The 60,948-nt window shown below is 46.4% G+C and overlaps 3 protein-coding genes and 1 long non-coding RNA gene across 45 annotated transcripts; 3 read left to right on the top strand and 1 right to left on the bottom strand.

Moving 5' to 3' along the window:
- The first annotated feature begins 26,262 nt into the window (after positions 1–26,262).
- LOC109779387 (uncharacterized) lies at positions 26,263–29,090 on the top strand. The gene is made up of 2 exons (XM_020338000.2): positions 26,263–27,240; positions 27,355–29,090. The coding sequence occupies exons 1-2, from the start codon at positions 26,276–26,278 to the stop codon at positions 28,976–28,978; spliced, it is 2,589 nt and encodes an 862-aa protein (XP_020193589.1). The 5' UTR covers positions 26,263–26,275; the 3' UTR covers positions 28,979–29,090.
- Positions 29,091–40,751: 11,661 nt separating this feature from the next.
- On the bottom strand, positions 40,752–54,348 carry LOC109779404 (uncharacterized). 42 transcript variants are annotated; one of them, XR_012182699.1, is made up of 9 exons: positions 53,945–54,348; positions 53,312–53,374; positions 52,627–52,711; positions 50,661–50,897; positions 50,469–50,543; positions 50,262–50,358; positions 49,409–49,597; positions 42,920–42,958; positions 40,752–42,817 (listed from the first exon to the last, which is right to left on the bottom strand). XR_012182699.1 is itself a non-coding variant. In XM_045228062.2 (9 exons), the coding sequence occupies exons 4-8, from the start codon at positions 50,683–50,685 to the stop codon at positions 42,938–42,940; spliced, it is 696 nt and encodes a 231-aa protein (XP_045083997.1). In that variant the 5' UTR covers positions 50,686–50,897; positions 52,627–52,711; positions 53,312–53,374; positions 53,945–54,348; the 3' UTR covers positions 40,752–42,817; positions 42,920–42,937. The 42 variants fall into 42 exon arrangements, 8 of the variants coding, with proteins under 8 accessions (XP_045083997.1, XP_045083994.1, XP_045083993.1 ...); XR_012182694.1 differs by having other exon boundaries at positions 49,419–49,597; positions 49,963–50,358; XR_012182703.1 differs by having other exon boundaries at positions 50,661–50,910; positions 53,945–54,232.
- LOC109779403 (uncharacterized) lies at positions 42,281–48,898 on the top strand. The gene is made up of 12 exons (XM_020338020.4): positions 42,281–42,853; positions 43,199–43,408; positions 43,509–43,781; positions 43,878–44,087; positions 44,694–44,951; positions 45,574–45,620; positions 46,163–46,319; positions 46,415–46,685; positions 46,776–46,998; positions 47,115–47,238; positions 48,183–48,395; positions 48,491–48,898. The coding sequence occupies exons 1-12, from the start codon at positions 42,281–42,283 to the stop codon at positions 48,896–48,898; spliced, it is 2,967 nt and encodes a 988-aa protein (XP_020193609.1).
- Positions 50,152–54,161, top strand: LOC123493812 (uncharacterized). Its single transcript, XR_006663172.2, has 3 exons — positions 50,152–50,371; positions 51,865–52,016; positions 53,875–54,161. It is a non-coding gene; the product is annotated as an uncharacterized lncRNA (long non-coding RNA).
- Positions 54,349–60,948: the final 6,600 nt, after the last annotated feature.

The raw sequence follows: 60,948 nt of genomic DNA on the forward strand, positions 1-60,948 counted from the left end.
TTTTATTACCTTGCCAATTATTCATAGTTTTATTCTTGCAAAGTACTCATAGTTTTACTCTTGCAAAATAAAACGTCAAGTGTGCGTAGAGTTGTATCGGTGGTAGATAGAACTTGAGGGAATATTTGTTCTACCTTTAGCTCCTCGTTGAGTTCGACACTCTTATTTATCGAAGAAGGCTACAAACGATCCCCTATACTTGTGGGTTATCAAGAATCTTGCAAGAAAAGTGACTAAGGAGTTAGATACGAGATGATGTATTATGGAACGAGTAAAGAGACTTGCCAGTAACGAGATTGAACTAGGTATAAAGATACCGACGATCGAATCTCAGGCAAGTAACATACCGACAGACAGAGGGAATTACTTATGTTGTCATAAAGGTTCAACCGATGAAAGATCTTCGTGGAATATGTAGGAATTAATATGGGCATCCAGATCCTCCCGAACTCGCAGGGTCGCACGCTTAACATTCGTTGACGCTAGAGTAGTATTGGGATATTTGATGAGTGGTAACCAAATGTTGTTCAGAGTCCCGGATGAGATCTCGGATGTCACGAGGAGTTTCGGAATGGTCGAGAGGTAAAGATTTATATATCGGAAGTCATATTTTGGGTTCCGGAAAAAGGTGCAGTTTTTTCGGTATTGTACTAGAAAACTTCCAGAAGGTTCCAGAGGGGTCCGGAAGTCCACAAGTGGGTCCACCATGACCCAAGGTCCAGCATGGGCTGCGGGGAGGCGCCGTGGCCTTATTGGGCTAGGCGCACCAAGTCCTCAAAAGCCCATGTGGCTAGGAAAGGCAAAAAAGGAAGGAGTCCTAGTAGGAATAGGATTGGACTTGGAGTCAAAGTCCTCTCCCCCTTAGTTGCACCCTAGGGCTTGGAGGGGCTGTTTCCCATGCCCCTCCACCTATATATAGAGGGGAGAGGCGCCCCAAGAGACACAACAAGCCCTTTGCACCCCCCTCTCTCTCTCTGTCTCCTGTCACTCCGTAGTTCCACCGCCTTGTCCCGGCAACGCTTAGCAAAGCACTGTCGGTGCTCCACCACCACCATCACCATCACCACCACACCATCATGTTGGTTGTGATCCCATCTACTTCTCCTCTCCCGCTTGTTGGATCAAGAAGGAGGAGACGTCATCGATCCGCACGTGTGCTAAACTCGGAGGTGCCGTCCGTTCGGCACTAGATTGGTTGGATCTTGATTGGATCGCGAAGAGTACGACTACATCAACCGCGTGATAAACGCTTCCGCTTAGTGATCTACAAGGGTATGTAGATGATCTCCCCGTCTCGTAGCTATGCATCTCCATGGATAGATCTTGCGTGTGCGTAGAATTTTTTTTGTTTTTTCATGCAACGTTCCCCAACATACAATGCACTGAACCACTCCCATTTTGGTTGCTCAAATTGGAGAGCAATATGCAAGGCATATGGATTTCAGGAGGATATGCATGTCACCTTCGATATTCATCGTGAAGATGACATTGAATATAATATCGACATTTGGGTCTATGTGGATACGCTTCCAGTTCTACCTCTATGTGAGTTTGTCAAATATATTTATGAAGTTATTTATATTGTTTACTTAAAAATAGTTGACAGCTTATTTCCAGTCTTCAAGAAATGTACGGAAGGTAGTAGACAAAACCAACTACATTTATGGCTCTGAATTAACTCGCGAGGAGAAAAATCATCTTGTCTCATTTATTAATGATGTTGAGACGTTCAAGACAAATTATGCTATTCCTCCAAATTATGGTCAATACGTGCCACTAGTCCATGTGTTGAACTATGGTAACATCCATGGAGATAGCATGGTAAGATTTTTTCTATTATGTCACCAGTGCATCTTTTTATTACATTCTTCTTAAGCTAAACTACATTGTTAAGTATGTTATTATGATTTTCTTCAACAGAAACTCCCGAAGGATTGTGTGCTTCATATGATGCATATGAAAGGTGACATGAAAATTATTCTCTTACGGCCAAGTTGGCCTACAGTTCACTGCTGTGCATACATGATTTCTCGAAGAGATGAAGACCTCACAATCAAAGGATGGAGAAAAGCTATGAATGATTGCAGGGAACTACTTGGGGGCGACATGGTGCGCAACCCAAAATTGGAGACAGGTGGATGTCTATTCTCCATAATGGAGAGTCAGGGGTTTACCTTTTTTATGCTATTTTACCGTAGAGAGAGTAGCAGGTCCTAGGTAGTACTCATCGTGTGCTAAGAACAGTTAGCTAGTGTTGGTAATGACTGTTGGGAAACGTTGCATGGAAAACAAAAACATTCTACGCACACGCAATGATCTATCCATGGAGATGCATAGCAACGAGGGGGAGAGTGTGTATACATACCCTCGTACACCGTAAGTGGAAGCATTTCACAATGCGGTTGATGTAGTCGAACTTCTTCACGCTGCAACCGATCAAGTACTGAATGCACGACACCTCCGCGTTCGGCACACGTTCAGCTCCGTGACGTCCCTCGCCTTCTTGATCCAGCAAGACATGGAGGTAGTAGATGAGTGTTGGGATCTACGGTAGGGTGCGTCGGCTGCAAATTAAAATTTTCCTACACGCAGAACAACCAGGAACATGCTAGGGGAGATGGATCATAGTTCGATACCACTAGACGCACAGTGCCGTGCAGCAGAAGAAGAGTTGGGGTAGCGCGTCTGCGTGGATCATCTCCTCCTCGTCCGATCTCCCTCGAACAGCCGGTCGTCGGTTTCCACGTACAGGTTCGCCGGAGCGGTGCAAGTGCACCGCCTCTAACAGTATCCACGCGTGCGGGAGGAACGTCGTGCGATGGACTGCTAGGTCAGATCACACAACCGGCGGCGAGTGGAGGTGTCTATTTGCAACACATGCAAACCCTAGTGAAAGCGCCGAAGCCCTCTACCGCATGAGTGTGCTGCACCTCCACTTTATATAGGCGTCCGTCACGGGCTCAACACTTGGGCCTCGCACAGACCCTAAAGCCCATAAGTCTACTCGGCCACAATCCGAATACAGCTCGGATCACATCCGACCAGTGTCCTCGGATCCGACCTCGCAGGTTCCTTCCCTTAAGTGCGCGACCCCTTAGGTTCAAGTCGGCTTGGTCGCAGTTCGGATCACCTTCGAACTGCACGGTTGGTAGCGGCCTCTAGCAAGGCATGCCGAACACCAAGCAGACTATGAAGCTGGTTAGCGAACCTGTACATCACACTTCCATTCCTTTTGCCACACGATATACGTTGTCAAGCTCAAGGCGAGTCTGTCATCCTTGTGCTAGACCGACCTCTTTCTCGTTCCAGTGATGCCGACCACTATCCGGATTATCTCATAATCCTTGTCGCATGGCCATGCTTATCCTGGTCGGATCACACGAGGGGCCCAGAGTATATCTCTCCTGGTTGGAGGGGCAAATCCCATCTTGCTCGACCATATCTCGCAGCATGGGTCTGGACAAGCCCGAAACCTACCTTTGTAACTACCCAGTCACGGAGTAGCGTTTGGTCGGCCCAAAGCAGGTCTGTCACCATCCCGAGTACATGTGTCAGCTCAGGTCTTAGGACATGGAACATATGTTGTACTAGAGACTCACAGATGACATATCGCTGGGTCTCATAGTTGGGTCTGTTCGACTCGGACCTTATCTCGACTCGGATCCGACTAAGTCGAATCCGACCAGACCTTTCCAAGTCCATATTATCTGGTTAGCATCCAATGCTCCATGGCTAGTGAGACCAAGCCATCGACCGTGTCATATGCTAGTCTAGTCAGCTACGCGTCCACACAGCCCTTTCGACTAGGGACCTTTTAGGACAGTCATCATACAATGCATAGTCCCACAAACAAGTCACGTACTTGCTGATACACATCATTGATAATGTCCAAGGACTATCTTTATTCATAAACACATAGGAAATATCATCATACATGATTGCCTCTAGGGCATATCTCCAACAGTCTCCCACTTGCACTAGAGTCAATCAAATAGACATCGAATGCCCATAGCTCTAACGTGCCCCTCATGCTTGGGTTGTGGAAGCGGCTTAGTCAACGGATCTGCAACATTTGCATCCGTGTGAATTTTGCATAACTCTACATCACCATTCTTTACGATCTTTCATATCAGGTGATATTTTCGATCTATGTGTCTGACCTTGTGGTGATTCCTCGGCTCCTTGGCTTGTGCGATGGCACAAGAATTATCACAATAAAGGTCCAACGGTTTTACCGAGGCTTGGAAAATACCAAGATCATCCAAAAAGTTCCGGATCCAAACACCTTCTTTTGCAGCTTCACAAGCCGCAATGTATTCGGCTTCTGTGGTAGAATCGGCCACCGTATCTTGCTTGGAACTCATCTAGCTCACTGCTCCTCCGTTCATGGCATACACGAATCCGGACTGTGATCGACAATCATCTCTGTCGGTTTGGAAACTAGCGTCGGCGTAACCCCTTACGACGAGCTCTTCCTCACCTCCATAAACTAGGAACATCTCTTTAGTCCTTTTCAGGTACTTCAAAATAGTCTTTACCGCTGCCCAGTGACTCTCACCTGGGTTGGCTTGGTATCTGCTTGTTAGGCTTATTGCAAAAGCAACATCTAGCCTTGTACATATCATGGCATACATGATGGATCCGATTGCCGAGGCATACGGAATCCTACTCATCCTGGTTCGCTCATCAGATGTCGAAGGACTCTGAGTCTCGCTTAGCCTTATACCATGTGAGAGTGGCAAGAACCATTTCTTCGCCTCACTCATGTTGAACTGCTTCAACACTTTATCTATGTACGTGCTCTGGCTTAAGCCGAGCAGCCTCCTCGATCTATCTCTATAGATCTTAATGCCTAAAATGTACATTGCCTCACCAAGGTACTTCATCGAAAACTTGCCATTCAATGACTCCTTGACCGAGTTCAGCATCGAAACATCATTTTCGATCAGTAGTATGACATCCACATACAAGATCAAAAACACTATCGAGCTCCCACTTAACTTCTTGTATAAACAAGAGTCCTCTTCGCTTTTTATGAAACCGAGACCAGTGATGACCTCATCAACACGAATATTCCAGCTCCGAGATGCTTGCCTCAACCCATAAATGGATCTCTTGAGCTTGCATACCTTACTAGTGCTAGTCGGATCGACAAAACCCTCGGGTTGTATCATATACACGTCCTCGGTTAAATTTCCGTGAAGGAAAGTTGTCTTGACATCCATCTGCCATATCTAGTGATCGAAATATGCAGCTATAGCTAGTACGATCCTCACCGATTTCAGCATCGCTACCGGCAAGTAAGTCTCGTCGTAGTCAATTCCTTGAACTTGTCCATAACCCTTAGCGACAAGCCGAGCTTTATGGATCTGAACATTTCCATCCACATCGGTTTTCTTCTTAAAGACCCATTTGCAACCAACGGCCGTTACGCCAGGAGGCGGATCAACCAAGTCCCAGACTTGATTCTCATCCATGGACTTTAACTCGGATCTCATGGCCTCCAGCCATGCCTCAGAATCTGGGCTCACCATCGCTTCCGCATACGTGGTTGGCTCGTCGCTTTCTAGCAACAATACATCACGCACTCTGCGCAATCTTTCCGACCTCCGTGGTTCCGGTGCCGCTTCCACTACGGGTTCCCTGACTGACTCCTGTATGATCTCATCATCAGCCGAGCCATCCCCGAGTGGTCCTCGAATTTCTTCGAGTTGGACCGTCCTCCCACTGGCCTCTCGACTGAGAAACTCTTTCTCAAGGAAAACCCCGTTCCGAGCAACAAACACTTTGTTCTCTTCGCAGTTGTAGAAGTTGTATCCCAAGGTTTCCCACGGATATCCCACGAATATGCATTTATCTGACTTGGGTGTAAGCTTGTCTGACATGAGTCGCTTGACAAATGCTTCACAGCCCCAAATCTTTAGAAAAGACAAACTGGGACTCTTCCCGGTCCACATCTCATGTGGTGTCTTGTCTACGGATTTTGATGGTACCCTGTTAAGTGTGAAAGCTGCAATTTCTAGAGCGTATCCCCAAAATGACAAGGGTAAATCCGATTTTGCTCATCATTGACCGGACCATGTCCAACAAGGTACGATTCCTCCGTTCTGACACGTCGTTTCTCTGTGGCGTACACGGAGGTGTGAACAGATGATCATCAAACTCCTGGCTCATGTACTCACCTCCACGATCTGATCATAGAAGCTTTATAGTCTTGCCGAGCTGATTCTCAACTTCGTTCTGAAACTCTTTGAACTTTTCAAAAGTTTCCGACTTGTGCCTCATCAAATAGATATATCCATATCTACTCAAGTCGTCGGTAAAAGTCACGAAGTACTGATAGCAACCTCTGGCAGTTGTGCTCATTGGACCACACACATCACTATGTATAAGTTCCAATAGCTCGGACGCCCTCTCGCAACTCTTTGCGAAAGGAGACTTATCATCTTGCCTAGCAAGCATGATTCACATGTCTCGAACGACCCGAAGTCGGACGAAGTTAGGAGCCCATCATCATGGAGCTTCTTCATGCGTTTCAGACTAATGTGTCCAAGCCGGCAATGCCAGAAGTATGTCGGATTTATCTCATTAGGCTTATGCCTCTTGACATTCACGTTATAGACCGGTTCCTGTTCTAGATTCAATATAAATAGCCCATCAACAATGGGTGCATAGCCATGGAACATACCATTCAAATAAAACAAACAACCATTGTCATTTAAATTGAATTCATAACCCTGACTCATCAAACATGAGGCAGAAATAATGTTCCGACTAAGTGCAGGAATGTAATAACAATTATTCAATTCCAAAATAAATCTAGAAGGAAGCTGGAGCTGCATCGTGCTAACCTCCAACGCAGCAACTCTTGCTTTGTTGCCGACCCTGATGTCAATCTCCCCTTGTGCCACACGCCTAGTTCTTACCAGCCCCTGCATCGAGTTGCAAATATGAACAACCGATCCGGTATCAAATACCCAAGAGCTACTAGGTATGTCAGCAAGGTAAATGTCTATAACATATGCAACAAGTGTACCTTTTCCTGAAGAAGCATTTCCGGCCTTCTTGCCATGCTCTGCAAGCCACTTGCTACAGTTCCTCTTCCAGTGACCAGTCTCCTTGCAATGATAGCAAATGGTCTTCGAGTCTGGTCCAGACTTTGGCGCAGCGGCGGAGGTTACCGTCTCCGTGCCCTTTGCCTTAGCCTTCTTCTTAGACCAACCCTTCTTGAACTTAGCCGATTTCTGCACCATCAACACTTGATGTGTGCCTTTCTTAATATCCTGCTCTGCCACTTTGAGCATCCCATGCAATTCAGTGAGCTTCTTATCCATGCCATGCATATGATAGTTCGAGATGAACGTCCCATAGCTGGGCAGAAGAGTACCCAGAACTGCATCAGTAGCCAGCTCATCCAAGAGCAGGAAGCCCAACCTATCCAAAGCTTGCACATATCCTATCATCTTGATCACATGTGGGCTCAGTGGATCACCTTCCTTCAGCTTGCAATCCATCAAGGATCGCCAGACGTTGAACCTTTCGGTCCTAGCCTGTGTCTGAAACATGCTCTTGAGACTCTCGATCATATCGTAAGCCTCAACATTTTCGAAATGCTATTGAAAATCGGGCTCCATACAAGCCAGCATCAGATAGCTGATCTCCGTTGATTCATCAACGAGTTTCTGGTAGGCATTCTTAGCAGTGGCACTAGCATTATCGGCAGGTTCCTCTGGAAGTGGATCCTCTAGAACATGTTCCTTTTTATCATGCTTGAGAACAATTCTCAGATTTCTATACCAGGTGGTAAAGTTTGTTCCATTCCGTTTATCCTTTTCCAGAATTGATTTCAATGCAAAAATGGGTTGAGCAGGTGGTGCCATTGATCTACAACAGAAAATATGCAATCACTAAGCAATGTGTTTATGTAGAGTAATTCTAGCCTTAAACGAAAATACTCCCACTGAAGTTGGCATCCCTCCGCAAACTCTCCGTGATTCAGGATCCGACTAGCACATGCGACTAGTGAGCTTTAGCATCACTGCTAGACAACATGCCATGCCCATCCGGTAAGCAACTCCTTGCTAATCATATCTCTATATGACTCATGTCGGTCGGGAAGGCATCTCATACCCCGACCCCAACCTTCTTTGCCACAGGGCCCAAAACCATTTTGATAGCCTTGTCAAGTTAACCTCATGCAGTGCATGTCCGTGTCCGACACAAATCCTTCAGTTCAAGGACACCCAGCAGCACCTCAATTTTATGAGCGCACTACTATACGTACTTGACGTGCGAAGGTGCAACATCGGGGATGGCAATTCGCTTGATATTCATGAGGGATCTTTCTACCATTCTAACATGCATAGAAAACAAGAAGCATAACAATCACAAATAAACATATATTGTGAAATAGTATGGCTCCTTCATGGATGTTCTTCTAGGTCGGCTCCGACTCCGATGACCATCTAGGAACTCCATCTTGTTTGTCACGTCGGGACGCCAAGCCACCAACCTGACCTCTATTATCCAACTACTACAACTAGTAATGAATTTTACATAGAGTCAAAAGTCGACACACAGGTCATTATACAATATAATGACAGCACTTTGGCTCCTGCCGGCTGACAAACATGACACGCAGGCCATGTATAATTTACACACATGCATCACATACATATGAGCCATACTATTCACATCAAACCCTGCAAAATAAAGTTATGCATAGAATCGCATTCTACCGGTTTGTGTGTCGGGTACGAAATACAAGGCGCTACGCATACGGCGGTCCCGATTCGGATTTACGTTTCACTATTAACCCCGATGGCGGATAACCGACCGGTAGGGTTAGGTTGTGTCACGACCTCATCGATCCCGATTGACAGAAAACATAGCCTCAACGATCCCCATGTGCAGTTGATCACATCAACCGTGCACATAGCCGATCTCTTCAACGACAACAGATCTCATCTGCCGCCTCCACATATCTAATATGCATACGATATGAAACCAAATCCTATAGCAAAGGCTCTGATACCACTGTTGGGATCTACGGTAGGGTGCGTCAGCTGCAATTTAAAATTTTCCTACACGCAGAACAACCAGGAACATGCTACGGGAGATGTATCACAGTTCGTTACCACTAGACGCGCAGTGCCGTGCAGCGGAAGAAGAGTTGGGGTGGCGCGTCTGCGTGGATCGTCTCCTCCTCGTCCGATCCCCCTCGAATAGCCGGTCGTCGGTTCCCACGTACAGGTTCGCCGGAGCGGCGCAAGTGCACCGCCTCTAACAGTATCCGCGCGTGCGGGAGGAACGTCGTGCGGTGGACTGCTAGGTCCGATCACACAACCGGTGGCGAGTGGAGGTGTCTACTCGCAACACATGCAAACCCTAGTGAAAGCGCCGAAGCCCTCTACCGCATGAGTGTGATGCACCTCCACTTTATATAGGCATCTGTCGCGGGCTCAACACTTGGGCCTCGCACGGACCCTAAAGCCCATAAGTCTACTCGGCCACAATCCGAATACAGCTCGGATCACATCCGACCAGTGTCCTCGGATCTGACCTCGCAGGTTCCTCTCCTTAAGCGCGCGACCCCTTAGGTTCAAGTCGGCTTGGTCGCAGTTCGGATCACCTCCGAACTGCACGGTTGGTAGCGGCCTCTAGCAAGGCATGCCGAACACCAAGCAGACTATGAAGCTGGTTAGCGAACCTGTACATCACACTTCCATTCCTTTTGCCACACGATATACGTTGTCGAGCTCAAGGCGAGTCTGTCATCCTTGTGCTAGCCCGACCTCTTTCTCGTTCCAGTGATGCCGACCACTATCCGGATTATCTCATAATCCTTGTCGCATGGCCATGCTTATCCTGGTCGGATCACACGAGGGGCCCAGAGTATATCTCTCCTGGTCGGAGGGGCAAATCCCATCTTGCTCGACCATGTCTCGCAGCATGGGTCTGGACAAGCCCGAAACCTACCTTTGTAACTACCCAGTCACGGAGTAGCGTTTGGTCGGCCCAAAGAAGGTCTGTCACCATCCTGAGTACATGTGTCAGCTCAGGTCTTAGGACATAGAACGTATGTTGTACTCGAGACTCACAGATGACATATCGCTGCGTCTCATAGTTGGGTCTGTTCAACTCGGACCTTATCTCGACTCGGATCCGACTACGTCGAATCCGACCAGACCTTTCCAAGTCCATATTATCCGGTTAGCATCCAATGCTCCATGGCTAGTGAGACCAAGCCATGGACCGTGTCATATGCTAGTCTAGTCAGCTGCGCGTCCACACAGCCCTTTCGACTAGGGACCTTTTAGGACAGTCATCATACAATGCATAGTCCCACAAACAAGTCATGTACTTGCTGATACACGTCATTGATAATGTCCAAGGACTATCTTTATTCATAAACACATAGGAAATATCATCATACATGATTGCCTCTAGGGCATATCTCCAACAATGAGTTCCGTCAGCACGACGGCATGGTGACGGTGATGGTGAAGTGATCCTCGCAGGGCTTCGCCTAAGCACTACGAAAATATGAGCGAGGGTGTAAATGGTGGAGGGGGCGCCGCACACGGCTAGGCAATTGTCTGGGGTGTGCTAGGGCGCCCCCCACATATATATAGGTGGGAGGGAGAGGTGAGGCAGCCAGGGTGCGTCCCAAGTAGGATCGGAATCCTACTTGGGGTTTCCCCAAGTGGTGCCCCCCCTTCCATAATAACTGGAGAGAAAAGGAAGGGGGAAGAGAGAAGGAAGGGGGGTCGAACCCCCTCTTTTCCTTCTCCCAATCGGTCTCCTGCCATAGGAGGGTGCGCCACCCCTTGTGGGATGGTGTGCTCCCCACTCATGGCCCATATATTCCTTCAGGGATGTCCGGTAACCCCTCCGGTACTCCGATAAATACCCGATACCTTCCGGAACGTTTCCTGTGTCCGAATACCATCGTCTTATATATCAATCTTTACCTCTCGACCATTTAGAGACTCCTCGTCATTTCTATGATCTCATCTGGGACTCCAAACAACATTCAGTCACCAAATCACGTAACTCATATAATACTATATCGTCAACGAACGTTAAGCGTGCGGACCCTACGGGTTCCAGAACTATGTAGACATGACCGAGACACCTCTCCGGTCAATAACCAATAGCGGAACCTAGATGCCCATATTGGCTCCTACATATTCTACGAAGATCTTTATTGGTCGAACCGTTATGACAACATACGTTATTCCCTTTGTCTGTCGGTATGTTACTTGCCCGAGATTTGATCATCGGTATCTTCATACCTAGTTCAATCTCGTTATCGGCAAGTCTCTTTACTCATTTTGTAATACATCACCCTGCAACTAACTCATTAGTCACTTTGCTTGCAAGGCTTCTTATGATGTGTATTACCGAGAGGGCCCATAGATACCTCTCCGATACTCGGAGTGACAAATCCTAATCTCGATCTATGCCAACTCAACAAACACCTTCGGAGATACCTGTAGAGCATCTTTATAATCACCCAGTTACGTTGTGACGTTTGATAGCACACAAGGCATTCCTCCGGTATCCGGGAGTTGCATAATCTCATAGTCGAAGGAATATGTATTTGACATGAAGAAAGCAATAGCAATAAAACTGAACGATCATTATGCTAAGCTAACGAATGGGTCTTGTCCATCACATCATTCTCCTAATGATGTGATCCCGTTATCAAATGACAACTCATGTCCATGGTTAGGAAACCTTAACCGTCTTTGATCAACAAGCTAGTCAAGTAGAGGCTCACTAGGGACACAGTGTTTGTTTATGAACTCACACATGTATTAAGGTTTCCGGTCAATACAATTCTAGCATGAATAATAAACATTTATCATGAATAAGGAAATATAAAATAACAACTTTATTATTGCCTCTAGGTCATATTTCCTTCAATGACTATGATGATGATGAGGAGTTTTTATTATGATGATGATGAGTTATGTGCTATATTGTGCTAGAATGATGAGCTAGTTCTTATATGACTATGATGATGAGTTGTTATTATTATGATGATGATGCATTGAGTTCTTATATGAATATGATGATGAGTTGTACTATGATGATGATAAGTTATTATATCATTGGGTGGAAGATACGTGGATTAGATTCATGTGGATGGATCCAAAGTGACCAAAGGTTGGATTAGTAGGAGGATCCAAAGTGACCAAAGGTTGGATAAGTAGGATCCTACAAATCCAACCTTTGGTCACTTTGGATCCATCCACGTGAATCTAATCCGCGTTTCTTCCACCCAATGATCCTACTAATCCAACCTTTGGTCACTTTGGATCCATCCACATGAATCTAATCCGCGTTTCTTCCACCCAATGATATAATAACTCATCATGATCATAATGATATAACAATCTCTTAATTGCTATTGTATCAAAGTTTATATAATGATGTATAAATACAGTATAAAAGAAAAGAAATGAAATAAAGATGAATAGTAATAACGCAGGGTGAAGCCCATGCTGCTACTACCTATCAGTAGCGTTGGTCCGGCCCACGCTACTGCTAACTCAATTATATGTAGCGCGGGGCCGACCAGCGCTACTGCTACAAGTTTGTTGTAGCGCCGTAGCAGTAGCGCAGGCACCCGCGCTAATGCTACCAAGGAAAAAAACCGCGCTACTACTATATTTTTTCCTAGTAGTGCTTGCGAGGACCTCCGTCGATCCCATATGGGCTCCTCGGAAGTGGAGGCGCTTCCTTCCCCTTCTGCTGAAGCATCAGCCGGGGGTTCCACTCTGATGAGCGGTGGGGAAGCAAGCCGTCCTTTGCGCTGAAGCAAAAACCTGATATATCTCCAAGGTATCTATAATTTATGAAGTATTCATGTCATGTTTACAACAATTCTATATGGTTTTGGTATGATTTAAATGGAATAAATCCAGACTGACACTGTTTGTAGCACAACTACTGTGGTGTTGTTTTTTGTGCAGAAATAAAAGTTCTCAGAATGGGCTGAAACTTTTTGACGATTTTTGTTTGTAACAAAAGAGACCACCGAAGCTTCATGGGAGGACCAGAAGAGCCATGAGGTGCCCACGAGGTACTTGGGCGCGCCCTGGGGGTGATGGTGCCCAAGTGCCTCATGGGCCCATCGTAACTCCTTTTCGCGTGATTCCAACTCTGAAAATTCTTATAAATAGGGAAACCCCCGAAAGTTAACCTCGAACTTCGAAATCGCTGCCACAAGCCTTTGTACCAAAGAGATCCCATCTGAAGTCCATTTTCGGCACCCTGCCGGAGCGGGAAATTATCACCTGAGGCCATCTTCATCATCCCGACGTTCTCCATGATGAGGAGGGAGTAGTTCACCATCGGGCTGAGGGTATGTACCAGTAGCTATGTGTTTGATCTCTCTCTCTCCCATGTGTTCTTGATTTGGCTTTGTTAATATAGTTGGATCATATGGCATTTCTCCCTCGCTATCTTGTTGTTATGAATTGAGTTTTTACCTTTGAGGTTTCACTATTATCGGATTGAATACCTTTTGGATTTGAGAACACTTGATGTATGTCTTGCATATGGATACACGTGGTGACAATGGGGTGTTCTATTGATTCACTTGATACATGTTTTGGTAATCAACTCGCAGATTCTCGAGGTGACAATGGGGTAATCTATGCATAGGGGTTGATACACGTTTTCATCCTACTTTCTCCAACAGAAACCTTGGGGCACTCTTTGAAGTTCTTTGTGTTGGATTGAATACTATGAATCTGAAGTTGTTTGATGCATATCGTATAATTGGCTCACAGATAATTATGGTGAGACTGGAGTATCTAGGTGACATTAGGGTTGATTGATGCGTATCATATGGCGTTATTTTTAGTACGAACTCTAGGGCTGTTTGTGAAACTTATAGGGATGGCTTAATAGATTGATCGGAAAGGCTAACTTTGAGGTCGTTTGTTACCTACAATAATTTCTTCTTATGTTCTTCGCTATTTATAAGAACTTTGGAGTGATTCTTTATCGCACGTTGAGGGATTGTTATATGATTCAATTATGCTAGCACTGTTGAGGGATTGCACTAGTGAAAGTATGAACCCTATGCCTTGTTTTCAAGCATTACAATACCATTTGTGCTCCATTTTATTACTTGCTACCTTGCTGTTTTTATATTTTCAGACTGCAAAAACCTATATCTACTATCCATACTACACTTGTATCACCATCTCTTCGCCGAGCTAGTGCACCTATACAATTTACCATTGCATTGGGTGTGTTGGGGACACAAGAGATTTCTTGTGTTTGGTTGCAGTGTTGTTTGAGAGAGACCATCTTGATCCTACGCCTCCCACGGATTGATAAACCTTAGGTCATCTACTTGAGGGAAAATTGCTATTGTCCTACAAAACTCTGCCCTTGGAAGCCCAACACAAGTCTATAAGAATAAGTTGTGTAGTAGACATCAATACCTCCGCGGCTCCCGGCAATCTGGTGATCGGGATGCCGGACATGAGGAAGACAAATGGATCTGCGGGCAGCGATTTAGATTAGGTATTATTATACCTCCAGAGATGGACTAGCACCGCTTAGTTGATGTAAATGTACCAAAATCCATCATGTTTATATGAAAATCCGGCATTTTTATACGAAACCCGTCATGCTTATATGAAATCCGGCCGTGCTTGCACTAATTTCGTCCGGTTGGTTCGATTTGTTGTGAAAACGTATGCGGTGAGCGTTGGATGGCGTCCTCCCGCATCCGTGTCCGCGGACTGCGGATGCGAGAGGATTTTTGCGGGTTGCCGTTGGAGATGCCCTAAGGGAGTAACAATTATATTTTTTTGAGAAAGGGAATATATTAATATCATGGAGATACTAATTATACCCGGCCTCTGTACCAACAAGATGTCCAAAAACATCAAGGATACGCACAACCAAAACAGAAAAAATAAGAAAAAAGAAAGAAAAAAAAGGCCCCGCCATGGTGATCAATCACTAGCAACAGTAGCACTCTATCCACCACCGATGATAACACCCGGATTACAAAACAGGTTCTCCAAATGCAACGACTCCAAGAAGGAAACAATGCACAAGCGTTATCGTTGCCCGATCGAAGATCTTGGGTTTTCACCCTGGAGAAAGTCCGAGTTCACCCAAAACAATGCCTTAAATAAGGCCATTGCCAGGTACAACCAATAAAGGCCAGACCTTGGTGAGGGAGTCCTGGATTAGGGGGTCCTCGGACAGCCGGACTATATACTTTGGCCGGACTGTTGGACTGTGAAGATACAAGATTGAAGGCTTCGTCTCGTGTCCGGGTGGGACTCTCCTTTGCGTGGAAGGCAAGCTTGGCGATTCGGATATGTAGATCTCCTCCCTTGTAACCGACTCTGTGTAACCCTAGCCCCCTCCGGTGTCTATATAAACTGGAGGGTTTAGTCCGTAGGATGAGAACAACAATCATAATCATAGGCTAGCTTCTAGGGTTTAGCCTCTACGATCTCGTGGTAGATCAACTCTTGTAATACTCATATCATCAAGATCAATCAAGCAGGAAGTAGGGTATTACCTCCATCGAGAGGACCCGAACCTGGGTAAACATTTTGTCCCCCGCCTCCTGTTACCATTAGCCTTAGACGCACAGTTCGGGACCCCCTACCCGAGATCCGCCGGTTTTGACACCGACATTGGTGCTTTCATTGAGAGTTACACTATGCCATCACGATAAAGGCTTGATGGCTCCTTCGATCATCGGCAATGATGCGATCCAGGGTGAGGTTTTTATCCCCGGACAGATCTTCGTATTCGGCGGCTTCGTACTGCGGGCCAACTCGCTTGGCCATCTGGAGCAGATCGATAGCTACGCCCCTGGCCATCAGGTCAGATTTGGAAGCTTGAACTATACTACCGACATCCCTGGAGACTTGATCTTCGACGGATTCGAGCTCATGTCAGGTGCGCCGCACAGTCACGACGAGCATGACTTAGCTCTGCCATCGGACGGTGTTCGGGAGATCACACCTGTGGCTACTCCGGCCCTCAATCCGGAGCAGATCGTGCCATCCGAGGACGGGTGGATGGACCGCGCCACGGAGGATGCACACTCAGCGGCGATAGAGCCAAATACTGACTTCACCTCCTATGAGACCTGTGTTATCGGACCCTTGGATTCGTCCCCGGCCACATGCTTCAAACCGCTTGTGTCTGTGCCTATCCAATCTAATTGGGCACCGATCATGGAGTTTACCTCCGCGGATATTTTTCAGCACTCGCCCTTGGGCGACGTGCTAGATTCATTGAGGTCTCTCTCCTAGTCAGGAGACCCTCAGCCGAACTATGTCCGGCTCGAGTGGGAAGCGGACGACGAAGAAATTCGTTCCCCACCCACCACCCACTTAATAGCCACTGTCGACGACTTAACCGACATGCTTGATTTCGACTCCGAAGACATCGACGGTATGGACGACGATGCAGGAGAGGAACAGGAACCACCGCCCACAGGGCGCTGGATAGCCACTTCATCATACGATATATACATGGTGGATACACCCAAAGAAAACAACGACGAGGAACGGAAAGATGCAGCGAAGGATAATCCCCTCGAGAAGCAACCAAAGCGATGACGTAGGCGCCGCTCCAAATCCCGCCTCAGCAAAAACAGCGATAACAGCGCAAGAAAGAATAATACCCCGGTCGACTCCAAAGGAAACGACGACCACATGGGCCCAGCGATGGAGCAGGATGAGCCAGCGGACGGCGAACATAGTACAGAGCCGCTGTCCGATCACGGCGACGCCGAGGGTAAAACTCATCAACCTGTCTCCGAAGAGGAGAACAGTCCAGACGACGATGCACACATCATCCCGGAAAGGCACTTGGAACAAGAGAACCTCCATAGAAGGCTTATTGCCACTGCGAGGAGCCTGAAGAAGCAGAAGCAAAGGCTTAAGGCCGCGCAGAATACGCTCAACAGCAGATGGAACAAAGTTCTTGACACCGAAGAAAAGTACGGTGGCAATCGCCACACAAAGAGCTATCCAAAGCGCAAGCTGCTGCTTGAATTCGACGACGAGGCTTTAGAGCCCATTCAGCCGAAAAATAAAACGGCCGATCAGCCGGATCGACCACCTCGTGGCCGCGACAAGGCGGCTAACGACGTCGCACACAAGACAGCGCACGATTTATGTGAGGACCTGCACAAAAAAGCCGGTATGGCCAGGTCCATCTACAGATCTAGGAAGCGCGCTCCGGCACAGAATCATGGCCGCCCAAATGACTATACTGACCGAATAACAGCTCGGAATCAAAACCGAACACTCCAACCGTCAGAAGAATGCCATGACACATCCAAATACAGGGGTGCCGCGCACCCCCTATGCTTCACCGATGAGGTGCTGGATCATGAATTTCCAGAGGGATTCAAACCCGTGAACATAGAGGCATACGACGGAACAACAGACCCTGGGGTCTGGATTGAGGACTTTATCCTTCACATCCACATGGCTCGCGGAGATGATCTCCACGCCATCAAATACCTGCCCCTCAAGTTGAAAGGACCAGCTCGGCACTGGCTGAAAAGCCTCCCCGAAAACTCAATTGGAAGTTGGGAAGAGCTTGAGGATGCTTTTAGGGCTAATTTTCAAGGGACCTATGTCCGACCTCTGGATGTAGACAATTTAAGTCACATAATTCAACAGCCGGAGAGTCAGCCCGAAAGCTTTGGAACAGATTTCTCACGAAGAAGAATCAAATCGTCGACTGCCCGGATGCCGAAGCCTTAGCGGCTTTCAAACACAGTGTCCGGGACGAAGGGCTCGCCAGACACCTCGGCCAGGAAAAACCGAGGACAATGACATCCCTAACAAGCCTTATGACCCGCTTTTGCACGGGCGAAGACAGTCGGCTGGCCCATAGCGGCACCAGCAACCCAGGCACATCCGAAGTCAGGGATGGCAACGGGAAACCGCGGCGCAATAAAAGCAAGCGTCGAAACAATGAAGACAGCCCAGACAACACGGCGGTAAACACCGGATTCAGGGGCTCTCGACCCGGTCAACGGAAAAAGCCATTTAAAGGCAGCAGAGATGGACCGTCCAGCCTAAACAAGATTCTAGACAGATTATGTCAGATTCATGGCACCTCCGACAAACCTGCAAATCACACCAACAGAGAGTGCTGGGTCTTCAAGCAGGCCGGCAAGCTAAACGCCGAACACAAGGGGAGGGAGACACCAAGTGAAGACAAGGATGAGCCTTGCCAGCTGAACACTGGGGGACAGAAAAAATTCCCACCAGAGGTCAAAACAGTGAACATGATTTACGCAACTCACATACCGAAGAGGAGGCGCAAACGCACACTCCGAGACGTATACGCCGTGGAGCCCGTCACCCCCAAGTTCAACCCTTGGTCGGCCTGCCCGATCACTTTTGATCGCAGGGATCACCCGACTAGTATCCGGCATGGAGGATCGGCTGCCTTGGTGCTAGACCCAATAATTGACGGATACCATATCACCCGAGTCCTTATGGACGGCGGCAGTAGTCTTAATCTGATATATCAGAACACTGTCCGCAAAATGAGGATAGACCCGACAAGAATCAGCCAAAGCAGTACTACCTTTAAAGGAGTAATACCAGGCCCAGAGGCCCGCTGCACGGGCTCTCTAGTACTAGAGGTTGTATTCGGTTCTCCCGACAATTTCTGAAGCGAAGAATTAACCTTCGACATCGCTCCATTCCGAAGCGGCTATCACGCACTACTCGGAAGAACGGCCTTCGCTCGTTTTAATGCAGTACCGCATTATGCTTATCTTAAGCTTAAGATGCCCAGTCCACATGGCATCATCATAGTTAGCGGAAACACAGAGCGTTCCTTACGTGCGGAGGAATATGTGGCGGCTCTAGCAGCCGAACACTGAACGGCCTCTCCAACCAGAATAAATGATCGGTCGTCAAGACCGCGGACACGGTTAGACGAGTCCGGCGCGCCACTAGCTGTAACAGCTCAGATAAACCTGAGATTGGGTCGATGGATATACCCCCCATAGGTGGTGCTAGGGGCTTCCCGCATGTAAAAAGGGCTACAGTTCGGCTTGACCCTATTTAGATTGAATTTTAATGGTTCATTAAGAATAACCAATTTTTCGCACGAAGACTTTCACCTGGGTTTTTCTCTTTTACAGATGATCATCGTGCTACACCCTTCCAGGATACGGCACACCGGAGACACAGGCGCAGACGTGCAGCAGGGCCCCGCTCAAAGGTTTCTTTTTAGATTAAGACCATGTGTAAACCTTTTTTACTGTCTCTTGTTGCTTCACACCCTCCGGATACTCAACACAACCGAGAGGGATGCTGGCGTTATTGGCATTTCGTCACGTCAGACTAATGCACGTACCTGGAAAATCAGGGCTCATTATCGAGGGCGTTACTCAGCCCAGTATATGTTGTAAAGTCCGAATACCTTAGGGAGTGTTCGGCGTCGCGAGTTTGGCCTTATATGCATCAGCTCCGAATCATGTCTTTGGTCAATAGTTGGGTTTGCCCGGCTCCCGTGTTTTGCTACCTTACGTTCCGCTCTATCGGCTAAGGTGGCACCGGGAGAACTACTGCGATTGTGCCCTGGTTCATCTGGATGAGCACCTCGGTAGAGAAAGCCGAAAACTGACTGTCATGATAAAGCGCGAGACTGGTCAACCACTCGATGACTCGGCGCAATCTTCGCGATTCCTCCGCATTAACGAGGGACCGGTTTCCCGGTCATGTATGTACGCGCACCGTATTCGGATGAGCGCGGAAGTACCAGGGGCTATATAGTAGCCCCACCGTCAAACTCCTATGGCTAAGTGAAAGTGTTAAAGCTATATAGTCTGATTGCCTTGTTCGCCACGCTATCACCTCCTTAATGGACCAAGACGTTGGATCAAGTGTGAATACACGCTTTTCTGAACACCCCCGCATTATATGCGTGGGGGCTGAAGCCGACGACTGCAAACTTTCAGGTTATATACATACATAAACGGCCGCACAGGAGGCATCATAATACTTTCAGGGAAAAGTATAAACACAGCCTTTATAATCCAAATAGCATTTTTTTTACAATTGGGATACATGTCACTCGAACATGATACTCTTCGAGCACTGAGCCTCTATTAAACGAGCGCCTTCTAGGACTTCTTCAAAATAGTGCTCGGCCGAGACCTGGCCTACGGCCGGACCCCGGGTTGCAATAGCGGTGGCCTCCATCTCTACCCAGTATGTCTTAAGACGGGCAAGAGCCATCCGCGCACCATCTATGCACGCCGTCCTCTTTACAGCGTCGCTATGCAGCACAGCACCAAGGAATCGTTGCACTAAACCAAAATAACTATTCGGCCTTGGTCCCTTCGGCCAAAGATGTTCCACGACAGACCTCATGGCAAGTCCGGACAACCTATGGAGCTCGGCCCACTCGGCCATTTGTTCATTTAACAGCAGCGGACGCGTTGGAGCACTGAACTGCGACCAGAACAACCGTTCCACTTCATGATCTTTCTGATCTTTGAAAAACTCAGTCGCATCAACAGCACTCATTGCCAAGTCCAAGTACGCGTCTGCAGCACTCCATAATTGATCCAGAGGGGCATACTTCGGATCTCCGAACTTCGTCCGCAACAAAAAGGGCTTCCCAGCCGTGATATCTCCGGCTTGACGGAGCTCCTCCTTCGGCGCTCTGATTTTAGAGTGGGTTTCCTTGGCTGCTTCCATGGCTTTCTTCAGGTCAGCCGCTTTCGCTTGGCTTTCCTTTTCAAGAAGCTCATATCGGCCGGCGGCATCTTTCAGCTCAACAGCCATCATGGCTATTTTATCTTCGCTCTGGCGATGAGCAGACTGTTCGACTCTTAACTCTTCGGCCGCCTTTAGGGCAGCCGCATCACTTCTCCTGGCTTGTTCCTTGGCTCGGGCAAGTTCCGCCCGAAGGGTCTCCACGGCGGCAGCTCCATCTGCAGTCACAGCATATTATAGATACTAGCATCATGCTCCTCTTAATATTTGTTGACCACCCGAAAATACATACCCTGTGCCTCGTCAAGCCGCTTGTTCACAAGCGCGATGTCGGCATCTGCCGCGTCAAGCTGCCGCCTCAGTTCGGCAAACTCAGCAGTCCGGCCAGCCACCAGACCCTCAGCCGCCTGCACATGAAAGCGGCACGATCATTACCTGGGACTATGATCCTCTGTTTGCCGCCTCTGGACAACAACCAGAGTCTCAGGGGCTACTATCTGTATAGAGCACACCTAGCGTGTGCGATACCGTCAAAAAATATATATATTACTTTGCGTACCTCAAAGCCTCTTAGCAGGCTCGTAAAAGCTTCATGCAACCCACTTTTGGCGGATGAAATGCTCTCAACCACCGTACCCATTAAAGTACGATGCGCCTCTGAGATAGCCGCTTGCTCCAGAAGACCCATCAGTGCGTCCGGTTGTGCACCGGACAGTCCCGGACTCTTTCTGTTGCTCTCCTTAGGAGCCGAATACTCCGGACTTCGGGTGGCTGAAGGGTTACCTTCAGGCCTTGGCGGATCAGGAGAAATCCTCCGTGACGACACCTCAGGGTCGTCCGCCCCATGAGGCGGGGAGACAGGGGGAGGCGTTTCGCTCTCCATCATCTCCGGAAGAAGATCCCCCGAAGACGAACTCTGTCGAGAAGGGCTACGAGCCGGACTGCAAGATATATGTCTCGGTTATTGTCCTCGGAGATAAAGCAGGATATATTTACCAAAGTACTCTTGTTCACTTACAGCTCGGTGGAGGGCTGGCCCCCTTGCGGGCGCTGTGCGGTAAGGACGCCCTCCGGGGCAGGGCCCCCTGGTGAAGGTTTCTTCCCTCGTTTGGAAACCTTCGTTTCCAAGTCTTCAGAGGCGGTCCTTTTCCTTCTTGGGGAGAGGGGATTCTAGATTCTTCTCCCTCCTTCGCGGAGACACTAATTCCCCCGGTTTGGATGTGTAATGTGTGAAGCCCGCTTTCGGCTTCTTTATTCCTCCCTTTATCTTCCCCTGATGGCACTTGATAAGGTGCGTGCTCAAGCATCCTGGCTAGTACAGGATCCGGTGAGCCTTCGGGAAGGGGGGCCGAACACCTGATCCTCTCCGCCTTTCTTATCCAGTCCTGGCCGAGAGCGATTTTTTCAGAATGATGTTGTGACAAATAAAAAGACAGCATGTTCGGCCGCAGAATTACTTACCTGGGTATCTAGACGGTTGCAGTTGAGACCCGCATCCTCGGTGGTGTCCGGACACTTTATTCGTGATCCGAAGAACAATCCATACATCTCTTCGAGCGTCACGCCAAAGAATTGCTGAATAGTTCGCGGTCCTTCCGGGTTGAACTCCCACATACGGAGAGATCGACGTTGGCATGGCAGGACCCGACGAACTAGCATAACTTGCATTACCTTGACAAGACTGACATCCCTCTTGAGGAGATCTCGGATGCGACTTTGCAATGTCAGCACGTCATTAACTGGCCCCCAGTCCAGCCCCTTGTTGACCCATGACGCCAGTCGCGGTGGAGGGCCCGAGCGGAAGGCGGGGGCAGCCGCCCACTTTGTACCTCGGGGAGCTGTGATGTAAAACCACTCCCGCTGCCATAAGTTGGACACCTCCGGGAAGGAACCCTTTGGCCATAGAGCATCGGCGCCTTTGCTTATTATGGCACCTCCGCATTCTGCGTGTCGCCCATCGATCGTCTTCGGCTTCACATTGAAGGTCTTGAGCCATAAGCCGAAGTGTGGGGTGATGCGGAGGAAGGCCTCACACACGACGATAAACGACGAGATGTGAAGGATGGAATCTGGAGCTAGATCGTGGAAATCGATCCCGTAATAGAACATAAGCCCTCTAACAAAGGGATCAAGACTAAAGCCTAGCCCTCGGAGGAAGTGGGAAACAAATACGACACTCTCGTTGGGTTCGGGAGTGGGGATGACCTACCCTTGAGCAGGCAGCCTGTGCGGGATTTCGGCGGTCAGATACCTGGCTTCCCTTAGCTTCTTGATGTCCTCCTCTGTGACAGAGGAGGCCATCCACCGACCTTGAAGGTTGGATCCGGACATGGTTGAAGGTCCGAAGCGCTTAGCCTGAGCCTTGGGTGTTGGAACTCGAGGTGGGGGAAGGGAAGGATCGAGCGTGAGAAGAAAAGGACAGCCCTTGGCCCCTTATAAAGAGGGTGAATATCAAGCGTCCTCCGCGTGGCCGTTTGGAACTTGCCTAAAATCGAGGAGTCATACTAACAAGCACGATTGGGTTACCCACACCCATATTGATGAGAATCCCGTGATAAGGGGAACACGATCTCTGCTTCGACAAGATGTGCCAATAAAACTGCCTCGCAACACGTGCAGTGGCAGGCTGGGAAAAACGGTTCGTAATGACCGGACCACGGCAGGATGTCACGTTATGAAAAGTTGTCAGCAGATTAGATTTGTGGAAAATTATACTCTCTACGGTGGTATGTGGAATTTGTTTTGCAGAGCCGAACACAATCCTTGTGTTCAAAATCTTCTATGGAGTATTCGGAGAAGGAACCCGCCTTGCAATGCCGAAGACAATCTGCGCGCCGGACTCATCGTCATTGAAGCCTGGTTCAGGGGCTACTGAGGGAGTCCTGGATTAGGGGGTCATCGGACAGCCGGACTATATACTTTGGCCGGACTATTGGCCTGTGAAGATACAAGATTGAAGGCTTCGTCCCGTGTCCGGGTGGGACTCTCCTTTGCGTGGAAGGCAAGCTTGGCGATTCGGATATGTAGATCTCCTCCCTTGTAACCGACTCTGTGTAACCCTAGCCCCCTCCGGTGTCTATATAAACCGGAGGGTTTAGTCCATAGGACGAGAGCAACAATCATAATCATAGGCTAGCTTCTAGTGTTTAGCCTCTACGATCTCGTCGTAGATCAACTCTTGTAATACTCATATCATCAAGATCAATCAAGCAGGAAGTAGGGTATTACCTCCATCGAGAGGGCCCGAACCTGGGTAAACATTGTGTCCCCCGCCTCCTGTTACCATTAGCCTTAGACGCACAGTTTGGGACCCCCTACCCGAGATCCGTCGGTTTTGACACCGACACTTGGGTTTTTACCCTAGGAACCGAGACTCGGTACTCGAGGAGCACCGCCAAAATTGATGTCCTCTAGTGTTGCCGCCGCCGCTTGCCGAGGCCGCTGTTGCAAGTCACTAAACACCTAGCACACAGTCTTCATTGCATACACTACACCTTTCCGCCAATGCTTCAAGACCTCCAATCACAGCCGCCATGACTTTCTCCACCTTTATCAATGCCTTGTAAATCTTGACTCCGATAAGAAAGTGAAGCTTTGCGCCGCGCCCTCTTGAAGCTGTGCCATCTGATAATATGAGTGCGCGCGATCAGAGCCTTTCTGATCTAGATCAAGGGGCAACATACGCCAATTCGTATAGCAGAGGTCGAAGTCCGGTAGAAAGACGACTTGGCGGACGAAGAACACTAGGGCCAAACCACCACAGCACCAAGTGCCTCCACGCCCTGGTCAATGCACCACCGCAGAAGCCGGAGCCACCGGCGAGCAGCCGCCTCACGCCATGGCCCACGTGCGCTCACATGCCCCAACCTTCCCACGTCGGTGTGTCAACTGCAGGCCAGGACCAGCAAAGCCACCAACGTGGCCACATCCGAGCCCATTGAGCCCGCAGGCAGACGACCGACACCGGCCGATAGAGGACTTCTACTGTCGAACGTGGCCAACCACAGCGGCGCCATGAGAGCAGAAGCAGGCCCGCGGGGCCCAGATCAGGCCCGCACGAACCCCGCCACCCCGCCCCGACCAGACACCACCAGGCCGCCGCTGCATGCTAGCAGCACCTTCACCCCGCAGCCGACGCGAAGCACAAACGCCGGACGCCATCTGAAAACGTCGCCATGAGCTTTCTAACCCGCGAACGCTGCAAGTCAACGGGAAGAGCAGGCCCTGTCGCCACCGGATCCGCGCGGGCTTCGCCCGACGGATCTCACCGGCAGCGGTGAGATAAGGAGGGTGGGGAAGGGACGCGGTCGAGGGGGTCGGAGCCGCCGCCCGTGTCGCCCCGGGGAGGGAGCTACACCATTTCTTCTTTTGCCTAGCTAGCTTAAAACTGGGAGAGATTTTCACTTCCCGGCCCCTGCACCAATTAGGGATGCATACATCTATTTTAGTATGAGTATCAAGATAAACATGGTTCTCAGAATTTTTGTTAAATGAGTATCAAGATATTTCTTGATGAGTGGTTCACCATCATACATCAAGTTTGATCCTCAATAAATAGGAGAAAACCCCTGTGCGTCACCTGTCAATTGTAGGAATTGAACTCGGGTCGTTATGCCGCACAACTGCATGCCCAACCATTGAGCTAAAACTCTCTTTGCTAACAATTATATTTAGTGTACGAAGAGTAATTGTAGAACGTAAAAGTGAATAGAATTATTGCCAGGAATTTGTTTTTAATGTTCGATTCTGTCGAACTATGCAGCAATGGCACGTATGAATGCTCACTCGATTCAGTACGGTAAATGCGCATAAACTACTCAATACCTTAATAAACATATAATTGAATATCTAATTTCTTGCCCGTTTGTTGTTGTCCTACACTTCATTTAAGAGCATCTCCAACAGGCGCCCAATAACTAGGCCGCGCGCTAAAATCCGGGTTTTTTGGGTGCCGGACAGCTCCAACAAAAGCTGTAAAACAGTGCGCGCGCAAAAAAGAGTTGGGCGCGCGCTGAAAAACGTTATCAAAAGCTGCAAATTTGAGGCGCCGGATTGCGGGCGCTTCACAATTTACACTGCGTGTTCTTTTGGGCGCGCATTTTTGGGCATCTGCTAAAGCAACGTTGGGTCGGCACACTAAAAGTGCTACAGTGGCGCGCTAAAACTATTTTAGGGCGCGAAATTTTTATGCACCCGTTGGAGATGCTCTAAAGGTGTATATAATTTTGTGGCGTGGCCAGTTGGAAAAGCTAGATACCACCCGGTCATGAGAGGCTTAATTTGAGTTCAAAGTTCACTTTAGTTGTGCTTGGGGACGCACATGAAAGCAATGCATGTTGTCTTAGCTGCGACCAAGCAACGTACATCTCTACACACACTCAAGCACAAATTCCTTCGGTGCTAAATGGTAGCCTTTTTACTTTCGGCTAGCATGTACTCCTACATATATAGGTACTGCGTATATGGTCCAACCAAGGATCGAAGCCGACCTATCGGTTTTACTCTTGTGTGTAATGGACTACTCCGAAGAGTACACGTTCGTGTGGAAGCTGCGCAAGTACCTCCTCCTGCTGGCGACGCTGGTCGTCAGCGCCACATACGTCGCCGGGCTCAACCCTCCGGGCGGACTGTTCGTCGACGACGAGGCACCCCACCGCGTGGGGGACCCGGTGCTCGCGAGCACCAATTCCACCCGGTATAATGTCGTCTTCTACTGCAACGCCGCGGCCTTCCTGGCGTCGCTTGTCATTGTAATGGTCCTGCTGGACCAGCGCATAATCGGCAACCGTGTCGGGCTAACCGTGCTCCGGTCCGCCATGGTGCTCGACCTGGTCGCGCTCATGGGGGCCTTCGCCGCGGGGAGCTGCCGCGACGTGCGCTCGTCCGTCTACGTCCCGGCGGTATTCGCCGTGCTGATGGCGTACGTCGCAATCCACCTCCTCGTGGCTGCCTCCCCGCTGAAGAGTGGCCACGCAGGACATTCGGACGCGGAGGAGGGCCGCCTTAAAGGACGGTGGAAGCTCCCGCTGCTGCTGGCCACCTTCGTGACGCCACTGACCTACGGCGCGGGTCTGGTGCCTCCAGGCGGGTCCTGGTTCGACTCCAGCAATTTTCGGGGGCAGGTCGCCGGCGACCCGATGCTGCAGCGCATCTACCCCCTCCGCTACTTCTTCTTCTTGTTATGCAACACGACGTGCTTCGTGTCGTCCCTCGTCATCATCACCCTGCTCTTGAGCAGGTCGCTGAGTGGCCATGTCGCCCGGTCGTACGCGCTGCAGGTCTGCGTCATGGCGGAACTTCTCTGCCTTATGGGCGCCTACGCTGCTGGGAGCCCCAGGTTTTTAGCGCAGACGGTGCACATCATCTTCCTCGCCGGGGTGATGCTCGTGATCATTGCCCTCGTGGGAAAATTCTCTATGGACACAGTCAAGAAATGGCTGGCACGCCGTGGCAACTTGGAGCAGGAATCACCGCACGAGTAAGCCGACATGCATGCACCTTGCTCTCATTTTTCATTCGGTCGATTATATTTTCTCTATACATCAATCACCCGCTCGCTTTTGACATATGAGTATACGATGCATATGTATAGGGTGGTACATCCTGGAGTGCCAAACGAAGGCGACGGGGGCGATGTACACATCCTGGTAGAGTCACAGTCGCTTCTTCTGCTGCTGGCCACGCTCATCGCGACGGTGACGTACCAGGAAGGGTTGAACCCGCCGGGCGGCTATTGGCGCGATGAGGACATGCGGGGTTTTCGTGCGGGGCATCCGTCACTTCTCGATGTGTTGCCAAACAGGTACAGTGCCTTCTTCCACTGCAACACGATGGCGTTTGTGGCATCGCTGGTGGTGATCGTCATCGTTCAGAGCAAGCGACTGCTCATGTCGGGAGCCGCCATCAGGCTCCAGGTGCTGCAGGTGGCCATAGTACTGAGCCTATTTGGCCTCATGGGCGCATACACTGCCGGGAGCTGCCGGGACATCGCCACCACCATCTATATCTCCGCCTTGGCTGTCGCCAACGTGGTGGCGTTCATCATACTGGGCAGCGGTAGCAAGCGATCGCTCTGGGTGGAGGCCACTGTCTACAAGGGTCTAAAGAAGTTGCACCTCTTAGACGATGATCATGATGACCAAGCCCAATCCAAGAGAGAGGAGATGCACAGCCTCAAGAAGAAGCGCAAGTCTTTGCTTCAGCTGGCGATCCTCGTCGCCACTGCCACGTACCAAACCGGGCTCAACTCCGCGGGTGGGTTCTGGGAGGTGGGCTATGCCTTCTACTCCAAGAAGCACCTCACTGATACGCTCCTTCTTGGCTACGACCCGAGAAGGTACCTAGTGTTCTTCTACTGCAATGCGGCGGAGTTCATGGCCTCGGTCGCCGTTATCCTCCTCCTGGTGAATCGGCGGCTGCACAAGCAAAGCATACGGAGTAATGTGCTCCAGGCCTGCATCATGATTGGATTTATGGCCCTCAGAACTGCCTACACCGTAGGGAGCACCCACAAAGTGAGCACCTCCATCTATGTCTATGGGCTTGTGGCCGCCGTCGTCACCTACCTTGCCCTGCAATTTCTACCGCTCCTGTTTGCGAGGTGCGTCGGGCGGCCGACCGCGCCACGGCTTCCGGCGTGGCTCCGAAAGCTGTTTGAGCCGCTTTCGCTGATGCCCGACGCCCACAACACCAACCTAGTACAACAACAATATACAGACAAGCACATAAAGCACAAGTACATGATGCTTCTCGCTATTCTCACCGCTAGCATGACGTACCAGGCGGGCCTTGTCCCCCCTGGCGGCACCTGGGCCGAATCAACGGGTTTCCACATTGCCGGTGACCCGATCATGTTCGACGTCCAATACTCCCGGTACGCGGCCTTCTTCTACTGCAATGCGACGTCGTTCGCGGCGTCCGTCACACTCATCGTCCTGCTACTGCAGCGCACGGTGAGCCGGCGTGGCGCGCCGCTCAGGGCGATGCAGGCTGCCATGGTGCTGGACCTCGCCGGCCTGCTGGGCGCTTACGCGGCGGGCACCTGCTGGGTGTGGGAGCAGGTGTTCGCGTATGTGACCACGCTCGTTGCGGCCGTGGTTGTCTATGTCACGTTGCACGTGCTGCTGTGGCGTGGAAAACCTGCGGATCCTGCAGCCCCGCCGACCACCCCCGATTCTTCCCTTCACCCAGTTGGCAGCATTGTTAATGAGTTGTAGCTTGTTATTCTTTCCCAAACTTGTATGAGTGTGTATTTGATATACTGTGCCTTTTGTGGTACGGTACAGTATGTCGCTGTAAATTCCGCTCGATGTGGCTTTCTAGTCATGTGAACTATAGATATGTGATCTCCTATTTTCCTCTTGCCGAAAGAGGCTTCTGTTCCGTTTTATTTTATAGATAAAGGCATAAAGCACGACCAAACATATAAGTTGACGCACGCTACAGAAAATCACAACTCACACTCACCCAAGAAAAAATACATAGGTGTCAAAGACCAACAGCAACAACAACCCAAACGACTTGAAGTAGACTACAGAATGGCACTAAGCACCACTAAGGAGCCGTCGGAGCCCTTCACAGTGAAAGACACCGTGAAGAGGCGATTTTCAAAGTCAGTGAAGCGTGATCTTCAAGACGGTGTCTTCAAAAGGACATGACACCAGAGCGCTGCCACTGCCTGATCCAAAGATCAAGATTTTCACCCCAAACATTTGGAAGGACAAGAGCCAACCACAACGGGGACTTAAAAAGGTGACGACGTCCACGGGGGCCGCCTTCGTCGGCCTGACCAAAGCCAGGCACGCTTTTCACCCAGCAAGCATACTCCGCCTTTGTCTATAGGGCGCGGCTAGGCACATGAACCATAGCCGCACACCGCCCACTCGGCCATGGCAGCTAGCCTCCTGCACCTGAGTCGCACACTCAGACCACGAGTACCACAGATCCCACCACTTGGGCTGCCGCCCAGGAAGCAAAACACCCTAAAGGCCATCGATGGATACGGGTGATGAATTGCTACTTGTGAGTTGCGTTGGGGGTTTTTCCCGAAGAGGAAGGGACATGCAATATAGTAGTGGATAGTATTTTCCTCAGTAGAGAACCAAGATTATTGAACCAGTAGGAGATTCACGCAAACAACCATTAACAGCACCTACACACAAAAGAGCAAATACTTGCACCCAACACGGGTAAGAGGGTCGTCAATCCCCTTGTACTCGTTAATTGCAAGGATTAAATCTGATAGTTTTAGATAGATAAATTGCAAAGTAAAATAAAAGTAAATAAATTGCAGCAAGGTATTTTTGGTTTTTGTAATGTGATTAAAAGTAGACCCGGGGCCATAATTTTCATTAGAGGCATCCCTCTCTTAAGCATGGCATACAGTGGGTAAACAAATTACTGTTGGACAATTAATAGAAAAGCGCATAATTATGATGTTATTCATGGCATGATCATGTATATAGGCATTACGTTCGTGACAAGTAGACCGACTCCTGCCTGCATCTACTATTATTACTCCATCAATCGATCGCTATCCAGCATGCATCTATGGTATTAAGTTCATGACAAACAGAGTAATGCTTTAGGTATGATGACATAATGTAGATAGAATAAAGCCAATCAATATGATTAAACCCCATCGTTTTCCCCATAGTAGCAACAATACAAATACATGTCTCGCTACCCCTTCTGTCACACTGGGTGAGGACACCGCAAGATTGAACCTACTACTAAGCACTTCCATCGATGATCTAATCATCAACTTGGCCAATGAAAAGTCATAGATCAGAAAGCATTACATAGCTATAACAATCATACATAATAACGTTCTGAATATAACTCAATTACTTTCAATGAATAATCTGATAATAAACCCACAATTCATCGGATACCAACAAACACACCACACAAAAGTATTACATCAGATAGAACTCCGAGGAGAACATGATATTGAAGATCATAACGAGAGAGAGAGCCATCTAGATAATCACCATGGCCCCATAGGTCATGTAAGAACTACTCACGCATCATTGGAGGGCATCAAGGTTGATGTAGAAGCCCTACATGGTCGATCCCCCCTCCGACAGAGTACCGGCGAAGGCCTCCAAATGAGATCACGGAAGAACAGAGGCTTGCGACAGCGGAATAATGGTTTCGGGTCTCCACTGGTGTTTTTGGGATTTTCAAAATTTATGAAAGTGGAATTAGGGTAAACAGAGTTGCGAGGGGCCCACAAGCTTAGGTAGCACCCACGGGGGCACACAGGGTTAGCTTGTGGCTCCCTCATGTGGCTTCTGGTCTCCTCCCAAACCTTCCTGGTTGTCTTCTAGTCTAAAAAAGTGATCATAAAATTTTATCACGTTTGGACTCCATTTGGTATTATTTTTCTCTGAAACAATAAAATAGGCAAAAAAATAGGAACTAACTGACACTGCGCACAAGGTTAATAGGTTAGTTTCAAAAACATATAAAATTGCATATAAAGTATGTAAGATTGATATAGTAATAGCATGAAACAATAAAAAATTATAGATACATCAGAGACGTATCAACATCCCCAAGCCTAATTTCTGCTCGTCCTCGAGTACGTAAATGATAAAACAAAGATAATTTATGTTGGATTCTACCTAGCATGTTTATCATGTAATATTTTGCGGTATGAATATTGAGAAATGATGAAGTAATTGACATCAACATAATAATATCCATGAATACTAGAACATAATCATTACTCTTCAAGATATATGATGCTTAACGAATGTTATCCCTACTCATTGAATTATGTAAGCATGGCATGACTCCGTCTTCCTAACATAAGTACAAATCAAGATCACCCCGGTGTCAAAGTCAGGCAATTGCATCATACTTTTTGACGCGCTTCAGCATTTTCAGCGTCACTCAATATATAAGCGTGAGTCATGGACTTAGCACTACGGATGGAATAAAATATGTTGGTAGAGATACAAGGGAAGACAAAAGTGGAGAAAGTCTCGCATCAACTCGGCGATCGATAGGCAATGGAGAGGCCAGTCAATCGATATCAATGCGAGGAGTAAGGATTACCATGCAATGATGCACTAGAGCTATAAGTGTATGAAAGCTCGACTGAAACTAACTGGGCGTGCATCCAACTTGCTTTCTCACGAAGACCTCAGGAATTTGAGGAAGCCCGTCATTGGAATGTACAAGCCAAGTTCTATAATGTAAAATTTCCACTAGTATATGAAAGTGATAAATCTGGAGACTCTCTATATGAAGACATGGTACTACTTTGAAGCACAATTGTGGTAAAGGGATAGTAGCATTGCCCCTTCTCTCTTTTTTCTCTTATTTTTCATTTTTCCTCATTTTTAGAACAATATCGTGAACCTCATCCCCATTTTTTGGAGGACTCATCAGTTCCATCATTCTTTACCTCACTGGGACAATGTTCTAATAATGATGATCATCACACTTCTATTTGCTACAACTCGATAAAACTGAAACAGTATGCCTCTATATGAATGCCTCTGGCAGTGTACCAGGATGTGAAATGATCTAGTGTAACATGTATTACAATGATGAATGATGTCTTTGCCACAAATATCATGTCATCTCTATATGATCATGCAAAGCAATATGACGATGAACACACAATTCATGTGGATAGTAACCGTGGAAGTTGCATGCCAATATATCTCGGAATGACCATGGAAATGCCATGATAGGTAGGTATGGTGGCTGTTTTGAGGAAGGATATAGAGGGTTTATGTGTGATAGAATCTATCATAACATGGGGTTTGGATGCACCGGCGAAGTTTGCACCAAATCTCGAGGCGAAAAAGGGCAATACAGGGTACCGGGGAGGCTAGCAAAATTTGGATAGGTGGGAGTGTCGTATTAGTCCATGAACTCACTTAGTCATAAAGAACTCATATATTTATTGTGAAAGTTTTATTAGCCCTCGAAGCAAAGTATTACTCGCATGACACTAGGGAGGAGGTTGGTAGGAGTTAATTAACCATCGTGTGCCCCAACTTGAACAACACAAATGATTTCATAGAGGAATAAAAAAGCTCCAACATCCCCGTCATGCCATGTCGGACACTCAAATGAGTAATACATAACAAGCTTTAATAGCAGTACCTTTACTAAGTAATGATCATGAATCAATACCCTTTCATATTATTTCATCAATGTAATTAAGTCACACGTTTCATATAATTGATCTACATGAAAGTTTTTATAATATCACTCTGATATACCTATCATTTTTAGAATAGTCTCACATCCTGTGCACATTACCACTTCTTATTTAAGGGACTCTCGAGTCTCAAAAAGATTTAAGTGAATCTCGAGAGTACTAATGATTTCTTTAAAATATACCTACCACTATGCTCTAAAGATTTAAGTGAAGCACATGAGCAACTGCCAAGCTCAAAAGATATAAGTGAAGCACATAGAGTATTCTAACAAATATGATGAATGTGTGTCTCTCTCAAAAGGTGTGTCTAGAAACAATGATTGTGGAAAACTAACAAACAAAATAAAACTATACCACAAGACGCTCCAAGTAAAATTCATATCATGTGATGAATAAAAGTGTAGCTCCGAGTAATCATATCGATGAGTTATGGACAATAGAGGGGATGCCATCCCGGGACATCCCCAAGCTTAGAAGCTTGTGTCTTCCTTGAATATTATCTTGGGGTGCCTTGGAAATCCCCAAGTTTAGGGTCTTGCTAGTCCTTATTCCGTTGTCCATCGTAAATTCACCCAAAACCTGAAAACTTCAGCACACAAAACTCAACAAAAGCTTCGTGAGATCCGTTAGTATAATCGGTAAACCATAAACTTAGGTATTGTTATAAACTCATTCATAATTATTATTGCATAATACCTACTATACTCTGACTTCTCCATGACTTATACCCCTCGATATAATCCATAGCATCATTAAAACATGCACACTATGCAATAAAAATAGAATCTTTCTAAAGTAGAACAGTCTGTAATGATCTGAACTAAAACCGTACTTCTGTGGCACAAACAATTCCGAAAAATTAGTACAACGTAGACAATTTGTATCTCAATATTGTGTGCATATTTCAGATCAAAATCGTGTTCTAGTAAAATAGAGAAATTTCTGCACTGGGCGCAAAAGTTTTTGTTTTTGCATAGAATCAATTGAGCTATCACCTAATCATCCTAAAGACATTACTTGGCACAAGCACGAACTAAAAGATAAAAACATAATAATTACAGTAGTAATAATCATGTCATCATACCCAAACAGAAATAAAGGCAAAAATTTAAGATAACTATTGGGTTGTCTTCCAACAAGCGCTTTAAAGTACTATCATGTTTTTCAAAGAAATTCAATAGGTGGCCCTCATAATAGATTTATATGGTGTTCCCGCAATAAAAAGGTTCATATGGTGGTTTAATTCTCTTCCTTCGGAAGTGTTCCATCCCTTTCTATAATGAAAATTTGAACCCTATATTTCCTTCATTCGTATGGTGCTAAATGAAAACTGCTCCATGAAGCACGCACGGCCATTGATTTCCCTCAATAAACCATCAATATTTCTGCTTCAAGCATTGCAAACCATGCTTCATATGTTTATTTCCGTTATACGGAAGTCATGCTTCCAACACTACAGCCGTGCTTCATAATCAGTAGTAAATCGCAGCACTATCAGGTGGCGTGCTTCCTTCATTTTTTAGATAATATGCTTCCATGCAGACTAACCTAACACACACACACACAGTACGCACGCGCACACAGGCAGAAGGAGCAGCACGGCCATCGGCGAGCCACGGCGGGGCTCGGCCGGGAGAGGGCGGCGCGGGCCGGAGAGGCCAGGGGTCGCGGGCGCGCGTGGGCGAGCTCAGGGACTCGAGTAGGCAGCAGGGGCCGCCGGTCGGGGGCGGGCGCGGCCGGGCGAGCGGCAGCCAACGGCGGCGGGTAGTGGTCGCGAGCGAGGTCAGGGGCGGCTGGGCGATGCGGCGAGCGCGAGCGAGCGGGCAGAGATCAGCGCGGGCGAGGGCGGCTAGCAGCGATGCAGAAGCAGCGGTGGCAGCAGCACTAGGCGGAGCTCCGGCGGGGTGGCCTCTACGAGCAGTGGCGGGGCACGGGCGTGGCCGGGCGCAGCACCGCGCAGCCGGGCGCGCGGGCGGTCGGGGCGAGCAGGGGTGCACCAGGTATGGGCGGACGAGCAGAGAGCAGCATCGACCGAACGGGGGCGCGGCCACGCGCGCGCGGGCGAGGCCTGACCGCGATGGGCGGGCGCGTCGGCAGGGGCGGTGCGAGCAGGCGTTGGCGGCGAGCGCAAAAGGGAACCGGGGAGGGCGCGGCAGCGGAGGTTGTGCAGAGTAGCTGAAGCAGGGGGCGAGCGGGCGCGTGCGTGGCGGTGCTTGTTAGGAGTAATCGTGACTTGGCTCTGATGCCAATTGTTGGAACCGCAGTCCTCTAGCTACCTCCTCTCACTCAAACGGAGGTGGAAGAAGAAGAACAGTGGACACAAGATTTTCTGGCCGGCGATGAACGCCGTCATGGGCCAAACATCCTAATTTTTTTTTCTTTACAATAGCTACATGGCTTACAAACTGGAGGCACACACACGCACCGCCATGTCTCATGTGATGGTGCAGCGAGAAGGCAAGTTAAGATTAGGGAGAGTTTATTAGGAGTAATCGTGACTTGGCTTTGTTTTCCGGTCAGTTGTGTGCGTCGCGTGAGTTAGCTAGCTACTTAGCCGGGCGTCAATGCATGTGTGGGCCGTCATGGTGTGTAACACGCATGCATGTAGGCTGTTAGCGGCAGTACGCTATCGGCGCGTCGTGCGCGCGTGGCCGGGCGGATCGTGAGCACTAAGCTAGCGTGGGGAGGTGGGATGCGGTGTGTACGTGCGCACGCGTAGGTATAAAAAACCCCGGCCCTGAGTTTGTTGAGTGCGTGTGTGCGCCTTCAGTTTGTAAGCCATATAGCGATTGTAAAGGAAAAAAGATTGGGGCGTTTGAGCGCCCATGGCGGTGTTCGTCACCGGTCAGAAAATCTTGTGTCCACGGTTCTTCTTCTTCCACCTCCGTTCGAGTGAGAGGAGAGGTAGGAGGGCTGCGGTTCCAACAGTGCTGGAGGGCGCAGTGCGCGGGTGGCGCGTGGCCATGCGAGCACGGGTGCAGCGCGCGGCGGCGGTACGCAGTGGCGGCATGGGGCGAGGTCGCGGAGAAGCAGCTGTTGCGCATCAGTACGCGGGGCGGGCGCACGGAGCTTCGGGCGAGCTCGAGGCGGCGGCTACGGCGGGAGTAAAATAGGAGGGGGCCGGGAGCGAGAGGAGGACTCACTCCGGGGAAGGGTGCGAATGATCTTGTCGGGGACGGGCAAATCGAGCGGCGGACGGCGGCGAATTTGTCGAGGAGGACCGGTGGCCTCTGAGGAAGAAGTTGAAGCGGGCGGCTGCGTTGGAGCTCCGCGGCATCGATCTGTTGGTCCAAACAGAACATCGGGGCACTGTGGTCCTGCTGGACAAACTCCGGCGCGTGGAAGACGGCGGCGCGGCCACGTCCGCGATCGGGCGAGCTCGGACAGGAGCACGGATGCACGAGGAGGAGTATGAAGGGGAGCTATGTTGGGCGAATAAGCCGCGGCGATGCACCGGACGCGACCAGCGCATGTATGGGCGCGAGCTGACCAGGTCGGGCGCGTCGGGGCTGTGGGTGTTTGTGTGTGCGTGCGTGTTGTGTGGTGCACGGGGTGATCGTGCAAGTATACACCGTAGGCATGCGTGTGTGTGGGGGTCTGTTGGCGAGCCGTGCGGCCCGATCGGCGTCCGGGTGAGACACAGCTTCACCGCCGGCGACAACACGAAGGCACGCCATGGTCACCATGGTCCAACGGGCGTCTGCCACTCCGTGTGCAAACAGCGTGTAGGGTTATGTGCGAGCTAGGCACACTGGAAATACATTGATCTATTGTTCGCACACGAACACGTCACCGTGTACCCTCGACGCCGGGGGTGATGCACCGCAGCTCACGTCGAAGGAGACCCGCCGGAAGCGCGGTACGCAAGCAATCCGGCGGGTGCTTTTGAGGACCCGAAACCCCACGCACCCGGGAGGGACCCCATCAGGGCGCGCGGCGGCTACGGGCTGCCCTAGGTCGACCTGATCGCCCCTAGGGCCTCGAGGTTCGCCGCCCTGCAACAAGAAGAACAGACGAAGAACAAGGAAGAAGATGAACTAGGGTTAAGGAGAAAGATAAAAGATAAAAAGTGGTAGATGATTTGATCGATTGTGTGTTGTTCAATCGGCCGTCACCCCTTAAGTATATAAGAGGCGGCTGGACTTTCCGTGCAAGGAAAAGGCTTGGATTCACGTCCAAAACCCTAGTCAAATTCGGATTGGTTTTGTCCGAACTTTCCAAAACTGTTCGGTTTAAACTGGCTGGACCTTGCGGGTAACTTTTGAGGTGGTAAACGACCTCAGATGAAAACGAGCCCAAAAGCAATCTTCACCGTTTCGACGAGACGAACAACTTTCATGTTGAACGCTTTTTGATCAGAGGTCATGTTGAGGGCCAAATCGCTCGCGCAAAACAGGCTATTATTCGCGCTACCCATCAGACAGGGTGTCTGGTGGGGCGCGCCACTTTTGGCTCGTGACAGAGCTGCATTCGGATGGCTCTAACTTTTGCATACGTACTCTAATTGGAACGGTTTTTATATCAAAATCGATCGATTCGACGAGACGAAGATAAACCGTGTAGATTATTTTTCCATACGAGGCAGTCTTGGCGGCGTAATCAACCGAATAGTATTCTGAATACAAAATCTCAGTATTTCAAACACAACTTCAGCCTTCGAGATGAGATCGAATGGCGATGTCCCAAACTTCAAAGATGTTCATATCGACAATATGAAACTTTTTTATGTAGATCACTTCTCCATTTGAGGCCATATTAATTAAGTTCTTGACCGTGCCAAAATCTGGTGTCAACACATGCCCCCCTGTTTTTCGGCAAAACTTGGATGCCGAAAAATAATTTGCCCAGAGTTTGTTTTAAGGACGATGTCAACACTCCATCGTCCATTTATATGTGCTTAGGGCGATAATTATATATCGGCCATGTCTTTGTTTAGGGCGATAGTTATATATCGGCCACTTTGATTAGCAACAAAATACAGCTAATCGAATGTATGGTGATGAGGTAAAACCCTTGCATGTTGTAAGAAGTTATATTGCGTCCATGGATCAAAATAAGTCCATGGAGGGTAACCAATCATACCTGAGGATGAGTTCCATGTCATTGGCATCGATGGCATAGTTGGAGAATGTGGATAATGTGTGCACCGAAGACGTTGAAACCTTCGGCTTGGTTGTTCATAATTTTCACTCTTTTCCTTCTTTACCTTTGTCGCACTTCTTGCAATGGAACCTTGCACATCACTCTTGTTTTGATTATTTCCTTTGGGAACCCATGCCATGTTTCTCTTTTCGAGCTCTTGTGCACTAAGTTTTTGTAATTTTTTTTTTTGCCAATACGATAAGCCGAGTGAGCGCCCCGTATGTGATTTTGTTTGAACTAATGACAATTCTTGTTTTACCTTGTGCACTTTCAACTTCTTTTTTTCGGATTTAGCACTTTGATTCTCGACAATTGATTGCTTCATCTCATTGCCTTTAGTAGCCAATGTTAACACTTTAATTGGCTCTTTATCCTTTAAGATAAAATCTGAATTGGCACTCTTGCGACCATCTTTTTTAACTCGATATACTTGTTTGATCACCTTTTCCTTCTTTCTTGAGCTCCGGACCGATTCTTTCTTATTGAAACGGACTTGAACATATGACAGCTCACTGAACATTGATCTTCTTGAAGCTGCATAATAATGGTGAGATGGTCTAAAATATGATGGAGAACGTGCCATTGTATCATACCTGTCCCATGATGAATGTCGATCTACATGAGCATAGGGAGGCATCCACGGCACCGGCATTGTCGACCAAAAATAAGGATATGAACACATTGCATTAAAATTCTTTTCTTGCCAATACCGATCCTTGGATTTGCGCCTAGGGGGTGATCTCGATGCTTTTGCATTACTCGGTCGATAAGCACCATTCTCTTCACTTTTCTTTTGATGTTTATCTAATAACTGTGCAAAAGTGACCTTGGATTTCTTATGCTTGTGCTTATTGCGGCCTTTATCTCCTTTTGTTTTGCTTGCATCGTCCTTTGGATTGCTTTGTTGTCCCCCAGTCCTTGGCGTCTTCATTGTATCTTCGATAGAACTCATGCCTTCAAGAATATTTTCATTGTGCTCTTGAACAACTTCTTTACTTGAAAGCTTGATCCCATCATCTATAATTTTTACCTTCTCATCTTTAAAGAAATCGTCTTGAAGCAGCCGATTCAAAAACTTTTTTCCATTAGGACCAATTGGAATAGACTGGTCATCCCTTGGTGTTTCAACAAATTTTAATCGTCCTTTATCAATGGCTGATTTAACTATTTGACGAAACATGTTGCAATCCTCAAAATTATGCTTGGACGAATCATGCAACTTGCAATACATTCGTCCTTGGATTGATGGCTTCACATGGTGATCAAGAAATCTAATGTAATTATTTTTCAGCAACAAATCAAATATTTGATCACACATGCTTGAATTGAAGGTATAATTCTTGTTTTCTAGCCGATCTTGGTGTGCAAACGGCTTTGGAGTTAAGCAAACGAATGGTTCAAATTTGGAATAACCCCATTCGGCTATGCATTGTGTTTTGCACCCTATCTCCGATGTATTTGGATAAGATATTATATTAGCATCGGATTTCTCAAAAGAATTTGACCTTGGCTTTAAATTACTGAAACGAAAATAGTGAGAATACACATGTCTCAATTGAGACCAAGTGCAAGCCAAGTATGAAACAAGCAAAGCTACCCAATTAGATATGAAATTTTGATAAAGCAATGGGGAAAACTTTGTCTGCAATAATAGGTCACTATCGGTATTTATAAATGGCGCAATAGGTTGACCGATATGCTCTATAATAGTTTTATTGCTAATAATAGGTCACTATCGGTATTTATAAACTTGGTCTTTTAAAATTACTTATGAGAATTTTTCTTATAGAAGCATCAACAAGAAAGTTGCGACCAAATCGAAAGATAGGTAAATCACTTGCTAGACATACCTTTTCAAACACGTCGGGAGAGCATGATGGTTGTGTTACTTGAACGATATGTTGTTCCTTTTTCGAATAGCTCCCCAACACCTTGTCGTCCTGTTTTTCTAGAAAAGATTCGGCATACGTAATATTTGATTCGGTCTTTTCAATAGCCGAATCAAATTTGTTATCCGAATCACCACCTTTTTTGACAATTCTATCAACACCCAATGCTTTCTCTTTTTGGCATAATCTAGCTTGGATTGCGGTAGAATTAATAGGCCTTCCCTCTTTTATTAATTCATGTAGAACAACATTGTATTCGTCCCAAAAAGACGTAAGATTTTTCTTAATGACCCAATCTGGATAGAATTGCCCCCCGACACTTTTAGACTCTTTCGGTAACGATATGTCACCGAAATTCTGTAATTGTGTTGGGGGACATGATATGCCACGGTAGTAGGTGAAGGCATTTGTGCTCCTGTAGAAGTTTCACTTATTCGGCCATGACCATGAAGGTGCGGAGCCGAATTATGGACATCAATAGTTGCGTATGGTGCCAGAAAATTAGTAGCATGAGGTGTAGCATATGATGTTTGAGGGTAATTGGCCGAATAACTAGTAGCAGCATGGCCAATTCCCCTATCCACCGGCACGTTTGGATTAACAAACTGCAAGTTATTTGCCGATGAATAAAAAGTTGAAACACTTTGTTGCATCCTATTGGAAGTTCCTACATGGGGTGTCTCAACTTGATTAACCGAACTCATCATGTTGTTCATCGGCATATAGATTTGTGGGGTTGCCGATGCATGGGAGTTCGGATACATATGTTGCATGTTGCTGAAATTATATGAAGTTGAAGCATGAAAATTATTCTAAATCGGCTGTTGCACATAATTAGATACATGATTGATAAAACTAGGGCTAGCCGATACATTATGCTCATTAGACGATCTAGCAACACCATATGCATTATTTGCATCTACATAAGTGAATTGGGTATTCATATTACCTTCGTAGATGTCAAACCCTAGATGACGATCTCTTCCTAGCAAGAACGGGCCAGAGACCGTTCAAAGCTTCGTCCCCAGCGGAGTCGCCAAAAAGTGTGTTCGCACACGAACACGTCACCGTGTACCCTCGACGTCGGGGGTGATGCACCGCAGCTCATGTCGAAGGAGACCCGCCGGAAGCGCGGTACGCAAGCAATCCGGCAGGTGCTTTTGAGGACCCGAAACCCCACGCACCCGGGAGGGACCCCGTCAGGGCGCGCGGCGGCTATGGGCTGCCCTAGGTCGACCTGATCGCCCCTAGGGCCTCGAGGTTCGCCGCCCTACAACAAGAAGAACAGACGAAGAACAAGGAAAAAAAAGAACTAGGGTTAAGGAGAAAGATAAAAGATAAAAAGTGCTAGATGATTTGATCGATTGTGTGTTGTTCAATCGGCCGTCACCCCTTAAGTATATAAGAGGCGGCTGGACTTCCCGTGCAAGGAAAAGGCTTGGATTCACGTCCAAAACCCTAGTCAAATTCGGATTGGTTTTGTCCGAACTTTCCAAAACTGTTCGGTTTAAACTAGATGGACCTTGCGGGTAACTTTTGAGGTGGTAAACGACCTCGGATGGAAACGAGCCCAAAAGCAATCTTGACCGTTTCGACGAGGCGAACAACTTTCATGTTGAACGCTTTTTGATCAGAGGTCATGTTAAGGGCCAAATCGCTCGCGCAAAACAGGCTATTATTCGCGCTACCCATCAGACAGGGTGTGGTGGGGCGCGCCACTTTTGGCTCGTGACAGAGCTGCATTCGGATGGCTCTAACTTTTGCATACTTACTCGGATTAGAACGATTTTTATATCAAAATCGATCGATTCGACGAGACGAAGATAATCCTTGTAGATTATTTTTCCATACAAGGCAGTCTTGGCGGCGTAATCAGCCGAATAGTATTCTGAATACAAAATCTCAGTATTTCAAACACAACTTCAGCCTTCGAGATGAGATCGAATGGCGATGGCCCAAACTTCAAAGATGTTTATATCGACAATATGAAACTTTTTTATGTAGATCATTTCTTCATTTGAGGCCATATTAATTAAGTTCTTGAGTGTGCCAAAATCTGATGTCAACATCTGTGTTCCAAATAAGCTCTATCAAAATGGTTCTCTCACGTGGGGGGACGAATCTCAAGTCAGACGTTCCGGCGATGCGCTAGGACCAGCACTACTTCCCAATACCCTATTTTTATAATAAACAACAGTGACAGCGCAACACTAGGAGCAGGGGAGCACGAGCTAGCTATCGGGCTGGTCAAAGGTCAAGGAGAAACCTCTCGATCGGTGGTGTGGATCTCTAGACTAGCGCACATGGAGTTCACCGCAATCACGGCCTCCACGGCGGCTGGTGGCCGCCCTTGGCCGCCGCCGCCGCCGCCGCTGCCAGCTGATCATCAGGCTGAGGAAGCCGCGGCGGCGGAGGTGGAGAAGGAGTGCATGTTCGACAAGGTGGTCACGCCGAGCGACACGGGCAAGCTGAACCGGCTGGTGATACCGAAGCAGCACGCGGAGAAGTACTTCCCGCTGGACGCCTCCTCCAACGACAACGGCCTCCTGCTAGACTTCGAGGACAGCGCAGGGAAGCCATGGCGCTTCCGCTACTCCTACTGGAACAGCAGCCAGAGCTACGTGATGACCAAGGGGTGGAGCCGCTTCGTCAAGGAGACGCGCCTCGAGGCCGGCGACATCGTCTCGTTCAAACGCGGAGTCGGGGAGGCCGCCAGGGGGAGGTTCTTCATCGACTGGCGGCGCCGCCGCGGCCCCGACGTGGTCCTGCCGCCCCCGCACCACCGAGGCTTCAACCTCCTCTCCGTCGGGAGCGATGGGTTCGCATGTCCCGACGTAAACCTAGAAGGTGATAGTGTAGAGGAGATACTAGATAAGGTGAGGTTACTGCTTTTGACATGGTTTTCTCTTTCTCTTTTGTACATAAAAACACTCTTGTTTTACCTTTTGCCTATCTTAATCTTAATGATTAGGTGCAGAGCCCTGACATCAAAAAAGACAGTTGTGTTAATTAGCCGAAACTTAACGCTATGTTGAGCTCTGCATAAGTGCATATTTATCAATCATGAAGTTTTTTACCAAATATCCAACCAATCAGATTGAAAAGTAGAATATACTTAGTTAAAATCAATGAAAACATGCATGATTTACTCCTTGTATTCACTTAAGACTTAATTTTCACTTCTCCTTGTAATGTTATGCTTCACTAATGTGTTTCCTTAGGCATATATTACGAAGATAGGGCCATGGGGTGGAAACAGAGGCAACTTTAATGACATCAAGGTGTCACCTCTGCGTCTGAATAGTATCACAATCCGTAGTGGAGAGGTCATATATTCACTTGCATTTTCGTACAGCGATAACTATGGAAAGCAGCACCATGCAGGTCCATCGGGGGGTTGTAAAGACTTCTCTTATGGCAGCTTCGATACGGTGTGTAAATGTAAACTCAAGTTCTGCTTTCATGGAAGAAATCTATAGTACCTCCGTGTACATATAGCTAGGCTGGTAATCATATTTTCTCCTCTTGTAGATTCAACTAGGACCCTCGGAGTTCCTGACTAAAGTTTCTGGAACAATTGCCTTCTCTGCCCAATATTCTTCCAACGTTATAACATCTGTCATGTTTATCACCACTGCTCGTCGGTATGGACCCTTTGGAGGAGGAGTAGGAATTCCTTTTCAGAGTCCAGTGATGAGCAATGGCAGCATCGTTGGCTTCTTCGCCCATGCTGAGTGGGTGGTTGAGTCAATTGGTCTTTATGTGAACTCTGAGAGTAAACTCTGGGAACCAATGAAAGGACAGGTGCCAAATAGCTTCAAATGAATTTCGTTTGTCTGTTTTTTCTCTTCTTTTCACAATGTCAATCTTCTGACGTTTCATTAACCGGATTGCACTCAGGACTCGGTTACAAAAATTGGGCCATGGGGTGGTGATTCAGGGAGGCCTAATGACGTGAATGTGTTACCTCGTCGTCTGTTAAGTGTGGTAGTTCGTAATAGTACTGTAATCAGTTCACTTACGTTTACATACATTGACTGGGATGGACAACCGCAGACCGCTGGTCCATGGGGTGGGCTGGGTGAGTCATTCGACGGGAAAGTTGACACGGTGAGCACATTCTTACTAATAACTTTCTCAGTTGCACTTTCCTTTGGGTTTTGTATGTATGAATCAGTTCTCCCACTATCTATAATGGCTGAAGGGTAATCCTTGGGTTCCAAAGTCGATGACATTTTTTACTGAGTACAGTCTTCAGCATGCAACATTGACTATTACATGTTATACTAAAGCAGAGGTAGTTAACTTACGGCATTATAAAGTACTTGACATTGAAAAATATAGTAATGTTGTTTTTACCTCAGTAGCAATGTAAATACTCCATCCTTTTATATTGTGGCCAAAGTGAGACAATTAAGTTCCATTGCTTTCTCCCCGCAAAAACAAAAGTTCAATTCCTTTGTAGGATGTAATCACTTTTGAAACGGAAGTAGTAGTATATATGGTTTAACGAACTTCCAGCCCTTGTGGAACTTCTGGTGCTATGATTTGAGTTGAACCATATGACTAGAATTTTAGTGTGGGTGTGATGTATTGCATTCAACTCGAGTTAAACAAGGTTCATATCAAGAAAAGGCAGCATACGTGTGTGTCAGTGTTCTTAACTATCACTTTATACAAATAGCTAGGATGGTAATGAACTTTCTTCACCTGTAGATTATTCTTGGGCGGTCAGAGTTTTTGACTGAAGTTTCTGGAACACTTGGTTGGAACTCCGGATATTCAGATGTTGTAACATCACTTTACTTTGTCACCAACACGGGTGGCTATGGACCATACGGAAAAGGAGGGGGAACTCGTTTCCGAAGTTCACATAGCAATGGTAGTATAGTTGGCTTCTTTGTCAATGCTGCAGACGTGATTGACGCAATTGGTGTCTATTTTAGCCCAGAGAGGGAGACATGCAAAGAGAAGGTACCAATTTACTTCCTCTGAATTCTTTGCAATTGCCATCAGAGTTTTGGATTGAAGTTGCTGGAACACTTGGTCCGTACTACATTTTGGTCATCAGACCGAGAAAACTAGATGTGCATGTCGGCTTACCCCCTTTTTGAAATTTCCTGCTATATCACTGAATAAGATAAGAAGCTAACTCCTTGATCCTTATACATCCATTATTCACTATATATACACCACTTTCATTAGATAGACTTTTTTCTGTCTACAGACAGTTGTTGCTGCATAAATAGCAGGCCCTTGTTTTCTGCCCAAACAGTGATATTCAGATGTCCAGATTGAGTTCTATTTTTTGTTGAGAAAATCCAGATTAAATCTTGAGAAGCCCAAATTTTATTAGAACTGTAGGAGCCTTACATTGAGGCGAAGCGGTCGGTCTTGTGAGCAAATTAACAGTCATGATGAAACGATAGTTTGGTACGTAGAAATTTTAGTTCGAAAATAGTGGTATATAGGTATTTATGATGAAGTGAATTATTCTTTATTTATTCAGATGTTAAAGATAAGATTGATATGGTAGGCTGTCTCATGCTACAGAGAATTAGCAAGAAATAATTACCGAACATCTCTTTCTATGTAGGAGGAAGGAGGCTTTGGGATTTCACGTAGTATGGCTTACAGAGAAAGGTAAGACTGGCTCTCGTGTCTATTCTCTGCTGCGTGTATGTGCTAACAATGGTTGATGCAAGTGCACGCTAATTCCGGGACAACTGATAGGCCATAGAAGTCACATTTCTTCTCTTACAAGTATTCCCTTCGATCCATAATAAGTGTCATGGTTTTAGTTCAAATTTGAACTAAAACCACGACACTTACTATGGATTGGAGGGAGTAGTAGAATTTCATCAATCCCCTCCTGGCTTGAATCATGATTTCACCCAATGCATTTTGTTGAAAAGGTTATGCAAGAGCAATGTATACTAGATCCTGGAGTACTCTCTCGATTTCAACCCATAGTGAACATACATGATGAAAAGCATAGTTTATTAGAGAAAAAGGCTTTTAAGCCCAGCCCACGCTGTGAAGGAGATGGAGGATTTACAATAGAAAATCATTCCAACCGACAGTCAAGTATGTTCAGTGATTACCCTATATCACTGAACATTATGCGTTTAGAAAGCAACTTAATTTCTGTATGGTCTGAATATGGAAGTGGATGCTGTAATCAGGGTGGAGATAGAATCAGCATCAAATGACCTGGAGCATATAGTACTTGACCAAAGCGCGGAGCCGACTAATCTGCCGTTAGCACTTTTAAAAGACATCACTGAGGATTTCAATGATAAGCGACAAATTGGCCGTGGTGGATTCGGAATCGTTTACAAGGTAAGTAAATTCTAAAATCCCCAATCGTAAAGGCTTTTTCACAGCAGAGCTGAACTTACTCTCTCTTGATTGTGCCAACAAGACAAGTTAAACAGGGCGATCTTCAAAACAGGAGTGTTGCTGTTAAAAGGATTTTAAGCTGCCATACATTCAACGATGAAGCATTTAATCGTGAGATTACTTTTCTAATCAGTGTAAAACACAAAAATATAGTACGGCTTCTGGGCTACTGTGCTAATACAGAGAATAAAGCGATGAAACATTCAGAATCAGGAGAACCTTGGAAGTATGTTTTTGCCGAAATGAGGGAAAGATTACTCTGTTTCGAGTATATAAAAAATGGAAGCCTTGACAGATATCTTACTGGTACGACAATGCATGTGGTGTGATGAAGTTCCATTCCTTATTTGATTTACCTTTGCATTTCCTCAGTTTTACTGTTTCTAACTTATGTAGACGAACTAAGGGGACTTGAATGGCATACGCGCTACCAGATAATTCGAGGAATATGTGATGGTTTGGTTTATCTTCACACAGAAAAGGGTATTGTTCATAGGGACATGAAACCTGAGAATATACTGCTTGATGATCTTATGATACCAAAAATTACAGATTTTGGTATATCAAAACTCCTTGATGGAGCAACACACGCTGTCACTAGTGACCCCACAGGATCACGGTAAGCCTGCATGCAGAGAACTCAATTCTCTGTCTCATGTGCACCCAATTAAAACGTTTTCACTTCATCCAACACCATAGATAGATAATATAATTGAACATTGTGCTTTCATGCAGTGGATATTGTGCTCCGGAATTCATAGCTCGTGGTGAGGTGTCAACCAGGTCAGACATATACAGTCTGGGCGTTATAATCACAGAGCTCGTGACTGGATGTAAGGATGAACCTCATATTCAAAATGTAAGAATTATTCAACTCATAGTTTAAGTTTGTTATGTTATTTTCTTTTCCAAATACTTTGCATAGAATCTTAATGGAACCCACATCTTGCTGTGTTCATATTTTTGATAAAAGACGATTTTATATCAACTTAAAATGTAGCATCACGTGGATACAAAGCACGATGAGCAACACTCACTTCTGCATAACTAAGATGCACATAGTCAAACATCAACTGTGACAAAAGATGATAAAAAAGCAACATATCGGCAACAGTAAAGTCCAAGGACTGACACTATGCCTATGTTGAAGGAGGTGGTGGACCGGTCTGGAAATTATTTTGTCATCCATGTTGGGCAAAAAATCTCACTAGTCACCTGCTCTAACCGCATACACACCGCCTTTAACAATGGCTAGTACTCTGTTCGGTGTAGCATAGACCACGTACGAAGCGACTGCGTACAACAAAAAATAAACTGTAATAGAGTCCATAGCCACGAAATTCTATTATTAATGTACTAATCAAATTCCCAACAATGTTATACGCCTGTACTGAAATAAGTATAACTAGCTCTGCAACAAGTTATATTGGTAAAGTGGAGGCGTTCCCTGCGATTACCATTATTAATTGTTGTGGCTCATGTGTCACAGTGTCAGCCACTCATTTTTCTTCTTTAATTTGACTGTGTGCATCATTGATATCTTGAATAGCTAGATCGTGTTCGTGCAGAGGTATGGTGCAATTGATTCTCCTTGATATTAATAAATTCTTTTCATAGAAAAATCTCGAAAGTTCTTGTTTTGTGAAATTTACATAGGGATTATCTCAATATTTGAGATCCAGTTGATGCTATTTTTCTTTTCTTGAAATCGTGTTGATGTTCTTGGGTTGCTTGTGCAAAACTTGTATTTTGTTTGGAAAAATATTTACGGGATGATTATAAATCGCTTTTGTGAAATGATAGGTACTTAGAAGGTGGAGGTATAGATGGAATGAATCGGCGAACTATCCACCATTTGGATACCAACAGGTAAGTAAATGCATTGAAATAGCGTTAAAGTGCTTGTCAGACTCCCCAAAGAAGAGGCCTAAAATATCGGATATAGTCAGTATGCTTAATACAATGGAAAGTACGAAGGAGCACATTACCAATGTTGGTAACTCTCCAGCTGGCCAGGTATGCTCGTCGCATGCTCTAGAATTTTCATTTACTGCATAACCTTGTTAGCTTAGAAAGTAGTACTTATGGAAGTGCCAAATCTTTTCATGCAGATAAGCGCTTACCCGTGGGAGCTACTTGAGTTTGACTTGCTCGAGCTGAATTTCCCGTTCGAGATAAACAAGAAGATACCATGCTCACTTCAGCTAACTAACGTAACTGATGATTACGTTGCCTTCGATATTGAAATGATGGGCATACTACGGTATTGCATTGAACCGGAGAAACGTGTTGTGCCACCACGATCAAAGTGCAATGTCATGGTAACACTGCAACCACATGAGAGGGTACCGCATGCTATGGTGTGCAAGGACGAGTTGTTCATTTTGCGGTGTGCCGCCGTGAGTGAGGGTCTCACGGCCGAGGATATCAGTGAAGACATGTTAAATAAGAAGTCGGGTAAAGAAGAAGCCGATAAGGTGACGTTGAAGGTTGTTATTTTGCCCATCACCGTCGACTAAGGAACCCAAAGTATTTATTGTGTGCAGTTCTGGGAACCTGGTTTGCCGAGATGGGTTCGACGTGCTTAGGATGTAATACATGGCATCTCCAAGGCAATCATCAACACCGTTTCTCGAAAGAGAACATAATTTGTGCACCGAACAAAATTCGAGCTGTGCAACCTCTTTTCGGGACAAAAGGGCTTATCAAAAGATGCTTGGTGAATTTGAGACCATTCCTGCAATTTCATGGCTTTGGAACTCATGTTGTCTGCTAAGACACAAGATCTTTTTCTGGTTATTTCTATATAACAGGCTCAACATCAAGGAAATGCTTCGGAGAAAGGTTTTTCTTTTTCATCCAGGATTTTACATGTGTCATATGTGATCAAAGAGCTCTTGAGACCCGACTCCCGAGACATCTATTTTTACCATCGCCAATTTACTCAAACTTGATGGAAGCACATTTACCCAAACTGACATCCTATTTCTGGCAACATTCAGGAGAAGCTAGATGATCACAAATCTTACCTCCAAGTACCTTTTTTTCTTGGAGATTATCACTCTAGTTCTGTGGGCTGTTTGGAACACCAGGAATGACGTCATCTTCACTGGGATATCCCCAAGCCTACTCATGCAGGCGAAAGTATAAGGAGGAGCTTCACAGCAGGGGCGGATCCACTGTGGGTCATGGGTGTACAGATGTACACCCAAAATTTCCTGCAAACAATTTTCTATATATATTAGTACTTCGTATCTCTACTTCTCTATCTCTACTACTATTAAACAAGCAAACATATTCATCGCTAAACGCACCCAACCAGACCTACACACAACATCCCCGACCAATTACAGCCTCACGATCAAAATCACTTAATTTCATCTAGCCGTCCAAATTACCCTATCGTTAGCCAACTGTGCGCTTAGCAATTTCCGCTGGCGGACGAAAACTCTGCCGCCCGCCCGTCCCACGTCCGCAATCAGGCATGAGAATAGGAAACTGATCGCAATCAGATCCCCTTAATTTGTGAGCTGCGTTGCTCGTGCTCGCTCAAAACAACTACCCCGCGACCCATGCCACCTGCCTCTGCGCACCGATGGCGACGAGCCGACGACGAAAAGAGGCAAGGCGAGAGGCGGCGGTGGCGGATCCGCGTTGGCCTCCGCACCCGCCTCTGCTGGCCGGCCTCTCCTTACGCACAGGTCACCGCCTGCCGCTCCTTCGTTTGGCCGCCGACCAACGCACGCCTCCACTGGCCTCTCCTTACGCGCAGGTCTGGCACCCCGGAAGAGGGCGATGAAGGAGTAGGTGAAGGACATGACGGCGGCGACTATGGAGACGAAGGTAACAGATCTCCAGGCCCAGCAACTGCGAGAGGATGACCTTGGCGAGGCTGCACAGCACCAGGCACATCGTCCCATCCTGGCTGCAGTTTGCGTCGTGGCCCTTTTAATGGCGGCAGTTGCTGGGCACCACGGACCTGCACTCTCAAGGCAAGGAAATCATTTCAGTACCATGACTTTTCTGAACAAATATTTACAGATCTTCAGAAGCCAAAGAGGCTTAAATAGTTAAACTGCTTGTGCTTACATGATGCCCGTGGCAACTGTGATGCATAGAGAATCTTGTACTGTGCAATGCCACACATAGCTACATCTCTAGGTCCTGCATGGACATGATCAACACTGTGAGACCCATTTATTCTGCCTAACAACAGGTATGCCTGCTGCCAATGTCCATCCATATATGCCAGTAGAAGTTAATTTGAGGATTATTTGTTACCAAGACAGGAGCGGACGGCGTCCATGTACAAGTGTAGTTCCGTTTGCCGTGGACGGGTTCCGGCCAGCGGTAGCAGTAGGAGAGGAGGACGGGGTATAATAGGTGATGTAGGCGCAGACGATGAGGGTGATGTGGCTGAGGATCCAGCCCATCTGCGCCACGCTCAAAAGCAGCGCCAGCACGCCAGACCTTCTACCATTTTGATCTTGTGGGGATCTTGACCTTAAATGTGTGCTTCTACATGGCAAAACTGGGCAAGATGTATTACTCCAAATTTGAATCGCACTACAGAGCACCAGCAATTAGAGGATAGGTATTATTATGTAGATATCAAGAAAAATCTCCGGTGGATATTTTCTGACAAAAAGTACAGAACTAAGTTGTGGTAGAAAATACACTTCTTCAGAAATGGAATAGCAATGTGACAGCTTTACATAGTGCTTCAGAGATACTCCCTCTGTCCCAAAATTCTTGTCTTAAATTTGTCTAGATACGGACGTATCTAACACTAAACCGTGACTAGATACATCCGTATGTAGATAAATCTAAGACAAGAATTTTGGGACGGAGGGAGTAGCTTTGTACACTGCCTCAGTGTTTATAATGGAATCCATTGCAGCTTAGATAAATGAAAAAGGAGGGACAACAACACAAAATTCAAGTACAACCAAGTTTAGTTTATTTGTTTGTGTGTGTACTATCATACATTAGTGATACCGAATTTGCAAACTGGAAGTATGTGAAAGCAACTGTTAAAATAAAGTATGTAGAAGAAAATAGTAGTTCAGAAAAAATATGAACACTGGCGTAATTGCAATAGCTTGTTTTCAAAATTTAACTATTGTATCCCTCATCGAACTAGAACACAGAGTTCTGCAATGAAAATGATCGCTTACATTATATTTCAGGGTGAAACATTTCCCAACAGAGAAGTATTGGTTAAATGAGCATTGCGTAAAAGTCTATCTAAGTTCTCTTTCTTATTCTTCTATTACCTGGAAGGCCAATATGTACCAATTTGGGACTGTTTGACCACTGAACAATATTGCCATGTTGACCATTTATCATGTGATTCATGTCTTTGCAATATATATAGGAATTCTATAATGTAAAAGAATTATGTGCAGCACAGACTTTTATTTCTTTTGATTTTGCCTTGCTTGTTATTTATGCTTATAGCTTTATCTCTGGGATTCTATTTCAGGACACCTTTTTCAGATGTTAGTTGAGGCGCTTCTGATTTTCTCAATCAGTTGAAGCATGCGGTGCACTTTCTGAATGCCATTTTTTCTTCCTTGCATCTCATCCCAAATGCAAGCAAGCATGCTTCTACCGAGGCTTAGAAGAAGCCATGGAGTATGTTCCAGAACCTCTTTTATATTACTTCATCACAAAAAGTTACTGCAATATTTGCTTTTTTCCTAAATACTCCCTCTGTAAAGAAATATAAGATCGTTTAGATCACTAAACTAATGATCTAAACTATCTTTTATTTCTTTACAGAGGGAGTACACATGATAGACTTGAATCATTTTCTGTCCTCATCGAACAACGTTCCTTTTCTTTCATGTAAAGTTTTTTTGAAAATGTCAGTGGATATTTAGTAACTTATGTTAGCTATGTGATATATTTGTAATGAGAACAGCAAGAAATCTTTGAGATTTGCGGCGCCTCGACTGAAGTTGAAAGGTATTATTACTACTATAATTATTAAACATACGTCGTTCCCGGAGCTTTATTAGCACACAAGCTCACATGATTTTTTTTTCAGAAAATGAAAAGAATATACCATAGAGTTTTCAATGAGAAGAAATGGCATGTAGATACTACAATGAATTACTCCCTCCGTCCCAAAATATAAGAACGTTTTTCACACTATTATAGTGTCAAAAACGTCCTTATATTCTGGGACAGAGGGAGTATGTAACAGACTAACATGCTGGATAACCACAGTGGGCGAGAATACCTGTTCCAACATACATCAAAGTCGCTGGGAACTCCCAAGAATACATCTTCTAACTTCTCCCGTGGGGTGAAGAAAATTGATTATACTGAAAACATAGAAACAACCATCAACATTTCTTTCAAGTAAAACTTGCATACTAAACATAAGCTGCAAGACTACTAACACTCACGCTCTACATCTATTTGTCATTTCCAAAGAACAAGAAAGAATGAATCTCCAGGTGAAATACAAATAACATTAAGAAAATAATGAACTGGTTATATTAACCGGAGAGGCTAAAGATATCCACAAAGTGTCAAAAGAGTTCACATATATTCATGAGAAGCGGTTTATTGTGTCTAGATCATATTAATCGGCTCCAACTAACAATCACGATTTGCAGAAGTGGTAACTGAGAGAATTGTGTCTCAGTTAAGCTTTACAGATCATCAACAAAATCCCAATTTGATGGTACTTCCATAGAGGAACTAAAGAGAAGCAATTTATTGTGTCTAAATCGTATTAATCGACTCCAACTAACAATCATGATTTGCAGAAGTGGTAACTGAGATAATTTTGTCTCAATTAAGCTTTATAGATCATCAACAAAATCCCAATTTGATGCTACTTCCATAGAGGAACTAAAGAGAAGGCATGCTTGGTTACTAGCAACAGGATTCCATAGAAGATCCGCAACAAATCATACTCTTTGATTCAGACTTGTTGCTCCCATCCTCTTTCGGCACCTCCTCCTTCTCCTTTGGGAAATCTGAACCATTAAGGGCCGCTTCATCAATACAATCACCAACAACTAAGCAGATGATCTCTCATATTATTGAAAGGGGACATTCTAACAGAAAACACACTTTCTAAAGATTAAATGCGACACTCATTCTTGGTCCATTTTATAAAGAGAATTGCCATATTTTATATTCAAATGTATGGTTAAAAATTTGCATATGCTACTTGATTAGTTAGTGTAGGCATGAGAATCATGCATTTGTTGTTCCATTTAAGCTCTTGAGAACCAAATGCCACTGAATTCCTCTTCATCAAAAATAAATTCTCCAACTTCCTTTCTTTTATGAAGATAATGTATCATCTTTCAAAAAGATATTGCATCATGTTAACTCTTGGATCCACTCACACCCAGAAGGTGCAGCAATCTAGAACAGAATAATACTCAGTTAAATAAGCTTTTCTAACAAAACACTATAACAGAGCAAATTATGCAGAGTCTTGAAAATGAACATTCATGTGATTTCTCAGTGAGCCGATGCACCTGGCGACTAGCCGAATTGACGAGGAGGAGCAGATGGCGGGGTCGAAGAGAGATTACCTGGACCCGGACGATTGCGCCGGAGATGGTGGAGATGTTCATGGCGGCGACGGCGAGGGCATCAGGAGGATGGAGGGGCCCGGCGTCTTCGGCGAGCATGCCGAGCTCGAGCACTTCTGGGGCAGATTCGAAGGAGCGGGGTAGAGTAGGGCCTGCGAGTCCCGCGCCTCCGCGTCCGCATCCAACGGAGTCAAGCGCTGGCGCGAGCATGCCGAGCTCGAGGGACACATCGGCCACTTCCGCGACCTGATTCGAATGGGAGGGGCGGCCTGCCAGGGAGCGTCAGCGCTGGTGAGGAAGGGGAGGGACGGCCTGACCAGGAGCGCCGGCGGTGGTGACGAAGGGGAGGGGGCGGCCTGCCAAGGGAGCGCCGGTTTCACATATATTTGTCCTTGTATTGTGTCAGTATGAGAATATCCTTCCTAAATTATTTATCCAAACCTGCTGAGGAGGAGAGAATGGGGAACGGGGAGATTGTGGGCGGCGATGGGGAACTATCCAGAGAAGAAATGTATGTGGGCAGTGGAGTACCAGGCAGTGGACGTCGTGGCGTTGTCCACACCAAAAGAAATCTTCTTTTTACATTCTTCGAATAATACATTTTTTTATAGTCATGATCATTTGATGGTTTTAAAAGTCTTTTGTATAGACAATATCTATAAAAGTTGATAATTTTTTTACTGGTGAAAAACACATTCGATATATCTGAATTTTGGTTGAGTAAATGTTTTTTATTATTAAAGCAAAAGATTGTTCGGTTAATCATAGAAAACCACACAAACACATATTAGCTGGGGACTCGCTCCACCAAACAAGCCACTCTACCATCAATGTCGGAAAATAAGTCATGAAGTACTCTTCTGGTGTAACGAAGAGGCAAGTATTCAACATGCCTGCAATAGTCCACAACGTTAAAGTTGGAAAGCTCACAGGTCGCCCTGACCCGACACGCCTTGTGCACTTAACTGGTACAACTTCTAGGGTTGTCACACCGACATGCCACCGCAGATACGTGTGTTGCACGTGCACATTTATTAGTATGACAAAAACCACAAAGAATAGACTACGCAGCAGCTTGCCACAGATCAATAATAGCCCATCGGGCATCGGCTAGAGCGGCACAGCCCACTAACCAACAGGCCGAAGCAGCAACAAGTCACATCTGCCCTCACGCACTGCCTCAAAAAAAAAAATCTGCCCTCAGGCACGAGAGATACTCAGCAGATCAGCTCAGTCCAAATACTCCTAAAAAAATACTCTGTCCAATTCCACGAGCACCAGAGTCCAAAGTTCCAATCTGAAATTCCATTCGTTGACCTTTACATGTGTAGCTAATGTTTGGATTGTCTCAAAATAAAAAAGCTAATGTTTGGATTTAGATATATATATATATATATATATATATATATATATATATATATATATATATATATATATATATATATATATATATATATATATATAGCTATGCACATGACCACATTAATAAAGAGGAAGACTGTTGATTTAAAAACAACAAATGAATATCTTTGGATTGATTTCATTAGTAAAAAAAGAAAACAAATGAATTATCTTTGGATTTAAAGATATATACTACACCCGTCCTGGTTTATTGGTCCCCTTTATAATTTGTGCCAAATTTTGACCAAATATTTAACTAATAAAATGTTAATGGATGTCAACAAAAATTATATAGTTGGATTTGTATTTGAATATGGTTTACAATGATATAATTTTTGATGACATGCATGCATATTTTGTTAGTTAAATTTATGATCAAAATTTGATACAGAATACAATGGGGACCAATAAACCGGGACGGAGGTAGTAGCTCTTTGTAAAAAAAATCATCTTTTGAGATATTGTTGTTATTGTGAACAATTTGTATTCCTATGGACGAATGGACTTCCCTGTTGGGGTGAAAAAAATTGAACACCCAAAGTTGAATTCCTGGATCCACCACTGCTTCACTGGCTTACTTCCATTTCAGGGCAAAAAAGAAGAGATATGCACAGTTTGACTTGAGGCCCTTTCTAGATGTATAGCCTGTTCTTTTATTGTTCTGTTCAGTTTCTTCTGTACATTACTTATTTGAAAATTTATAAAAATTCACTGGTAGAAGAAGTTATTGATTCCCTCATAAATCGTAATAAAATCGAGCCAATACCCTTGCAAATATTTCGTTGCATGCATCAACTTGATTTGCAGATCCCTGGAACACATACTCTGCATTGTTAATTTTATGAATATCCAATTTTTTGAAAACAAAACAAAACTTTCAAATATTTCGTTTCGTGAATCAACTCATGATTCTCGTATTAAGACACTTCTGTACACATTTTCTAATTAGTAAGGTTCTATGGAGGGGATTCCGCCACAATTTGTGGGTGACGAGAAGGGACTCATTGGTTGACTCTATCATGTGTCCTGAGTCCCGACTCAATTGTTTGCACAGACATCACGATCATACGAGTAGCAAATGAATACCCTTCGTCCCACAATATAAGATCATTTTTCAAACTAACATATCTTGAAAAACGATCTTATATTGCGGGACGGAGTGAGTAGTTTTCATGCCAAGCATGTTATAAAAACCAAAATGTCCACGAATCACGATACTAGGATACACTGCACAACAATCAAATCAGTGGGCTCATAGACCGCAGGTACAAGCAAGCTTGTTTGTACCTGTTTTTCAGCAAAAGAAAGGGTACAAGCAAGTGTAGAAATTCAGATTTCCTCGTCCAAATTTGTTTTCAGTCCAACTCTCTCAATTATTGCCTTGGAGAAATGCATTAGGTGTTAATGGTGACTTGTTTTTGAAAAACATAACCGTGTCCCTGCGTCCCTCTTGCTCTCCTCATCTTTTCTTTAGATCATCAGGGGGTTTTGTCGCCCCCCCCCCCCGGTTCCATTCAAAATAAATGAAACCAAGCCAGTCCCAACAACCATGCATGCCTCAAAAACGCATGTTCTGAAAGAGAAATAATAAACAAGGTAAAGAACAAAAGGCCTGCAGCCTAAGTTCAGAAATCTAACTCCCCCAAACCTGAAAACACTAAAACTGATGAAACACTACAGCAGTGAGATCCGCATTCCACCTGCATCAGCCAGCATCCTCATGTCTTCTGCATCAAGCATCTTGCGGACCTCCTTGATATGCTCCATAAGTCCCCCCTTCATCTTCTTGAGGGGTTGAGTTGGTGTGCCAGGCCAGTCGAGAGGCGATGAAGGACTTGAAATCACCTGGACCGCCTTTTTTGGTGGTGGATCACTCGGCCTTGGATAGTCTGGACTCTAAAACCCCTCTTTGCCAGCCCCAAAATTAAGCTTGGAGTAGGAAGAGGCATGAATGGCACCTCCAGTGCTCATCAAGTTCCTTTTCACTCCAAAGTCAATTGGAGTGGGTTTTTTAGTATGGTGGATATCCAGTGTAGTATCCCCTGCATTTTCTCGAGCGAGTCCTTCGTGTACAGAATCATCCACCTCTTGAGGGTCCTCCAGACCAGCCACCAGATCTGTTTAACATCAGACCAGATTGCATTGTCAAAAACATGTTTATTTCTAGTTTTCCACAAGCTCCACAAGACACAAGCACAAAAAGCATTAAGTACTTCATGTTTCTTGTTAGCAGGCCAAAATTTGGCAATGGAAAAGTAGCTAGATCCTACTTCTATGGAAAGAAACGAGGAGACTGCACCCCAGACGTTTTTTGCAACCACACAGTCAAAAAACAAGTGATTTACAGTTTCATGTTCAGAGCAGAAAAGACAGTCAGGGTTCCTATCTATCCCCCTTTTAAGCAAATTGTTCTTAGTCATAAGTTTATTATGCGCCAGGAGCCAGAGAAAAACCTGGATTCTGGGAGGCATAACAATGGACCAAACAGAAGGGATATAGACAGGTTTCACCCGTCTAAAATTAATTATAGCATACAGAGAGCTAGAGGAATAGACCCCCTTGGATTCATACTTGTGACGCCCGAATAATTAAGCTACAGTAACCTCTGCTAATAATTCCACGTCACCATGATTTCTGTTGTTAATCTCGCGATGATCCAACCCCGTTCGAATTCAATATTCAAAAATCAAGTAAAACAAATAAAGTTTCCAAATGTCAAAACTAAAATGTTCCAGGTGTGGCAAATAATCCATACTAAATATTGGTGTAGAAACCACACTTCTCTGAAGTATTTAAATGCACCATAGTAAGTAAAACAGCGGCAAAACTATTATTTAATAAATACTTTTAAATAATAAATAATTACAAAACTATTTTATTTAGGTGTCAAAGTTATTGTGGCAGAGGTATATTTAGTAATGCAAATTTGGGTGTTAATCATATATTTTACAAACAAAAATAAATTGTGAGATAAAATAAAAACAGTAAAAGAATAATAAACAAAAATATAACAAAAAAGAAATAAAACAGAAAAGAGAAAAGGCCTCCCCCCCACCACTGGGCCTTGGCCCAGCCACATGCCAGGCCGGCCCATCCCCACTCTCTTAACCCTAGCCTGCACCGACCCCCACTCTCTCTCGCTCGATTCCCTCCCCATCTTCCTCGCGCCGCCACACACTCAGCGGCGAGGGCCCTCGTGCCCGGATCCCCCGAGCTCGCCTCACCCTCCCCTGCACCTACCCCCGCTGCCACTCCCGCGCCAAAGCCCTCCCCCGCAGACGCCTCGCCAAACCGACGCCGCTCGTCGCCGATCCCCGGTGCCAGCGCTTGCCGCCGTCGCCATGAACTTCGTTGCCCTCGCGCACACCGAGCTCCCCGGCGCCTGAGAACGTGACCAGCTGCTTCACCGTCATCGACTACGTGAACGGATTCGTCCTTGGAGCCCCTGCAACGTCGGATCGAGCCATCTTCCTCCGCCACAGCCACTGCGGCCCCACCTGATCTACCTCATCGGAGCTACTCTGCCCCGCCGGACATGACCTCTGCCTCCCCCTGTGAGCGCCACGCCAATTCCCCTCGTCTCCCCCTCTGTTCGTCGTTTCGTTGTGCCGCCCCGTGCCGCCGGAGTTCCAGCCAATGGCCGCGGTCACCGCGACCGTGCCCACCTCCTCACCCGCGCCCTGGCGCGCTCACCGCGCCGCGGTCGCGCCCCTGCTGTGCTTCAGCTGCGCCCGTGCTGCTGCTCCTAGTTGCTGTTCTGCTCTGCTGCCGCTGCTGTTCGTTTGCTGCTGCCACTGCCCAACGCCGCCCCGACCGCTGCCGGCGCCGCTGCCCCGCGTCGGGCTAAGGCCTTCGCCATGTAGTGGGCACCTGCACCCGTTAGCAGCACCCATAACCCACGTGTGCCAGCGCCCGCTAAGCCCCAGGGCCAATGACATGAGGGGCCCACGCCCCTGCAACGTTAAAAAAGAGAGAAATAAAATAAAATAATTAATTATAACTTAATTAATTCTGTTAGTTATCTAATTAAACCTAATTAACCTGTTAATTAGTTAGCTGTCAATGACAAATGGACCCCACCTGTCAGTTGACTGGTCAACGGTCAACTTTGACCGCTGACGTCACGCTGTCGTCATGATGATGCAGTAATTCTTTTTCGAATTAATTAATTAATAATAATCCCAGTAAATGATTAAATCTTTATAAAATATTATAAAATAAACCGTAACTCGGATGGAAAAACTTTGTACATGAAAGTTGCTCAGAACGACGAGACGAATCCGGATACACAGCCCGTTCGTCCGCCACACATCCCTAGCATAGCAAACACGCAACTTTCCTCTCCGGTTCATCTATCCAAAAACGTGAAACACCGGGGGTACTTTCCCGGATGTTTCCCCCCTTCGCCGGTATCACCTCCTACCGCGTTAGGGCACACATAGCATCGCGTATTAGCTCGTTATGTTTTCTGATGCTTTGTTTGCTCCGTATTTACTATTTCTTCCCCCTCTTCTTCTCCGGTAGACCCCGAGACCGTTGCTGATGCCACTGAGTACGACTACGGTGATGACGACCCCTTCTTGCCAGAGCAACCAGGCAAGCCCCCCCCCCTTGATCACAAGTTGGTATCAGAGCCAACTGCCTGTAGGAATCCCCCTTCCACACTCCTTGGCCGAAGTCGAGTCTAGACATTGCAAAAACTTTTACTAACATGGCTGTGTGTCTTACGGGCCCACGTCGCCATTGGGTGGTATTAGGATCTTTTATTCCTCGACCTATACTCTGGGACTCTGACCTCTCTTCTATTCGGATGAAATGGTTTTACTAACTTTGACTCTAGGTTCTCGTAACTACATCCTCCCGGAGAGCCCCTCACTCCAGATGACTGCTTGCTGCACCAGAAGATTTTGAATATACTCTCTGATATTCTCTCGAGACCTTGTGCCTGTTGCTTTTGCAATTCCCTACCATCGAAATGTCCCTATGGATAAATACTTACACCTGTCGTTCTTACTTTTATTCCTAGTCGATCTTGTTATTACAAGATACCCTGAAATTCTCTCTATTGTTCCGGGTATAATTTTGTGCCTACTGCCTTGCAGTTCCTTGCCACATAAATACCCCTACAGATAATTCCTCGCACTTACCGAGTATCCGTTCATCCCTAGCTGTTCATGTGTTTCACAAAAGTACTCGGAATACCATTCAATTTTCTAAGGATCCTAAGCAGCCCATTGCTCTTGATTTCCTTGCCTTCCTGCATTATGGTTAATTCCATACTTCTAGTAATCTCCGTTGACATCCTCTGTCACTATCATTTCGAGTCTTGATTCGATATGTTGCGAATGCTCGCAATCCTTAATCAGATCCTAGAATTCATCCTTCCGGCTCAAACGTCATTTTGAACATAAGCTGGTCCTCGACCAATCAAGTTGTCGTTGAATGTACACCTAAGTCTATTCGACTTATCCATTGTTAATCAGAGCGTTTGCTTCTGATCCCTTGATTTGAAAATCATAATTCCTTTACATTTGAGCTTTGAATTAGTCAGTTGTTTCTATAATTTTATCTCCTTGCATTCTTTCTTCTTCTGGTTGAGTACC

The sequence above is a fragment of the Aegilops tauschii genome, chromosome 4 (assembly GCF_002575655.3).
Source record: "Aegilops tauschii subsp. strangulata cultivar AL8/78 chromosome 4, Aet v6.0, whole genome shotgun sequence".
Lineage (NCBI taxonomy): Eukaryota > Viridiplantae > Streptophyta > Magnoliopsida > Poales > Poaceae > Aegilops > Aegilops tauschii.

Coding starts and splice junctions, on each gene's coding strand:
- LOC109779387 (XM_020338000.2), top strand. CDS start 26,276: ATGGACTACTCCGAAGAGTACACGTTCGTGTGGAAGCTGCGCAAGTAC. Junction 27,241..27,354: donor GAGCAGGAATCACCGCACGA/GTAAGCCGACAT, acceptor GCATATGTATAG/GGTGGTACATCCTGGAGTGC.
- LOC109779403 (XM_020338020.4), top strand. CDS start 42,281: ATGGAGTTCACCGCAATCACGGCCTCCACGGCGGCTGGTGGCCGCCCT. Junction 45,621..46,162: donor AGTATGGCTTACAGAGAAAG/GTAAGACTGGCT, acceptor TGCTGTAATCAG/GGTGGAGATAGAATCAGCAT. Junction 48,396..48,490: donor GTAACTCTCCAGCTGGCCAG/GTATGCTCGTCG, acceptor CTTTTCATGCAG/ATAAGCGCTTACCCGTGGGA.
- LOC109779404 (XM_045228059.2), bottom strand. CDS start 50,685: ATGGACGCCGTCCGCTCCTGTCTTG. Junction 50,359..50,468: donor ACAGTTGCCACGGGCATCAT/GTAAGCACAAGC, acceptor TTGAGAGTGCAG/GTCCGTGGTGCCCAGCAACT. Junction 47,673..49,418: donor ATAATCTCCAAGAAAAAAAG/GTACTTGGAGGT, acceptor TGTTGTACGCAG/TCGCTTCGTACGTGGTCTAT.